The sequence below is a fragment of the Athene noctua genome, chromosome 1 (genome assembly GCF_965140245.1).
Source record: "Athene noctua chromosome 1, bAthNoc1.hap1.1, whole genome shotgun sequence".
Lineage (NCBI taxonomy): Eukaryota > Metazoa > Chordata > Aves > Strigiformes > Strigidae > Athene > Athene noctua.
In genome coordinates, this window is record NC_134037.1 from 264015689 (window position 1) to 264085356 (window position 69668).

The 69668-nt window shown below is 63.1% G+C and overlaps 1 protein-coding gene across 2 annotated transcripts; it reads right to left on the minus strand.

Annotated features, from left to right (window-relative positions):
• Positions 1-4657: 4657 nt before the first annotated feature.
• On the minus strand, positions 4658-56747 carry PDE2A (phosphodiesterase 2A). Of its 2 annotated transcripts, none has more exons than XM_074933226.1 (31): positions 56556-56747; positions 33524-33584; positions 19613-19702; positions 17211-17299; positions 15951-16060; positions 14627-14682; positions 14444-14503; positions 14176-14335; positions 14022-14074; positions 13500-13574; positions 13317-13358; positions 13135-13203; positions 12860-12990; positions 11762-11873; positions 11597-11636; positions 10940-11003; positions 10778-10856; positions 10498-10675; positions 9888-10000; positions 9596-9673; positions 9399-9521; positions 9200-9270; positions 8977-9099; positions 8791-8878; positions 8639-8686; positions 8443-8517; positions 8218-8317; positions 7315-7427; positions 5864-5902; positions 5377-5483; positions 4658-5145 (listed from the first exon to the last, which is right to left on the minus strand). In XM_074933226.1, exons 1-31 carry the CDS (start codon positions 56621-56623, stop codon positions 4923-4925), a joined length of 2838 nt encoding a protein of 945 aa, XP_074789327.1. In that variant the 5' UTR covers positions 56624-56747; the 3' UTR covers positions 4658-4922. The 2 variants fall into 2 exon arrangements, with proteins under 2 accessions (XP_074789327.1, XP_074789337.1); XM_074933236.1 differs by lacking the exon at positions 56556-56747 and adding an exon at positions 32479-32576 and having other exon boundaries at positions 33524-33545.
• Positions 56748-69668: the final 12921 nt, after the last annotated feature.

Here is a 69668-nt window from a genome sequence, read left to right on the forward strand (position 1 = left end):
CAGTGCCATGCAGTGATGCACCGTGCAGTGCTGCACCATGCAGTGCAGTGTGATGCAGTGCAGTGCAGTGTGATGCAGTGCTGTGCAGTGTGATGCAGTGCTGTGCCATGCAGTGCTGCGCCGTGCCGTGCAGTGTGATGCAGTGCTGTGCAGTGTGATGTGTTGCTGCGCCGTGCAGTGCAGTGCAGTGCTGTGCAGTGCAGTGGCACTTCGCTGCAGGATCGCGCTGCCGCTGCACAGCACCCGGCTACAGGATTGCCCCCACAGCTGCCGAAACCTCCACCCACCCCAACGCAGCCTTGGTCCCCAGACGCCCCCCAGTCCGGCACTGGGAGCACTGGCTTTGCCGGCAGCGTGGCCACTGCGCAGGCAGCAGGTGCCGTCTGAGGCCGGTGCCCAGCCCCCGCTGCCCGCTGCAGGCAGGGACCCCCCCGCCCCGGGAACTGCAGGGGACCAGCCAGCCCCAGGGCAGCAGGACAGGGACAAAGGGGAAGGCAGGGGGTGCTGAGCAGCCCCCCAAAACCCACCCCAGCCCGGGGGGCAGGCGCTGGCCCAAAGGCGGGGGACACTTACCCGGGGGTCACTCTGGGGGTGTACCCGGGGGACCCCGCAGCCCGGGGGGACCCACCCCAGCATCCCCCCGAGGCCACCCAGGCAGCGGGGACAGGGGGGTGACAGCCGGACAGGCAGCCAGGGACAGTAGGACAGACAGACAGCGATGGCAGAGAGACGTGGGGGGGCAGCCTCGAGGGTGGGGTGAGGTGCCCCTGTGCACGCCCCCCCCCACCCACCCCGGATGGCAAAGGGACATCACCAAGGGCACGGAGCCATCGGTTTCAGAGGCAGGAGGGGGCAGCTCCTGGCTGGGGACCCCAAATGCCGCTGGAGCATCCCAGGGGGGTTGCAGTCTCCCGGGTGGGGGTGGTGGTGTGTCACAGCCCCCCACCCTGAGCAGGGTTTCCCCCTCTGAGAGCAGTTTTGGGGTGTGTAAGGCTCAGCCAGAGCCACCCAGTCCCCAGCGAGGCTGTGACAAGGCCCAGGGGCAGCCCAGGGTGTCCTCGCAGGGGAAGCCCTGCCTGCACCCCCAAACCCCTGCCTGCACCCCCAAACCCCTGCCTGCAGCCCTGGCCCGTGCTGTCCCCGCAGCAGCTCTGCCTGTCTCGCACGCCTCGCACACACACAGCTCACCCGGGCTCAGGTCCAGCCCCAAACCTGAGCTGTCCCTCCCTTGAGGACCCCCCAACACCTCCACCCTTCTCCGGAGCATCCCCCGGAACCCTCGACACAAGGCACCCACCGACCCGCGGCGGGGAGATCGACGTATGAAATTTATTTAGGAAAACCAAAACCCACCAAAAAAAATAGAGGAGGAGGAGGAGAAGAAGGAGGAGGGGGAGAAGGAGAAGGAGGATGAAGAGGAGGAGTAGGAAGATGAGGAGAGGAAGGAGGAGGGGGGAGGAGGAGAGGGAGGATGAAGAGAAGAAGAAGGAGGAGAGGGAGGAGAAGGCGAGAAGGAGGAGGAAGAGGAGGAGAAGAAGGTCGTCTCCTCCTCAGGCTCGGTCGGAGCCCAGAACAACCAGCGGCGCGCGAGGGGAGGACAGAAAAGCCAGAGGAGGTTTCACACACCCGCGCACACGCAGGGGGAGCCGGGCTGGGTGCCGGCCGCGCTCCCCAGTAGCCACAGGGCCACGTCCAGGGGCGGGAGCCGGGAAAGCATCGACCACCTACGCACACCAGCGGCGGGGGCTGGCAAAGTGGGATACAGCTGGGAAACGGGCATCCCTGTGTGCCCTCCGCCCCCCCAGGGCACCCCCCACATCCATCAACACCCGTTTAGGATGGCGAGACCCCCGCATCGCTGGGCACCCCCGGATCGGCACCGGGCGGGGTTGTGCCCACCTTGGTGGCACGTCGGGGCTGGGGCCACCTTCCTCCTCTTGCAGTTGGGGGGGTTGTTGCCTTCTGGGATCGTCCCTGTCCCACCCCACCCCGCCCCCCGCCGCGTGTCATCGCATGGTGGCGTGGGGAGAGGCCTTGAGGGTGTCTTGTAGGCGAAGCCATGGGCCAGCAGTGGTCACCGGGCAGGTCCTACCGGGGTTTGGGCAAAGCGTCTCACTAAAGGCATCTCCGAGTAGGTAAGGCAAAAGGAATTCAGTTCACGGCGTCCCCGGGGAGCGGCTCGGCTTTGGGGGTGCTCCTGCAGACACGGGTGCTCTGGCTACCCCGAGAAAAACAGGCGAAGCGTCGCTCCCGGATGAGCGGATGAGAGGAGTGGCCGTCCCGGAGCCCAAATCCGGGAGGGAGCCCTCGCGCCGGGAGCGCGGCTGCCCCGCGGGGTGGTGCCGGGGGGATGATGCTGAGGAGCGGGGATGGGGCGGTGAATGACCCCGCGGTACACCCGGGCTGCCCTTGACCCTGGTGGGATCGATCCGGGTGGGACTGACCCTGGTGCGACCCACCCCGGCCTGGCCTGCCCTGGTTCCCCTGCTCATGGGCGTTTTGGGTGGCTTCTGGTTGGGGTGACACGGACCCGGGTGACGCACAGCTGGAGGGACCCCGAGGGGCTGGTTTGAGTTGAGCAGAGCCCCTGGGGCTGAGAGGGTCCACACATGTTGGGTTGTGGGACTGAAGGGACCACGGGAGACCACCAGGGCCCATGCATGGTGGTCAGCAGGACCAGGGGGACCACAGGAGGCCATCACCATCCATGCATGGTGGTCTGTAGGACAGGAGGGACCATGGGAGGCCGGCAGGGTCCATGCATGGTGGTTGGTGGGACAGAAGGGACCACAGAAGACCACCAGAGTCCATGCATGGTGGTCAGTAGGACCAGAGGGACCATGGGAGGATGGCAAGGTCCATGCATGGTGGTCTGTAGGACCAGAGGGACCACAAGAGACCACCAGAGTCCATGCGGTGGTCTCTAGGACCAGAGGGACCAGGGGAAGATGGCAGAGTCCATGCATGGTGGTCGGGTGGACAGGAGGGACCACAGCAGACCATCACTGTCCATGCATGGTGGTCTCTAGGACCAGAGGGAACATGGGAGGATGATAAGGTCCATGCATGGTGGTCGGTGGGACAGAAGGGACCACAGGAGACCACCAGAGTCCATGCATGGTGGCCAGTAGGACCAGAGGAACCACAGGAGGCCGGCAGGGTCCATGCATGGTGGTCAGTAGGACCAGAGGGATCATGGAAGGCCACCAGGGTCCAGGCATGGTGGCCTGCAGGACCAGAAGGATCACAGGAGGTCATCAGGGTCCAGGCATGGTGGCAGGACCAGAGGGCCCACAGGCTGCTGGCAGGGTCCACGCGTGGTGGTTGGTATGGCAGGAGGGATGGTGGCAGACCAACAGCATCTGTGCGTGGCCAGATGGGCCATGGGAGGCCAGCAGGATCCACACACGGTGCTAAGTAGGACTGCAGGGACCACAGGAGGCCACCACTGTCCATGCATGCTGGTCAGTAGGACCAGAGAGACCATGAGAGGATGGTAAGGTCCATGTATGGTGGTCAGTGGGACCAGAGGGACCACAGGGGACCATCAAGGTCCATGCATGGTGATCAGTAGGACCAGAGGGACCACAAGAGACCACCAGGGTCTGTTCATGGTGGTCAGTAGGGCCAGAGGGACCATGGGAGGATGCCAGGGTCCAGGCATGGCAATTGATGGGACCAGAAGGACCACAGGAGGCCACCAGGGTCCAGATATGGTGGCCTGCAGGACCAGAGGGACCACAGGAGGCCACCAGGGTCCAGATATGGTGGCCTGCAGGACCAGAAGGACCACAGGAGGCCACCAGGGTCCAGATATGGTGGCCTGCAGGACCAGAGGGACCACAGGAGGTCACCAGGGTCCAGATATGGTGGCCTGCAGGACCAGAGGGACCACAGGAGGCCACGAGGGTCCATGCATGGCGGTCGGTATGGCAGAGTTGTGAAGCTGCTGCGAGCTGGGGGACGCTCAGGGACACGTTGGTCCCGGGTGCAGCTCCTTGCAGAGAGGAGCCTCCTGGGGTCGGGGGGGGACACACCACGGTGCCGAGCCACAGAAACACCCAGGCAGTGGGGACGCGGGGTGGGGTCCCTATGGGAGCGCAGCCCCCCCGTGCGTGCAAACCAGGAGCCCCCCCCAGCCCTGGCACACGTGTAGCCCTTGGAGGGGACGTGGCTGCGTGGGACACGAGTGGAACAACCTGGGCTAGTGATGAGGGGGGGTGGAACTGGATGAGCTTTCCGGGCCAATCCAACCCATTCTGTGAGTCCTTCCGTGAGCGAGTGGGTCTGGGGGGGGTCCCCAAGGGGGGGCTTTTAGCCATCGGATGCTCAGCAGCTGCTGGGAAGAGGTGGGTGCCTCTTCCCTCCTCCAGCCAGAGCCTTCCGTGGGCCTGATCCTGACTCCTCCATCCTCAGACCCCGCAGTGCCGCACCCCCTTCTCCCACAGCCTCACCCCCTCCCCCGGGGCCCACCCCCATGCCCCCCCTGCCCCCCCCCCCCCCCCCACTTCAGAGCGACAACCCCTCCGGGGGACCGAGGACATCATCCCGTGGTCACCCCGTGGGGACAAAACCTGCAGCCTTAAGGCAGTTTAAAGCACATCCATCACCCCCCCCACCCTGCGCCCAACCCCGAGGTGTGTCCCCCCCTCCCCGACGTGTCCCCGGCCACCCAGGCAAAGTCCCAGCAAAGAGAGGTCCAGGGACCACCTGAATTCCTGCCCCGGAGGGAGGGGACAGTCACCCACAGGTGGGGGAGGCCCAACAGCGCACAGACATCACCGTGGTGGCCCAAAGTCACTGATGTGTGTCCCCCCCCCAAACCTCCTCCCCATGAGCTGGGGGACGAGGGTTGGGGATGCTCCCGGCCCAGCTGTGACCATGGGGTTCCCCCCTTACCCTGCCATCGCCCCCCCCTGCCATCACTCAGCCTCCGCCTCGGGCTGCCCCCCTTCGGGCTCCAGGCAGCCGTTGAACTGGGGGTCGGGGGCCTGGGGGTCGTATTCCTCATCCAGAAAGTCCAGGGAGTTGTTACTGGGTAACCCCCGGATGGTGAATTTGTGGGAGACCTTCGTCCACTGCTCCCGGTTGCTGGCCACCCTCTCGTAGAGCTCTGCCGCCTTGGGGAACAGATCTTGCAGCAACCTGGAGCCGGGGGGGGGGAACACAGGACACCCCATCAGCATAGAGTTGCACCCCCTTAGTTGGGTGCAACCCCTCTCCCCCCATCCCTTGGAACCCTCTTCCCCCAACCATTTCAAGACCCCCTGCCCAGCATCCCCGGTCCCACCCTGCCATGGCAAGGCTAGGAGGGAGGGTGATGGCAGAGGGGGCCCCCCACCCCCACCCCAACGCCAGCCCCGGGGAGGGGCTCACTTGTAGATGGGCATGGCGATGTGCTCCATGAAGCTGATCTGCAGCTCGGGGATGTAGGCTTTCTCCCGGTCCATCATCTCCAGCGGACGGTTGCCCATGGCCTTCTCCTGCAGTGGTGGCAAGGGGTGGGGCGGTTAATGCTGGTGGCTGTCCCCTCCCCATTCCCAGGCAAGACACCCCCCTGTGCACCTCCCGCCCTCATCCAAACCCTGTTGGTGTTGGCCAAGAGTGTTGGCCAACCCTGCATTCAGCCCCGTTGGTGTTGGCCAAGAGCGTTGGCCAACCCTGCATCCAACCCCATTGGTGTTGGCCAAGAGCGTTGGCCAACCCTGCATCCAACCCTACTGGTGTTGGCCAAGAGCGTTGGCCAACCCCACACCCAACCCCATTGGTGTTGGCCAAGAGGGTTGGCCAACCCTGTACCCAACCCCATTGGTGTTGGCCAAGAGCGTTGGCCAACCCTTCATCAAGCCCTGGTGCTACCTACCAAGTCACCCTGGGAGAAGAACTCCTTGTAGATCAGCTCCTGCAAGGAACAGGCTGTCAGCAGGGGGCGGGGGGGGCGGGGGCATATTGGGGGTGACCCCCCCCCACACTCCACCTGCTCCCCAGACCCCTCCACAGCTGCACGGCTCTGCATCACGCAGGGACACGGTCCCAGCTGGGATGGGCTGCTGGGGGGTCCCCCCTCCACGGGGCATGATGCTGTGAGGAACTGAAGGAGTTAGCGCCTCAAAAATTCATTGACAGGGAAAACCTTGAGGCTAAATGGTGACTTTTGGGGTCCGAGGAAGGAATTGTCGGGGGGGGGGAGGAAGGGGGGAGGGCATCAAAGGGCACACAGCTCCACTCTCTCAAAGTTGTGCATCCAAGTTCTCCAGAGGAGCCTCGAAGCGGGGAGACAGACACGGAGTAAAACCGAATGTTCAGGCCAAGTCCCACACTAATTGACAACCATAACCCCCAAACCAACGAAAAGACGGATGAGAGAGAAACCACCCGGCACCAGATGGAGCTAATGGCGGGTGCTTGCCCAAGAAACAAAACCCGAGGAAAAGGTAAAGGGGGGGGGAGATCGTGACCACCGACTCAACAAGAAGGTTGGTGCACCCCATCCCCCCCAGCGCACACACAGAACCCCCACTCCTCCTTCTCCTCGTCTCTCATGCAAATGAGTTCATGGAATACCTGCCTCTCCTCATCTCGTATGCAAATCAGCTGACAAGATGAACTTAAAATGGGACAGAAAACGTTGCTGGGTGTGCACCTCTTCTCCAACTGCCACCCATCCCATCCCATCCCATCCCATCCCATCCCTTCTCCAACTGCCTCTCTCCTCTCCTCTCCTCTCCTCTCCTCTCCTCTCCTCTCCTCTCCTCTCCTCTCCTCTCCTCTCCTCTCCTCTCCTCTCCTCTCCTCTCCTCTCCTCTCCTCTCCTCTCCTCTCCTCTCCTCTCCTCTCCTCTCCTCTCCTCTCCTCTCCTCTCCTCCTTTCTCTTCCTCTCTTCTCTTTCTCTTCTCTCTTCTCTTCTCTTCTCTTCTCTTCTCTTCTCTTCTCTTCTCTTCTCTTCTCTTCTCTTCTCTTCTCTTCTCTTCTCTTCTCTTCTCTTCTCTTCTCTTCTTTCCCCCTTCCCTTCCCTTCCCTTCCCTTCCCTTCCCTTCCCTTCCCTTCCCTTCCCTTCCCATAGACTTCTCAGTAAGAGACCACATCACTTCTTATCCTTTTCTAAATTTAAGTTGTTTCAACCACAAACAAACCCTCTTTAGAAGTTGTTTGCTGTCCTTTCACCTTAATTTACCCCAAGGAGACCCGAACCCTTGACGACTCCCTGGGCTCCCAGTCCCCGGTGCCTGGGGCCGTCTGTGTGCCCTGGGAGGGGGATTTGGGGGGGTGGGGGTGGTGGCATTCAGGGGCTCAGCCCCACGGTGTGGCACCCACCGCGATCTTCCTGGTGGTCTTCCAGCCCTTGGTCTGGTCGGAGAGGTCGCAGGAGGTCATGAGCAGGCAGAGCAGCAGGCTGCGGTGCTGCTTGTTCTTGGCGTCATAGCCCACTGCCGGGGAGCGGGGCAGGCGTTGAGGGGCGGGGGGGGGGGGGCTTGGAAAGGAACCCCACAGCCCCCATTACCCCCCCCACCCCTACAAGGACTTGGGCAGGACAGCCAGGACCTGCTGTGCCACCTCCCACCTTGGGAGGATGAGTTCCCATCACCCCCCAATCCCAAGCACAGGAGCTTCACCTCCTGCCACCCTGAGTTCCACCACCCCACAATTCCACCAGGAGCTCCACCTTCTGCCACCCTGAGTTCCACCACCCCACAATTCCACCAGGAGCTTCACCTCCTGCCACCCTGAGTTCCACCACCCCACAATTCCATCCGGAGCTCCACCTCCTGCCACCCTGAGTTCCACCACCCCACAATTCCATCCGGAGCTCCACCTCCTGCCACCCTGAGTTCCACCACCCCACAATTCCATCCGGAGCTCCACCTCCTGCCACCCTGAGTTCCACCACCCCACAATTCCACCAGGAGCTCCACCTTCTGCCACCCTGAGTTCCACCACCCCACAATTCCACCAGGAGCTTCACCTTCTGCCACCCTGAGTTCCACCACCCCACAATTCCACCAGGAGCTTCACCTTCTGCCACCCTGAGTTCCACCACCCCACAATTCCACCAGGAGCTTCACCTTCTGCCACCCTGAGTTCCACCACCCCACAATTCCACCAGGAGCTCCACCTCCTGCCACCCTGAGTTCCACCACCCCACAATTCCACCAGGAGCTTCACCTTCTGCCGTTCTGAGCTCCCACCACCCCCCAAACCCAAGCACAGCAGCTTCACCTTCTGCCATCTTCTGGAGGTCCTTGAAGATGCGCAGGTGGTGGGCCAGGTCCGTGGCCAAGATGATGTCCCTCATGAGGTCCAGCATGCGCTGGTAGTCCTGCAAGGCCACGCAAGGTGGCTGCCATGTCCCCTGCCACCCCCTGCAGCCCGAGGGATCCAGGGATGGGGAGCTGGGGGGGCCGGGAGGGGATGAGGGGGCTCAAGGCTGGGGAGGGAGCTCACCTTGCGGGAGAAGTGGTCGAAGATGTTGCAGCCCTGGCTGTTGAGGATGGCGATGGCTTGGGCGAAGTGATGCCTCTGCAGACGAAGCCGGGGCCGTGGGAGCAGGCAGGGTGCAGACAGGGTGCAGGCAGGGTGCAGGCAGGGGTGCTGCCACACAGCCAGAACCCCGGAGAGAACCGGGCAGGGGGGACCTTACCTCCATGACGGAACCCTCGGAGCTGTACAGGGCGGCCAGGACCGATTTCTGCAAGGCAGAGCGGCTGGAATCCCGGAGCTATGGGGGCGAAGACCCCCCCAGCTCCACCCCCGACCCTGTCCCCCCCCCAGCCCGTGCCTGTCCCAGCTCACCGAGGCCACCTGGAAGGAGTTATTGGTGCCTCTGTGGTCCAGGTCGTGGCACATGCAGGAGATGAAGAGGGCAAAGATCTCGATGTCTCTGGAGGGGGGGGGAAGGAGGGAAACTGAGGCAGGCGGGGGGGCAGGAGCACCCCGGCCGGGCCGGGAGCCGGGGATGGGACCGGTGTTCGGCCTTACTCCAGGTAGTTGACGAGCTCCAGGTTCTTGTAGAGCAGGTAGCAGAAGTGGGAGACAGAGAAGGCGTGCATCCAGTTGTGGTACGGGGGGTCACGGTAGCCCTTCTTCACCATCAGGCAGAACCTGGCGGGGGGAGAGGGGTGTCCGGGCCATGATGTAGGTGAGGATTTCCCCCCCCCCGGCCCAGGGACCCACGAGGAGAGGGACAAGGCTGGGGACCCACCTGGTGAGCGTCTGCCGGTCCATCTTGTAGTTGTTGATGAAGTTCATGTCCTGCAGCATGCTCAGGATGGCCTGTGGAGGGGCCGGGGGGTGGCACCGGGTGACAACCCCCATCAGGGTCCCCCTCTCTGCCACCTCAAGGCCTGAGGGAGGGCAAGCAGGGGATGGTGGCAGTTGGGGACCGTCCCCACAGCCCTCACCATGGAGGTGTCGTCCTCGGGCAGCGAGCGGGGGGTGTAGGTGAAGCTGGCGAAGTTGGGGTCGATGGTCGACACGGGCTGGATGCCCTCGCTCAGCAGCTTCGTGTACTCGTCATCCGAGACCTGCGGGAGCCATCAGAGGGTCCCCGGGGTGTCCCCCAAACCGTCCCTCACCCCCCGTCCCCGCGTCACCTCACCTTCATGTGGTACATCATCATCTCATTGGCCAGGTGGCTGCGGTACTGCGCCTCGTTCACCTTCTTGTACAGCAGCGACTGCGGGTGGAGGGGGGGGACACAGGAGCTCTGGGGGTGGTCAGACCCCCCCCCAACTCCCCCAGCACCCCCCTGCTCCCCATCGCCACCACCTCTTGTCCCCAGGGAACAGGGACCACGCATGTGTCCTTCTCCCCCCGTCCCTCTGCAGTGGGGGCCCCCTTGCCGCCCCCCCACCCCTCCACCCCGGGTTGGGGACCCCCCCTGGACGTACGTGGGCGATGCTGATGCCGCAGTAGATGGAGAAGGCGGTGGCCAGGTCCTCGTCGAATTTGCTGAACCAGGGGCCGTTGATCTTGTTGACCAGTTCCGCCACCCCGATGACCTCTGGGAGCAGAGTGGGGGGACAGGGGGCAGGATCAGCCCCACGTACTGGGGGACAGGATCGTGCCCATGTGTTGGGGGACAGTGCTGAGCCCATAGAGGGGGGGGACAGGACCATGTCCATGTGCTGGGGACACTCCTGTGCCTGTAAGGGGTGGGGGGACAGTGCTGAGCCCACACGCTGGGGACAGGATTGTGCCCGTGTGCTGAGGGACAGGACTGTGCCCATGGCGGGGGGGAGACAGGATCGTGCCCACACACTGGGGACACTCCTGTGCCCACGGAGGGGGGGACAGGATCGTGCCCACACGCTGGGGACACTCCTATGCCCATGGAGGGGGGGACAGGATCGTGCCCACACGCTGGGGTCACCCCTGTGCCCGTGGAGGGGGGGACAGGACAGTGCCCGTGTCCTGAGGGGCGACGCCGTGCCTGTGCGCTGGCCGACAGCCCTGTGCCCGCAGCGGGGCCCCCCCATGCCCCCCCCAGCCTGTGCCCACCCTGGCTCTCGTTCTTGATGGGGAAGCAGAGGATGTTGCGGGTGCGGAAGCCGGTGCTGTCGTCCACCCCCCGGTAGAAGAGCGGGTGGGAGTAGGCGTCCTTGATGTTGAGGATCTTGCCGGTGGTGGCCACGTGCCCGGCGATGCCCTGGTCGGCCGGGATGCGGATCTCGTAGCTCTGTGGGGTACAAAGTAGGGGGTGCAGAGGGGTGTCACAGGTCCAGCAGGACCCCAAACCCCCCCCCTCTCCAGAACTCCGTCCCCTTGCCCCCGCGCTCACCTCATCGTCCACCACGCCGCCGTCAAACACTTTGGCCACCAGCTCGTGGCTGAGCCGGTCCAGCAGGAACACGGAGCATCTGCAAGAGGCCACGTGGCCACCGCTGGCACCCAGAGGGGGGAAGCCCTGAACCCCACCGTGTCCCCCCCCAACCCCACTCACATCTCCGCGTTGCTGAGGTTTCGGGCCTCCGTGATGATCTCCTGGAGCAGAACCGACACGTCGTCTGCGGAGAGGAGGGGGGGGGGGGAGAAGGGTCAAGGAGCCCCCCCAGACCGGCAGCGCCCCCCCGCCTCAGCTCCCCACTCATGCAATGGAAGGGGGGGGGGTCTCATCTTCCTCTGCACCGTGGGGGGGCTGTGTCAGCAGCTGCAGCAGCCTGGAGAGGCCAGGGGAGAGCAGCGGGATAGGGTCTGCCCAGAGCGTGCGCGTGTGCATGCGTGTGCATGTGTGTGCATGCGGGTGTGCACACACCAACGGGTGACACAGCCTGGGCCAGCACAAGGCAGCGGGGTGCTTGTGAACTGCAGCTGTGGCGGGGGGGTGTGCAGCCATGTGTGAGCGTCAGTACGTGTGTGCATGCAGCAGCACGTGTGTTCCTGCAGCGGTGTCTGTGTCTGCAGTGGTGCATGGGGGTGTGCCTGCAGCCACGTGTCTGCGTGTAACAGCGTATGTGCGTGCAGCGGTGCGTGTGCGCACGCAGCAGTACACACGTGCACGCGTCGCTACACGCCTGCAGCAGCGCCTGTGCATGCAGCAGCCCATGACGGGCGCAGCAGCGCCTGCACACACGCGTGTTCCCCGGCTGCCTGCACCTACCCAAATGCGTGAAGAGGTTCTTCGCCACCTGCAGCAGGGCCTGGGCGGGGGGACAGAGCTGTCAGCGCCTGGCGGGACGCCTGACACGCACACGCGTGTGCTTGGCATGTTGCGGGACGCACACATGTGTGTGCCAGGTGCAGTGTGGCCCCCGCGGGCGCTCACCTGACACTCGCACTTGAGCTTCTGCTCCTTCTGGAAGGCCAAAGTGCTGGTGAGCACCGTCGAGGTGTAGCAGAAGCAGTGCTGGATCTTGTGCTCATCTGCCTCTGTGTAGCTGCAGGGGGGGGACAGGACCCCCACGGGGAGGGGACACACCTTGGTGTGATGTCCCCACCACAGCCTGATGTCCCCACACCACCCCTTCCCCCCAGAACCCCAGAGTCATGGAGGTTGGAAAAGCCCCTGCAGCTCCTCCAGCCCCACCATGACCCTCCCCCTGACCGTTCCCAACTCCCCCAGATCCCTCAGCGCTGGCTCAGCCCGACTCTTCAACCCCTCCAGGGATCCCGGGGACTCCCCCCTGCCCTGGGCAGCCCATTCCAACGCCCAACAGCCCCTTCTGCACAGAAATCCTTCCTCAGAGCCAGCCTGACCCTGCCCTGGGCAGCTTGAGGCCATTCCCTCGGGGCCTGGCGCTGGGGCCTTGGCTCCAGAGACTCATCCCCCCTCTCTGCCCCCTCCTGGCAGGGAGTTGCAGAGGGCCAGGAGGTCTCCCCTCAGCCTCCTCTGCTCCAGACTGAACCCCCCCAGTTCCCCCAGCCGCTCCCCAGCAGACCTGTGCTCCAGACCCTGCCCCAGCTCCGTTGCCCTTCTCTGGCCACGCTCGAGTCATTCAATGGCCTTTTTGGGGTGAGGGGCCCAAAACTGAACCCAGGAATCGAGGGGCGGCCTCCCCAGTGCCGAGCCCAGGGCTCAGATCCCTTCCCTGGCCCTGCTGGCCACGCCAGTGCTGACACAAGCCAGGATGCCGTTGCCCTCCTTGGCCCCCTGGGCACACTCTGGCTCATTCTCAACCCCCCCAGCCCCTCTCTGACCGGCAGCTCTCCAGCCACTCCTCCCCAGGCCTGTAGCCCTGCTGGGGGTTGTTGTGGCCCAAGGGCAGCCCCCGGCATTTGCCCTCAGTGAAACTCCCCCAGCTGGGCTCAGCCCATGGCTCCAGCCTGGCCAGAGCTGATCCCCCACTGCCCCCAAAGGCTCAGGGGGCCACAGGCCAGATCCCGCCCCCCTTCCCCCCCCCGCGGCCATAGTTTGGGTTCTCACCTCCCCCCGCCCAGCTTGTTGAAGGCGCAGGCCAATGCCACCACCTGGGAGGTGGCCCGGCTGGTGACAGGGACACACAGCATGGAGGTGACCTCGCAGCCCAACATGCTGCTCAGCTGCTTGTGCTCCTCCTGAAAAATTGGAAGGGGGGGGGGAAGGAAAGATGGGGCATGATTTCACCCCCAAACTCCCCCCCACCCCACCCCCAGGAGGTCACATGGGACACCCCGGGGGTGACAAGCGCGTCCCCAAGTGTGGGGACAGCTGGCACCCACCTCACTGATGTCCTTCAAGGTGATGGATTTCTTGTCCTCCACCACCCGCCCCAGGCGCCCGAAGGTGAGCTGTAGGGGGGGGGTGTGAGCCCACAGCACCCACTGCCCCCCCCAACCACCCCTCACCCCACTCCGTACCCCCCCACCCCGGGTCCCCCCCCCCCCGTGTCCCCCCACCTCACCGAAAAGCTGATCTCCTCCTCGAGGACGTGGTCCCCCACCACCTGGAAGGGACGGGGGGGGGTGGCAGTAAGTGGCCATGGGATGGTGGCCAAGGGCCACAGAGTCACGCTCAGGGGGCAGCGGGTGACCCATGGCAGGGGGGGTGAGGTGGGGGGACACACCCCAACCCCGGGGGCACCCACCTGGCAGAAGAGCTGGTGGTTGTCCTCGGAGACGAGCAGGAGGCAGCAGCACAGCGACTGGGTCTCCTGCTTCAGCTGCGGGGGGCGGGGGGGTGTCAGTACCCCAACCTGCCCCAAGCCCCCCCCTCCCAGGGCAGGATCCGGCCTCTCCCTGCACCCAGGGCACCCACACGTGCCACAGACAGCAGGGTGCCCCCCCCTAGATCCTCTCTGCTATGAATGATCAGGTTAACTCTGGAGACTACTGATGGTGAGGGCAACGCTGTTCACTCTGGACACTACTGAGGGTTGTGCACAGGAAACTAGAGCATGGGAGGGGGACCCCCAGATTCTCTTCCAGGGTTAGGGTGGCACTGTTAACTCTGGAGACTACTGATAGTTATGACAAAGCTGTTCACTCTCATCACTACTGATGGCTGCACACCCAATGCTTGAAAAGTTTCTTTGCTTTGGGGAACTTTCTTCTTTTTACTTTTTAAAAGGAAACGGGTCTCCCTGTGGCGCCCGGGGGCGACTACTCACGTAGTTGATGACCTTGAGCTGGAGCGAGGCGGCATCCAGGTCATAGAGCTCACCTGCACGAGGGCCGAGAGCGCCGTGGGGGGCTCAGCACCCCGATTTCACCCCACCCAGGCGCCCCCCCCGCAGTAACACCCCCCCCGCCGCCCCGCCTCACCGCAGAGCTGCAGGATCTTGCAGTCCAGGTCGCTGTAGCCGGTGTCCGGAGCTTTCTCGGCCTTGGCCAGGGAGTTCTGGGAGGAGCTGGTGGAGAGGCTGACGCGGGGCCAGGGCTGCAGCTTCTGCAGGGCCCGCAGCCGCCGACACGCCACCAGGGCCTGCGCGGAGGGACAAGGGGCAGCAGCGGGGGGGTGAGGGACAAGGGCTGGCGCGTCCCCAGGGGCCCAGCTGGTGACAGGGAGCGGGGGGGGGGTGGTGTCACTCACGTGTCTCTCCAGCACACGCAGGTTCTGCTCATCTGAGTCGCTGAGCTGGCCGCAGTGTACCTGGGGGGGGGACGGGGGGGGGGGTAAGGACCTCGCAGGGTACCCTGGGGGGTGGGGGAGGACCCCCGCACCCCCTGAGCCCCGTCCCTGTCCCCCCAGCGCTGCCCGCGGCCCCGCGCTCACCAGGATGACGCAGACCACGGCCCCGCTGTCGGCATCCACCAGCGGGATGATGAGCACTGCAAGGAGGGAGAGGGCAGGGGCAGCTGCACCGGGGGCAGCCGGGGGGCACAGGGGCTCCACACCCCCCCCCGGCCCCCCGCGGCCCCCCGCGGCCCCCCACGGCCCCTCACACCCCCCCCGGCCCCCCCCGGCCCCACGCGGCCCCCCCCGGCCCAGCCATGGGCCCAGCGGAGCTCCAGCAGGGCCCCAGCATCTCCTCGCCGCAGAACCCCACGGCCACGTGAATGAGCGACCCACCCGCCTGGGCACCCCCCGGGCGAGCACCCACCGCCCCTGCAGCGCCCCACCGCTCACCCAGGCGCCTGTCCCCTGGCCACACCCACCCACCCGCCCATCCATCACCCATCCATCACCCATCCATCACCCATCCATCACCCATCCATCCATCCATCACCCATCATCCATCATCCATCCATCCATCATCCATCCATCATCCATCCATCATCCATCATCCATCCATCATCCGTCCATCCATCACCCATCATCCATCATCCATCCATCATCCATCATCCATCCATCATCCATCATCCATCCATCCATCCATCCATCATCCATCCATCCATCCATCCATCATCCATCCATCATCCATCATCCATCCATCCATCCATCCATCCATCATCCATCATCCATCCATCATCCATCATCCATCCATCCATCCATCCATCCATCCATCCATCATCCATCATCCATCCATCCATCCATCCATCATCCATCCATCCATCATCCATCATCCATCCATCCATCCATCCATCCATCCATCCATCCATCATCCATCCATCCATCCATCCATCATCCATCCATCCATCATCCATCATCCATCCATCCATCCATCCATCCATCATCCATCCATCCATCCATCCATCCATCCATCATCCATCATCCATCCATCATCCATCCATCCATCCATCCATCATCCATCCATCCATCATCCATCATCCATCCATCCATCCATCCATCCATCCATCATCCATCCATCCATCCATCCATCCATCATCCATCATCCATCATCCATCCATCCATCATCCATCATTCATCCATCCATCCATCCATCCATCATCCATCCATCCATCATCCATCATCCATCCATCCATCCATCATCCATCATCCATCCATCCATCCATCATCCATCATCCATCCATCCATCCATCCATCATCCATCCATCCATCATCCATCCATCACCCATCCATCCATCCATCATTCCCTCCCCACTACTCCCCCCCCCCCCGCCCCCCCCCCCCATTCCCCCCTCTCCCCATCCCCCACCTTGGGTGCCGGGGGCCAGGGGTGCTGCCAGGGGTCCCAGCTGGTGCCCGGGGAGCTCGGTGGGGGGCAGCCCCCCACACTCCACCCGCTTCTGCCTGCGCACGGCGTCCCTGCGGGGGGGACACCCTGAGCCACCGCCGGGGGACACACCCCCCAACAGCACCCCCCAAGCGGGTGACACCCCCTCCCCCGGCAGGGAGCAGGCCACCAGCGGTGCCCAGCACACGGCGGACACGTGTGTCCCCTTCACTCGCAAAGCACATACACGTGTGTGTGTCCTGCACATGCACAGCACATATATGTGTCCCCTGCACATGTGTGTCCCCTACAAACACAGGTGCATCCCCTGCACAAGTCTGTGTCCCCTGCGCACACGTTTGTTCCCTCCAAAAACATGTGTGATCCCTGCACATGTGTGTCCCTACACATTCCCTGTGCATGTGTCCTCTGCACACACGTCCCCTGCAAACACACGTTCCCTGCATGTGTTTCTCTGCACACGTATGTGTCCCTGCATGTCTCCTGTGCACGTCCTCTGCACACATCCCCTGAAAACACGTGTGTTCCCTGCACACATGCATGTTCCCTGCACACGTGTCCCTGCACATGCATGTAGCCCTGCACATGTCCCCTGTGCACATGTCCCCTGCAAACACACGTGTGTTCCCTGCTCACACATGTGTCACTGCACGTCCCCAGTGCACACCTGTGTCCCTGCACGTGTCCCCTGCACATGCATGTGTGTCCCTGCTCACAGGTGTGTCCCTGCACACGTCTTCTGCACATGCATGTCCCCTACAGACACATGTTCCCTGCACATGTGTGTCCCTGCTCACACGTATCCCTGCATGTGTCCCCGTGCACGTATGTGTTCCTGCACACGTTTCCTGCACGTGTCCCCTGCGCATGTGTGTTTCCCTGATCACATGTGTGTCCCTGCACGCATGTGTGCCCATACACACACGTCCCCTGTGCATGCATATCTTTGCTCATGCATGTATCCCTGCACACGTGTCCCCTGAGCGTGCCTGTGTCCCCTGCACACACGTGTACCCTAAGCATGCATCTGTGTCCCTGCACATGCATGTGTCCCCTGAGCACGCGCATGTGTCCACGCACACGCGTGTCCCCTGAGCGTTCATGTGCATCCCTGCACACCCGTGTGTCCCCTGAACATGCATGTGTGTCCCCCGCACACCTGTGTGTCCCCAGAGCATGCCCGTGTGTCCCTGCACACGCGTGTGCCCCCCGCGTGCTCACCGGAGCTTCCCATCGGGCGGCAGGTCGTGGGGGGGGTCGTCGCAGACCAGCCGGGTGTCCCCATCCAGCAGGTAGATGTACACGTGCTCCTGGGGCCCAGAGCGGCAGCGCTGAGGGACGGGGACCCCCGCGACCCCCCCGCGACCCCCCCGCGACCCCCTGAGCCCCCCCGGACCCCCTCAGTCCCCCTCCGGGTCACCCCTGGCGCCCCCATTCCCCCCCACCCCCCCCCAGTCCCTGCCTCAGCTTCCCCAGGGCTCGGGGCCTTGCCAAGAGCCACAACACTCCATGCGTGGACACGCGTGCACACCCACACACGTGCACACACGCGTACATGAACATGTGTGCGCACCCACACACGTGCATAAACACACATACACACCCACACGCGTGTAAACACAAATGTACACACCCACGTGTGTGCAAGAACACGTGCACACTCAAGTGTGCACACTCCCAAGCACATAAACACACATGCACACCCACACGTGCACAAAAACACATGTACGTAAAGACGTGTACACACCCCCACGTGACCAAACGCATGTGCACACCCACGCACGTGCATAAACACACATACACACCCACACGTGCATGAACACACATGTACATAAACACACATACACACCCACACGTGTGTAAACACAAATGTACACACCCACATGTGTGCAAGAACACGTGCACACTCAAGTGTGCACACTCCCAAGCACATAAACACACATGCACACCCACACATGCACAAAAACACGTGTATGTAAAGACGTGTACACACCACCACGTGACTAAACACATGTGCACACCCACATGCATAAACACACACACCCCCACACGTGCATAAACACACGTGTATGTAAACACACATACACACCCACACATGTGTAAACACAAATGTACACACCCACGTGTGTGCAAGAACACGTGCACACTCAAGTGTGCACTCCCAAGCACATAAACACACATACACACCCACACGTGCATAAACACACGTGTACATAAACACACGTACACACCCACACGTGTGTAAACACAAACGTACACACCCACACATGTGCACAAACATGTGTGCACACCCACACATGCACACACGTACCCACCCACACATGTACATAAACACACGTGCACACCCACACATGTGCATAAGCATGTATACACCCTCAGATATGTACATAAACACGTGTACATACCCACAGATAAACACGTGTGCACACCCACACATGTACGTAAAGATGTGCACACCCACACGCATAAACACACCCACCCACGTGTCCATGAACATGTGTGCACACCCACACGTGTGTAAACACAAATGTACACACCCACACGTGCGCACAAACATGTGCATAATCATGTGCAAAACCACACGTGCACACCCACGTACATAAAGACATGTGCACACCTACACATGTGCACACAAAACACACCCACATGTGTGTAAACACATACATACCCACCCACGTACACGAACATGTGTGTACACCCACACATCTGCATAAACACGTGTGAACACCCACACGTGTACCTGACCACACGTGCATACCCACACATGTACACGAATACATGTGTGCATAAACACATGTGCACACCCACATGTGTATATAGACATGTGCACACCCACACATGTGTGCACGAACACATATACACACCCACACATGTATGTAAACATAAATGTACATACCCACACAAGTACATGAACATGTGTACATGTGTACAAGAACACACACGTGCACACCCATATATGTACACAAACACCTGTGCACACCCACACATGTGCACAAATACATGTGCTCAAACGTGTGCCTAAACACATGTGCACACCCACACGTGCACAAACACACGTGCACACCCATGTGTGTGTAAACACAGATGTAGACCCACACACGTACATGAACGTGTGTACACACCCACACCTGTGCACAAACACACGTGCACACTCACTCATGTACACAAACACACCTACACACCCACATATGTGTGCAAACACAAATGTGCACACCCAGACGTGTACATGAACACATGTGCACAAACACGTGTGTGCACAAACACGTGTGAACACCCACACATGTACATAACACACACATGTGCACTCACACTTTTGTGCACATGCACACACACGCACAGACGTCCTTGCACACGCGTGCCTGCACACACATGGACGCGCAGCCCTGTGCGCACTCACACGTGTGTGCACACCTGCACACACACACCACCACCAGCGCCCCAGGGGTACCCCCCATATCCCAGGGGTCTCCACAGGTGTGGCCACCACTAGCCGGGACCCCAGAGTCATCCCCCCCTCGGGCGCCAGGTGCCCGGCGGCCTGTGCTCAACCCCCGTATCAGCCAGCAGAGAAGCCACCCGGGGGGGCTGCGGGGATCCGGGGGGGTCGGGGGTCCCCCACCTACCACGCGCGGCAGGAGGCAGACGAGGGCGTGGCGCAGCGCGGCCCGCAGGCAGGAGACCTCGATGGCGGCCCCCAGGCTCAGCAGCGCGTCCTGGGGGGACAGATTTTGGGGGGGGGGGGGTGATGTCACAGCGAGGGCCACCCACCCCCTCCCCCCTGTCCCCACGGCTCAGCCCGCCACCCCCCGGAGTAGCCACCAGCTCCTTTTTGGGGTTAAAATGTCGCTTTTGGGTCAGTAGCCGTCATGGGGGGAACTGGGGGGAGGTCAGTGGTGAGGGGGGGGTGTACTGGGCGCAGAGCGCTGGTGTACTGGGAGCACTGGGATGGGGAATCGGCCCCCCGGGGGAGGGGGCGGCACAGGGAGGGTGTACCCAAGGAGCCAGGTTGGGAGCTGGTGGCCCTGAAGCCACGCTGACGGGTGTACTAGCCACACTGGTGGCGGCATTAGCCACGCTGGGTCCTGTGCCAGCCGTGCCAGTGCCTGGGCCACACGGGCCAGCACTAGCCACGCCAGTGCCTGCGCTAGCCACATCAATGCCTGCACTAGCCACGCCAGTGCCTGCGCTAGCCACATCAATGCCTGCACTAGCCGAGTCAGTGCCTGCACTAGCCAAGTCAATGCCTGCACTAGCCAAGCCATCCCTAGCCCTAACCCCACCAACACCTGCACTACCTGCACTAGCCAAGTCACACTCAGCACTAGCCACACCAAAGCCAGCACTAACCATGCCAATGCCTGCACAAGCCGCATCAATGCCTGCTCTAGCCACAGCACCCCGGTACACTATTATCTGCACTAGCCACACCAGTGCCTGCACTAGCCACGCCACCTCCAGCACTAACCATGCCAACACCTGCACTAGCTGTGTCAATGCCTGCGCTAGCCACGTCAGTGCCTGCACTAGCCACGCCAGCCCCATGCTAGCCACGTCAACAGCCGCCCCCCCCCGCGCGCTGCCGCCTCCTTCTTCAGCCCCAGATTTCTTCAGTGCACCGCGCCCGGCTGAGCTCCTGCCTGCGGGGCAGTGGGGCAGAGGGGGCGGGCAGGGAAGGCAGGGGGACAGGCAGGGGGCAGGCAGGGGGCAGGCAGGGGGCAGGCAGGGGGCAGGCAGGACAGGGAGGGGACAGGCAGGGGGCAGGCAGGACAGGCAGGACAGGCAGGGGGCAGGCAGGGGGCAGGCAGGGGGCAGGCAGGACAGGCAGGGGGCAGGCAGGGGGCAGGCAGGGGGCAGGCAGGACAGGCAGGACAGGCAGGGGACAGGCAGGGGGCAGGCAGGGGACAGGCAGGGGGCAGGCAGGACAGGCAGGGGGCAGGCAGGGGGCAGGCAGGGGGCAGGCAGGACAGGCAGGGGACAGGCAGGACAGGCAGAGCCGCCAGCCCAGCCACCCTGCCCTTCCGTCCTGGTGCTGGGTCCTTTGCACTCCTACGCCGGGGGGGGCCCATCCCGGCTCTGCCCCCGTCCCCCCCAGGGGCACCCATGGGTGCACGGGAAGGAGGCACCACGCTCCCCCCCCCCCCCCCCCCGGGTTTGCAGGAGCGGGGTAAGGGGCAGCGGCACAGAAGTGCGGGAAAGTCTGGGGGGAACCGGGGGCTCCACGGCGTGACCCCCCCCCCCGCTCCATAACTGCCCCCGGCCCTCGTCTGGGAACCGGGACGGGACCAGCCGCAGCTCCCAGTTGGGCACTGGGATTTCACTCGCCGCACCAACCCCCCCCCAGGGCCACCGGCGGGGTCCCCCCGCGCTGCCCCACACCCCGGGGACCCGCCAGCACCCTCCGCCGTGGGGCCGGCGGCGAAGGCGCGTCCGGTGAAGTCGTGGGCGCTGGTTGTGATTCCAACAGCGCCGCGTCCCCAGCCGCCTACTCACACTGGAGACACATGCACTGTAGAATACAGCCAGGCCGCGGGCGGGCCGTCCTGCTGGCCCTCTGTCCTGCTGTCCCGCCGGCCCTCTGTCCTGCTGTCCCGCTGGCCCTCTGTCCCTTGGTCCCTCTGTCCCTTGGTCCCTCTGTCCCGCCATCCCTCTGTCCCTTGGTCCCTCTGTCCCTTGGTCCCTCTGTCCCGCCATCCCTCTGTCCCTTGGTCCCTCTGTCCCTTGGTCCCTCTGTCCCGCCATCCCTCTGTCCCTTGGTCCCTCTGTCCTTCCGTCCCTCTGTCCCGCCGTCCCTCTGTCCCTTCGCCGTGCTTCAGAAGTGTCCCTGTTGGTTGTGGGGGGGTGAGATGGGGCCGAACCCCCAGCAGGATCCCCCGGGGCTGCTGGAGCGTCCAATGGCGGCGGCGCGGGGACAGACGGGTGGCAGCTGGACACTGGTGGGGACTGGCGTGGGGCTGGCATGGGGCTGGGACACGGGGCCGGTGCTGGAGCGGGGAAAGGGCAGGGGGGGGAGGTGCAGGAGCTAAAAAAAAAGCAGCTTCTGGGTGCAGGGGCTGCGCGGGAGGGGCTGGGTGGGCCTGGGGAGGGCGTCCGGCTCATCCCCCTCATCCCAGTCCCCCCACCGATCCCAGTCCCCCCACTGTCCCCAGCTCCCCACTCGTGTGCAGGATGGGGGCAGTGTTCCACCAGCTGCCCCAGCCCCACGTGGCTCAGCCCCGGGGGTGCCGGGGGGGGCTCTGCACCCTTTGCCGCCAGGATGGGGCCCTGCCCGGCGCTGGGCCCACAGAAGGGATGGGGCTGTCCCCCACCAGCGGTGCGGGGTGACCTGGTGCAGGCAGGCACATGCCCCCCCCCAGTTATCCCTGCTCCAGCCCCGCTGCAGGCAGTGTGCAGGCAGTGTGCAGGCAGTGAGCAGGGAGTGAGCAGGCAGCGTGCAGGCAGTGTGCAGGCAGCGTGTAGGCAGTGAGCAGGGAGTGAGCAGGCAGCGTGCAGGGAGTGAGCAGGCAGCGTGCAGGCAGCGTGCAGGCAGCATGCAGGCAGTGAGCAGGGAGTGAGCAGGCAGCGTGCAGGGAGTGAGCAGGCAGCGTGCAGGCAGCGTGCAGGCAGCATGCAGGCAGTGAGCAGGCAGTGTGCAGGCAGCGTGCAGGCAGTGTGCAGGCAGCGTGCAGGCAGCGTGCAGGCAGTGTGCAGGCAGCGTGTAGGCAGTGAGCAGGCAGCGTGTAGGCAGTGAGCAGGGAGTGAGCAGGCAGCGTGCAGGAAGTGAGCAGGCAGCGTGCAGGCAGCGTGCAGGCAGCGTGCAGGCAGTGAGCAGGGAGTGAGCAGGCAGCGTGCAGGGAGTGAGCAGGCAGCGTGCAGGCAGTGTGCAGGCAGCGTGCAGGGAGTCAGCAGGGAGTCAGCAGGCAGCACGCACCTGCTGGAGAGGAGCAGGGGGGGCAGGATCCATCCCTCCCGCACCCCCAAACCGAGCTAGGACCCCCCCACACAAGTGCCGGCAGCACCGGCGCACTCTCTGCAGCCTGGGACCCAGCTGCCAGGCAGCTCATTAAGGGGCTAATTAGCCTCCCTGCGCCGAGCTTCGTCATCCCTTGGGACACCGAGGTTGGCAGTGAGGGGCGGGGGGACCCCACGTCCACACCACGGGCCCCGTCCAGCCCTGCAGGCAGGGTGCAGGCAGCACCTCCCATACCCATCTGGGTAGCTGCCACACACCGGGGCCAACCGGGTGACACGTGCCATCGCCAACCGGGTGACACGTGCCACCACCGACCGGGTGACACATGCCATCGCCAGCTCCCCGGGTGCCACACGGGCCCGCAGGGGCCCGCGGGGATTTCACCAGCTCCCGCCCTCCTGGCGCCCCAGCACCCCTCAGCGCCGCGACGCCGGAGCCGTATCTGCCTCCGTATTCCCCGCCGGAGCCACCGGGTGATTAGCGCTCATCTCGTCAGGGCACTCATTTATCTTTGCTCCCACACGAGCCAGGGCTCGGCCTGGCCACAAACTTTTGGCAAAGCCAAACCCCACGGTGGCCCGGCCACCCCGGCCACCGGCCGCTCTCCTCCCTGTCAAAACCAGCAATTTTTTCATTTTCCTCCTATTTTTTTTTCACCCTTTTTCCTTTCGGCAGCTTCCTGTATCCCGTCAGGCAACGGTGGGGACCCCCGGCACAGCCCCCCCACCTCATCCCAACCGCCCGCAAGGCACCACCGGACCCCGCTGGGATGGAAAAGCCCCGTTTCCAGTGGAGCGAATTCACCAGCAGCAAAAATGCAGCATTTTTGGGGAGGGGGGGGCGGTTTCTGGGACAGATCCACCCCCCACTGACCATACCTGGGGGTTCACACCCCCCCACACCCCCCCAGGCTCTCTGGATGTTTATAGAATAGAGAAATCCCGTCCTGGCCGGCTTCCTCTCTGGAAAAGCACCTGCCACAGGGAGTGAGAGGGACCGGGGGGGGTGTGGGGGGTTCCTCATGTCGCGTGTGGCCCCCCCCCAGCACCCCACACTTTGCTGGGTCTCACACCTCGGGGCTTGCACCCACTCCCTGCCCTCACTCCCGGGGAGGGGGAGCGATGGACGGATGGAGACGGTTTTTCCCCCATGGGGGAGCTCAGGGTGATGTTCCCCCACCCAGAGCCCCCCCACCAAGACAAGGAGGAGCCCCCCCCCGAGCAGGTAGAAGCCAGATCCGGTGCAGTGTGGGGGTGCTCAGCCCTCTTGGGGTTACCGAGGGGAAACTGAGGCACGGTAAAGGATAGGATACCCGGTGCCTGGAGGGACGTGGAGCTGGGCTGAAGGGGGGGCTGGGGCTGTAGGGAAGGGGGCCCATCGCTGTGGGAGCACCCATGGGTGCTGGCTCCAAGGCGGGGGGGGGGGGGCAGGATGATGCTGGCGTCAGCCCAGGCGCAGCCGCCGCGTCCTTCCCCACGGGGCTGAGGAACCTCGAGGAAGTGAATCATCTCCCAGCGGAGTTTCCAGCCCAGTTTTGCCATAAAAAATGAAAGACAATTATTTGACCGACACGACCCTTCGAGCTCGGAGGCATCCGCCCGCCCGCCCCTCCTCCCCCCCCCCCCGGCAGGACTTTATCCACCTGAGGACACGAGGGAAATGATGCCAATTAATTCTGGAAGTGGATTAGTGCGTTAGCCCCCGCCTGGACGATTTCACCACCCCACACCCCCCCCCTCCCCACGAGCTGCGGGCACCCAAATTAAATCAGCGCATCCGAAATGCTGAGCACGCAGATCTCCGTGTGCGTCCCCCCCCCGCCCTCCCCGCGTCCCCACCGTCCCCCCCCAGACGCATTTCCCAGGCTGCCAACTCGGGGTGCAAAGGGATGGGGCTGCTTGAGAGTGCGGCGTGCAGTGAGGGGGGGCTGAGGGAGGGAAAATCCCCCCCCAGCACCCCCGTTTATCACCTCGCCACCCCCCAGCCCCTCGCACACCAGCCCCGCTGCCTCTCGCAGGGTGTTCGCAGGACAGAGGAGCATCCCCTGCACCTCAGATGCCTCAATGAGGGGGGGTCACCCCGTCTGCCTGTCCCCGTGTCCCCACCCTCGGGACACCCAGGGCCGTGGGTCCCCTGCCAGGGCCAGGGCAGCCCCCGGGGCTCCCTGCCTGTACCCAGACCTGCAGGCAGGGACACCCAGATCCTCTCCCATACCACAGCTCTGGCTTTCCCCACCACTTTCCCCTCTCCAGGGCACTTTACCCCCCCCCGCCACCTCCTCTCTGTCCCAAGACCCCCCCTCTCCCCCCACCGACTGCACCCCAGGGCTGTCTCCCAGGGCACAGGGACAGACATCCCCACCTTTGCCACCTCTCCAAGGCATGGCAGCAGGGTGACACACCCCACGCTCACACCCCAGATCCCAGAGGAGCTGCCGAGGCCCCCCTTAGACCCCCCCACCCCCCCAGAACCCCCAAACTGAGCCCCAGCAGCCGGCAGCTGCAAGCAAACACCCAGCCCCGGCGCCCGCGTTCGCCCTGCCCAAGCATTTGCCGAGCAATCTGGCGGCGTTAAAAATATCCCCGAGCTGTGATTCATCCTCCTCGCCCGCCTCCAGCAGTGCTGAGCCCCCCAGCCCCGCTCCCCTCCCCCGGGAGAGAGGGGAGGGGGGGCTGCTCCCCGTCACCCCCCCGGCCCTGTGCTCCGGCCGCAGCGGTTAAATATAGCCAAGGCCCGGCTGCACGTTGGCAACGCGGAGCCAGGAGAAGCTGGCAGGGCCAGGCAGGAGCCGTGCTGCGGGCAGGGAGTGCCGCCGGGTGAACCCGCCGCGGTGGGAGCGGGGAAACTGAGGCACAGAGCGGGGCTGTGACTCCTAAAGGCAGCGGGGCCCTGCTGCGAGAGCGGGAGCTTTGCTGGCACCCCAGGCAGCTCTGCTGGGGGCTGAGTGACACTGCTGAGGTCCCTGTCCCTGCGCTGCTCCGGGATCCCCAGCCCCAGAGCTGCCATGCCGCAGGGAATCACAGAACCAGAACCCCAGAATGATCTGGGTTGGAAAAGCCCCTGCAGCTCCTCCAGCCCAGCCATGACCCTCCCCCTGACCGTTCCCAACTCCCCCAGATCCCTCAGCGCTGGCTCAGCCCGACTCTTCAACCCCTCCAGGGATCCCGGGGACTCCCCCCTGCCCTGGGCAGCCCATTCCAACGCCCAACAGCCCCTTCTGCACAGAAATCCTTCCTCAGAGCCAGCCTGACCCTGCCCTGGGCAGCTTGAGGCCATTCCCTCGGGGCCTGGCGCTGGGGCCTTGGCTCCAGAGACTCATCCCCCCTCTCTGCCCCCTCCTGGCAGGGAGTTGCAGAGGGCCAGGAGGTCTCCCCTCAGCCTCCTCTGCTCCAGACTAACACCCCCCCACCCTCAGCAGCATCGCTGGGTGCAGAGGGTGGAGGGATGGACGGACGGACGGTGGGGAGAGCTGGCAGCTCTGCCTAACGCCGGCCGGGAAGACATCCATCACCTCGGAGCCTGCCCAGCCCGGATCCAAGCCCTGCTTCGGTCCCAAATTACATTGCTTTAATCTAATCAGGCAGCAACAACCTGTAACCCGAGGTAGCGCCTTAATTACCTCATCTTTTATAGGGGGGATAATGAGCCTAAACGGGAAGGAAACACTTCTGGGATGTCTCTCGCCTCCCCCGGGGTCCTGCTGCGGCAGATGGATGAGGAGCTGGCGGGCAGCAGCCTGGCTCGGAGCCGCCCTGGTACCCGGCGATGCTGGGCTGAGGCTTCCCAGGGTCGGAGGCTGCAAACCCGGGGGCTCGGCCACCCAAAAAACCCCCACCCGGAGCCCTGCGCACCCACACCCGCCTCAGTTTCCCCAGCTCCAAACCGTGCGGGCCCAGCTCGGGGTGGTGATGGGTGCGGAAGGGAAGAGCCAGGCTGAGCCCAGAACATACCCCCATCCCATCATCCTCCTCCTCCTCCTCCTCACCCCCGCACCGGCCACACTTAACCATGGCCTTAACCATGGCCTTAACCACGGCCTTAACCACAGCCTTAACCACGACCTTAACCACGGCCTTAACCACAGCCTTAACCACGGCCTTAACCACGGCCTTAACCACAGCCTTAACCACAGCCTTAACCGCGGCCTTAACCACGGCCTTAACCACAGCCTTAACCACAGCCTTAACCGCGGCCTTAACCACGGCCTTAACCACCACCCAGCAGGCCCAGGGCGGATAACGGCACCAGCGTGAGTGATTTACTTCTCTTTAAATACCATTTTTAAGCCATTTCAGGTGGTTTTGGGCAATTAGTGAGTCCCAGCTGAGGAGGCTGCAATATAACCACAGTTGGGCCTGGCAGAGAGCGGTGTCTGGCGTGATGTGGCGTGACGTGGCGTGACGTGACGTGGCCTGACCAAGCACAGGGTGGGCAACCGGACTCACAAGCCACTACCGTTAGCACAGGGTGGGCTGCCCAGGGGTGTTGGCACAGGGTGGGCATCACGGGGCAACCTGCACAAGGCCGTTTGCACAAGACGGTTTTGCACGGGGCGTTTGCACGGGGCGGTTTGCTCAGGGTATTTGCACGGGGTATTTGCACAAAGGATTTGCACAGGGGATTTGCACAAGGGATTTGCACAGGGGATTTGCATGAAGTATTTGCACGGGGTGTTTGCACGAGGCACTTGCACAGCCCAGGACCATCAGACTGCCACTCCCTGGGGACACCACAGTGTCCCCGTGGGGATTTTTAATTTGACAAGCAAATTTTCCAACCTAACGCCACCCCCCCAGCGCCCTTCGGGGGGGCTCCTCGGGTTGTCCCCCCGCACCCCAGCCCAGAGCCGATGCAGCAGGGCCGGAGTCAAGGTCGCTTCCTGTTGCTGTCCCTTTGGCGGGCAGGACAAAGGGACGTGGCCCTGTCCTCAAGGATTTCCCGTCCCCAGGAACATCGCGGCCTTCTTGGAACAGCTGCCGGGCCGGGGCGGCCAAAGGATTTGTTCCTAATTAGTTGTTGATGAGAGGTGGAGCTGGAAACCCACGTCCCGTGGTGGGGAGGGGGACACAGACCCCACTCCCCTATCCCCGACCCACATCCCGTGGTAGAGAGAGGGACCTTGACCCCACTCAGCCCCATGTCACTTGTCCCTGACCCACATCCCGTGGTGGGGAGGGGGACACAGACCCCGCTCACCTGTCCCTGACCCACGTCCCGTGGTGGGGCACCACACGCCGTCCCCGCGCCAGCCCGGAGCCCTCTCCACTCTCCCGAGGCCGCCACAGGGAAACCGCCCCATCACCAGGCGCATCCCCGGTACCCAACCGCCTTCCTCCCGAGGCACGCGGCCATTTTTAGCAGCCACCGTGCCCACCCTGGCACACAAGCGCCGGGGGTGGCTGGTACCCAGCCTTCGGCGCTGGCACCGGCGGCAGAGCCGGGCACGGGGCCGAGCGTCGCTGCCGCAGGGCCCCGCAGTGCCGGGGGGAGCTGGCAGCGTGCGCATCCCTGGGATGCCGCGTTCCTGGAAGGCTTTTCCCTGGCACATTGTCCCCTTCCTGTCCCCACCGGCCACCAGCACCTCCCGGCTGGGTTTGAAGGACTTTCCTAGATATTTTCTGGCAGATCGGCCCGTGTCAGGGCTCCCCTGGCCTGGCCCCGCTCCGGAGCGTCGCAGCAAAGGGTGGGTGCTCCGCAGATGTGGCCAGCGAGGGGCTCAGAGGGCCGGGGCCGGGGGGGTCCCGTGGTGGGGACTCGGGAGCGGTGGAATGGGAAGAGGATGGGCAGCGTTCCCGCATTCCCCCCTCCCAGCGCGGCCAGCGCTAATGGGATCTGCGCGGTAATTAGGGAGCTCATTTATCAGCTTCTGATGGATCTGGGAAAATTGAATTCCCGGCCATCTGCAGTTGGGGAGGAATTCAATTTGGGACAGCGCTCCGGAGCAGGGCCTGGGCAGAGCTGCCTCCCCCGGGGACTTTGCTCTGAATGCAGTGGAACCTCTTTTTATTTTTATTTTCCGTATATGAGGGTTCGTTACGGGATCCAGCTCTCAGCTGCTGGAGAAGGGTCTGGGAATCGCGGGGGTCTCACAACTCAGCTGGGGAAACTGAGGCACAGCCAGGGGAAGCCCAAAGCCACCCATTCGATGGTTTTCCATGCGGCAATGTTTCCATCTCCAACCCCCTGATCCGTGGCCGGGCCCACAGCACCCAAGGGTGCCAGGCATCATCCTGCCCGGCGTGTGGGGGGCAGAGGGATGCGACTGCCGGGACCTGCCCGAGCCAAAAAGCAGAGAGAAAATCCCGTCTCCCCTGGCACGCAGCTGCCGGGGAGGATTTGCTTCTGGGCTTGGCAGCATCTCGACGGAGCCGGGCTGGGAGCAGCAATTCCCGCTCCTGCGCCAAGAACAGGGAGTCTCAGGAATCAGCCCTGCTCCCCATCTGCTCCCCTCGCACCCCCTCTACAGCATCTTCCTCCCCACGCGGCCTCCTCGGAGCAGGTCCCCAGCGCCCGTGGGGCAGCCGGGGGGAGGGATGCCATCCCAGACCCCCAAGCCCCCCCCTCGAGAGGGCCACCCTGGAGCGGGTTTGGTTCCTCCACCCTGGAATTTGTTGTAGGGTTCTTGGGGGGGCTCAGGGAGACCCGGGTTCAGCACATCACTATGGGATGGACGGGAAGACTCCACTGAATTCACCCCTCTGCCCCCCTCCCCACCCCTGCGCTGCCGGGGATGTCATTGTCCCCGCAGCGAGCCCCCCCCGCCTTGGCTCAGGGCATCTCTGCCGTCTCCTCCCCGCAAAATATCTCAGCTCGGCTCCAAAAGGTCAAGGTCAGCCGCAGGGTCCCTGGCAGTTGGGAGGACGATGCCGCGCTGCCAGCCCCGGCGCAAGAAATTCCTCCCCCCCCAGCAAACTGCAAAGGTCAAACACCCCCCCCTCGGCCCAGCACCAGCTGCCCCCAACCCACCTTCTCCCTGGGGTTCAAGAGCACCCCCACCCGAGCTCCCCCCAGCCTGGGGTGCAGGAGCACCCCCCCCCCCCCAGCTTCCCCTCCCCAGCGGTGTACCAGGAGCACCCCCACCCCAGATTCTCCACCCCCAGGGCACAGGAGCACCCACACTCCAGCTCCTCCACCCCTGGGGTGCAAGAGCACCCCCACAGCAGCTCCCCCCACCCAGGGGTACACCAGGAGCACCCCCACCCCAGCCAGACTCTGTGCTCACCCTGCAGCCCCCCCCCACCAGACTGTGCCACCGTGGCCGAGCCATTTCTGCACCCCAGCTGGGTTCCCACATGCCTGGAGGTGACCAGGGAGGGGGGGGGAGGACGGACCTCACAGCCCCCCCAAAAAAACCCCAGAGCCAGGACACACACAACAGGGGCACGGCTGAGCCTGTGCCCGGAGCCGTCGCCTCTCGGAGCGGCCGCACAGAAAGAAGGTTTTATGGGTGGGGACCGCTAAGATGCACCCACCCACCCCGGTGTGGGGGTCCCTCTCTGTTGTGTGTGTGTCCCCCCCCGATCCCTGCAGCTGGGCGGGGTGGGGTGGGGGAGGAAACCGGCCCTTCCCCGCGTCATGGAAAGAAGCGCCCTGGGCGCATTGTGAGCCGCGGCCTTTTCCTCCCCTTTATTGCCCTGCTGCCGTGTTTGTGTCCACCGGAGGAAACGCCGGCAGCGCCGGGACAAACACCCGCACACGCATGTCCCCACGGGGGCGGGGTGTCCCCCCCCCGGCACGACTGGCCCCACTCACGGGGAAACTGAGGCAGGAGCAGCCGCCCGGGCTGGGGCCCTTGGCGAGCTGGCGCAGGCTCGGGGTACAACGGGGAGCACGGAGGGGGGGGGGCAGTGACTGAGCACGTGCCCCCCCAACCTTCCCCACCTCTGGGCCCCCCCCGGCTCCTTCTGCTCGGCCAGGCTGCGAACACGTTATCAATTCGGGTTTGATCCATGCGCCAGGCAGCGGGTAATTGCAGCGGGGCCGGCGGCCGGGAGCGAGCGGAGGCGCAGACATCTTCAGCCTCACCCCCCCCAGCGGGGCGCTCGCTTGGGGGGGGGGGCCAAGCATGGGGGGGCAGTAAAGCCCCAAGTCCTATATACCCCCCCATATACCCCCCTTCCCCCCCGCCAGGCTCAGGGGTGGGGGTCCTGAATGCAACCAGCACCCAGGGCACTGCCAGGGCCTGGGGGATTTTTTAGTGGGGGAGACAGACATTTTTTTGGGGGGGGGGGGCGGTGCGGCAGGATCAGTCCCCCGTCACCCATCCCTCGCACGTCCCTGGTCACGTCCCTTTGCCCTGTGCTGCTGTGGCCTCGATCACTGTGGATGGCTTTGCCCTGTCATCTGTGCCCCCCCCTCTTCCTCCTCCTCCTCGGTGCCACCCCCGCAGCCCCCAGACCAGGCTAAAACCAACCGCACCCCCCCACCCCCCCCCCGCATCTGGGCAGCTTTTGCTCCCCCCGGACTGGGGTTTGTGGCTCCCTCCCAGATTCCCCCCCTCAACAATGTAGGTCCCCTCAGGGGGGGGAGCTGCAGCGGGGGGTTAGTGCCCACCCAGCTGTAAGCACCCTGCTGGGGGGGTCTGAGACCAAGAAGGGGGGTCACAGGGACTCCCCCCACCACAGAAAGGGCTGCTTGCCCCGGCTGGTGGGGAGACACACATCTTTCTCCCGGGGTGGGGGACAGCTCTGATGTCCCCAAGTTTTACCCTGCCCCTTCTGGGGGGGGTGCTCAGTGCCCGAGGGGGGGCTCAGTGCCCAAGGGGGGGGCACAGGACAGCCCAGCTCAGCTCCTTTCCCTCTGTCAGCAGCTTTTGGCCGCTTCCCGGCGAGTGTTTCCTTCCCTTCGTTTCCCGGCCTTGAACCCGGAGCCACCCGCTGCCCCCCCTGCCCAGCCCGAGCCCACCGGCGCCGGGGGGGGGGGCCACACACAGAATTTGGGGGGGGAGGGGGGGGGGCAGGTCAGGGCCACTGTTCTTGCACCCAAAAGCTGCCAAGCCCTCGGGTCAGGGATCCGACAGACGGACGGCGAGAGGGGGTGAATCCCCCCCAAATTCCCACCCCCGCCCCAAATTCGGGCGCGTCTGGAGGCGCAGGAGCATGAAGGAGCATCCGCATATTGGGGCGCAGCCTCTCCACCCCCCCCCCCCCCCCCCAAAAAATGTGCAACTGGCGCAAGGAGGGAAGAGCAAGAAACTGATGGGGGGATTTGCTGGGGCTCCCCCCTTCCCAGCACGACCCCCCCGGGGCCACAGTTGAGTTCTTGGGGTTCCCGCTGCGAGCGGAATGGGGGGGGGACACACGCTGAGGAGTGGGGACCCCAACTCCAGCACCCCCCATACCTCCCCCCCAACACACGCAGCCCTCATCCCAACCACATCGCACCCCAAAACCCTCCGCACACAAGGGACCCCCCGCGACGGACAGGCCCCCCCCCCGGCCCTCCGCACCCCTAACCCCGAGGCTACCGACCCCCGGGGGACCCGTGGTTCCCCAGGGGGCTGAGCAGAAGCCCCCCCCTTTTCCCCCGCCCGTCGCTTACGGTGTCGTGGAGGGTGCCCATGGCGCGGCCCGCCGGCACCGGCACCGGGACAGGGACCGGGGCCGCCCGCTCCAGCCCATTTCCTCCTTCCTGCGGGGCTGCGGGGGGGGCACACGGAGCCCGACGTGTCCCCAAGCCCCGGGGAGGGGGGGGGACACACACCCACAGCACAGCTTCTCCCCCCCCTCCCCTCCGCCACCTGCAAGGAACCCCCGGTGGGACACCCCCACCCCCCCCCGCCCCACTCCAGCCCCCCTACACCGGGAGCCACAGAGGGGGGGCACGACCGCCCTTTGCCCGCTCGCCCCGGTGCCCCTCATCCCGGCCAGCTCGCCCCCCCCACCTCCAGGGCCGGTCCCACAGCTCCGTGCCTCAGTTTCCCCCCAGTGCAGAAGTTCCCTCCCCCCCCTCCCCACTCTGGCTTTCCGGGGGGGGGGGGACTCGCAGCCCCCCACCAAATTGGGGGGAGATAAAAGGGTGCAAGCGGACTCGGGACAGCGGGGGGGGGAGCTCAGCCCTGGAGCGGAGTGGGGGGGGTCCCGCACCCCCACCCCGTGCAGTGCTGAGCGGCCGGAGCGCCCCCGCGCCCGTCCCCCCCCCCGGCCAAGAAACGCTGCTGGTGTGTGTGTGTCCCCCCCCCTCCCAGCATCAACCCGGGGACCCCCAGCACCCCCAGGAGGCTGGTCCGGTCCCCGCTTCCCGCGTGGGAGAGTTGGGGGTCCCGAGGGGGAGGGTTGGGGGTCCCGAGGGGGGCGGGAGGGGGGTCGGGGGGGTCGGGTGGGGGGGTGGGAGGTTGGGCTGGGGGTCCCGGGTGGGAAGGGAAGGAGGTTAGGGGACCCGAGTGGGAGGGGAGGTGGGTCGGGGGTCTCGGGTGGGAGGGGAGGGGGGGTCAGGGGCCTCGGGTGGGACGGGAGGAGGCTTCGGGGTCCCGGGTAGGAAGGCGGGTGGTTGAGTTGGGGGTCGCGGGTGGGAGGGGACTGGGGGGTGGGAACGACACACCCGTGGGGTTTTTTTGGGGAGGGGGGGGGATCCCCGCCGCCCCTACCTGTAGCGCCTCGGAGCCGGGCACGGCGTCCTCCACCTTCAAGAAAACCTGCTGGCCCCGTCTGAAAAACCGAAGGAGGGCGGTGAGGAGATGCTGCAGCCCCAGCACCATGCCGCCTCCCGGCACGGCTCGGCTCGGCCCGGCGCCGCTCCCGCCCCCGGGCAGGGGCTGCGGCCCCGCCGCTCCCCGCCCCGCTCCGCCCCGCGCCCCGCTCCGCACCTGCTGCGCCCCCGCTCCGCGCCGGGGGGGATCCCGGGGCAGGGGGAGCCCCGTGGGGAGCGGGCGGGCGGGGTATCGCCCCCCAGGGTGGGGGGGGGGGGTCAGGGAATCACCCGCCAGTGTGGGGTGGGAGAGGGGATCAGGGTGGGGGTCCCGGGGTGGAGGGGGAGTCGGGGTATCGCTCCCTGGTGGGGGGGTGGGGGCTCCCCGGTGTGGGGAGGGGGTCGGGGTATCGCTCCCTGGGGTGGGTGGGGGTCGCCAGTGTGGGGCAGTGGTCAGGGTGGGAGTGCCCGGTGTTGGGTGGGGGTCGGGGTATTGCCCCCTGGGGGGGGTCAGGGGTCGGGGTGGGCGTCCTGCTCTGGGGAGAGGGCTGGAGTATCGGGGGGGTGGAGGTTGGGGTATCGCTCCCCAATGGGGGGGGGTCCTGGTGCGAGGAGGGGTTTGGGTGGGGAGGTGTCTCCCCTGCACCTCTCCCCTTCTTGGGTTGGGGTCAGCCCCCAATTCCCCCCCCGCCCTGCCCAGTGCCATCTCCAGCTATACACCCCCCCCTTAAGGGCTGTGCCCCAGGCTTGTGTTGGGGTCCCCCCCCATCCTCCCTGGGTGGGCACTGGACGCCTCCCCCCATTTTTAGGCAGCGATGCCCCCGGCTTTGGGGTGACTCTGCTCACTACAGAGAGCCCCCCCCGGAGACCCCCTCCCAGGGGACATCGCAGACACCCCCCACCACCACCCTGACAAGCCCCCCATTGGAAGAGCACCCCCACTTTACCTCACTTGGGGGCCCCCCCCAGCTTCTATATCCCCCCATCACCTTTGGTGAGAAGTGCCTCCCCCCCCCCCCGGGTCTCCCAAGGATTTTAGGGTGCCACCCACCCCCCTGCCACCCCACCTGAGCCATACGGGGACCCCCCGCCAGCCGCATCATGAACAGAGGAGTGGGGTGCTCCTCCACCCCGGGATGGGGGGGGGCTCGGTTGGGGACCCCACCCCAAAAAGAGACGGGTGAGGATGGATCAACGGCCTCGTCACGCGGGACAAGGCGCCGATGAGGAGGGACACGACGTGGCAACCACGTGCCACGCGGCCGGGGGGGGGGCGGAGAGCAGGCGGCGTGACCACGTAAAAGCACAAATAAATGAGAAATAAAGGAGGCGACCGAAGAAAATATTAAACCCAAGAGCACCAAGGCCTGGCCTAGGCCCTGCCGGCATCCCCCCTCCATCTCCTCGGGGTGAGGGGGGACAGTTTGGGGGGGGGCGGAGGAAGGCCTCCTGCTCTTCCTCCAAACCCCAGGAACCCCTCGGCTCGCCCGATCCGCTAAACTGGAGCTAAACCAGCCTAAACCACCAGTAACGCTCACTTAAGCGCGGCTCAAGCTCTCCCAGGGTCAGCTACAACCTGTGATGATATCTCCAAAAATTTTCCAGCCAGGCTGGCGGAGAGGCTGGAGTGGGGCGGAAAAATCCGTGGGGTGCAGGGTGCCCAGCCCCGGGGCCCCATCCCTGCCTGCCCCGGGCTGGCAGCTGCCTGCACCCCGCGCTGCCTCAGCCTGCCGGGGAGGTTTGTCCCGGCTCGGGGGGGCCCCAGCAGCCCCCAAATTAGTCATTGAATTCTTTCTTCCCCTGCGCCGCCCCGCTGCAGCTGCTGCAAACGTGAAAACACCCAACTGAAGTGTGTGCCCCCCCCCCGCCCTTCCCCACTCCAGGGTGTCCCCAGCACCGTTGCTTCCCCAAAAAAATAAACACCCCAGAGAGCCTCCTACACCATAAGGCCACGTGCGCAACCACGTATCAGCCATCAGAGAAGACACACACGCACAAAACCACACAACCCCAGAGCAGGAAAACCCCTGGTTTTCCCTCCCAGGAGCCAAAGGGCCCTGCTGCTCCCCCAGGGTGCTCTGGTGGCTCGTATGGGCTCAACCTCTCTCATATTGTCCCCCCACAGGGTGAGGGGGGGGGCAATGAACCCCCAAAAGCCCCAGCTGGAGGCAGAAAACGTCCCCGAACATGGAGGGATGGAGGGAGAAGTTCCTCCGTGTCCTCACCCCCCATCAGCATCCTGTGGGGACAGGGGTGACAGGGAAACGCCCCGGGGGGGGCAGCAGCACCCTCCTGGCACCGTCCTGGCACCCAAGGGTGACACGGCCACGGGTGCGGGGGGCACCTCACCCCAGGCGATGGCACGAGGCCACGCACCCCCCACACTGGGTGCCAGAGGAGTTTTTCCCTCAGCTGAGGAAAATCCCTTTGGAAAAGCTGCTCCCCCCCCCGCTCCTGAGTCCATTTCTCCCCAGTTTCCCCCCAGTTTCCCCCCCAGTTTCCCCCAAGTGTCTGAGTGGAAATCGGCCAGATTTGGGCACTGGTGGGATTCGTTTCTATGGCAATGGGGATAAATGTCGCGGAGCAAACGGGTGCCAGCCACCCCTGGCATCGGGGTGGGGAGGGGTCGGGGTATCGCACCCCAGTGTGGTGTGGGGGTCCCCAGTGTGGGGTGGGAGTCGGTGTGGGGGTCCCAGTGTGGGGCAGGGGGCAGGGATTTGCTCCCCAGTGGAGGAAGGGGGGTCCCAATATGGGGTGGGGGTCCTGGTGTGGGGTGGGGGTCAGGGAATCGCTCCCTGGGGTGGGGTGGGGGTCCCTGATGTGAGGTGGGAGTCGGGGTGGGGGGTCCCAGTGTGGGGCAGGGGTCAGGGAGTTACTCCCCAATGTGGGGTGGGGGTCTCGGTGGGTGAGGGTCAGGGTGGGGGTCCCAGTGTGGGGTAGGGGCTCGGGGACCCTCTGGGGGGGTGGGGGGGGGTCGGGGTATCACTTCCCTGTGTGTGTGTGGGGAGCGGGGTGCTGGGAAGGAAGCGGCTCCCAGGGATTGGGGGGGTGGGTGAGGGGGTGCAACACCCCATTGTGCCCACAGGCCTGGGGGGGGGTAAGGACCCCTCTGGGGGGGGGCTGCTGGTGGTGAGTCACCCTCCAGCTGGGCTATAATTAGCCACAGGAGGGAGGGGGGGCGCGGGGAGCTTCGTCAGCCACCGCCCTTAATGAGGCCGCAGCAGCGGGGGCAGCCACGGGGCCACGGGCTTGGGGGGAGCAGAGGGGTGCTCCAGCCCTGCACCCCCAAGGGGGCAGAGTGTCACCACACCCCTCACCCTGACCCGGCCACCACAGGACCCCCCCAGTGCCCCAGGATCAAGCTTGGGGGTCCCCGGTTCATGGGGAACACCCCGCTGCAGGGACCTGGGCATCACCTCGGCCAGCCCGCACGGATCCTGCCGGCTTGGGTACAGGTCCTGTGCTCCATGGGGCTAGCAGATTCCCCATGGGGCTCACAGCTTTCGCTGTGGGACTAGCAGATTTGCCACGGGGCTGAAAGATTTCCCTGTGGGGCTGGCAGATTTCCCTGTGGGGCTGGCAGATTCCCCCATGAGCCTGGCAGATTCCCCATGGGGCTCACAGATTCCCTGTGGAGCTGGCAGATTCCCCATGGAGCTAAAAGATTCCTCCATGGGGCTCACAGATTTCCCCGTGGGACTGGCAGATTTCCCCATGGGGCTGGCAGATTTCCATGTGGGGCTGGCAGATTCCCCATGGGGCTGGCAGATTTCCATGTGGGGCTGGCAGATTTCCCCGTGGGGCTGGCAGATTTCCATGTGGGGCTGGCAGATTTCCATGTGGGGCTGGCAGATTTCCATGTGGGTCTGGCAGATTCCCCACAGGACTGGCAGATTCACCATGGAGCTGGCAGATTGCCATGGGCCTGATTCCCCGTGGTGCTGGGGACAGGGGAGTGGGACACGGGGGAGGGGGGCAGGGACATGGGGGGCCACGCTGCGGTTGGGGCAGGATGGGATCCCGCAGCCCCCCGGGGTCACAGCCAGTGGGAGGGGGGGGATAGGCAGCATCAGCCCCCCAAGCCCAGGGCCGAGAGTTGCTTGGGGATAAATCCAGCCCCCCCACCCCCCCAGGGGCTCGGGGTGCTCATCCCACCCCCCCGTAACGCAGGGCAGCACCCAGCCCCACACCCAGCACCCAGCACCCAGTGGGTGTTCAATGGCACAGGAGGGAGCAAAGTTCACGCAGGTAAATATTAACTCTTACTTCACACAAAAACACCGGGAGAAACCCCCCTTTTGGGGTTCACACCCCCAGACTCAGCTTTTCCCTCGGAGGTGCCGGCAACAAACCCCACCAAAGCCCCAAAGCTGAGGGATTTGGGGGGGGTTAAGAAGTGAGGTTGAGCCTTAAAGCCCAGGGAGCCCCAAAAGACTGGCAGGGTGTTTGTCCCTGCGCCCAGGTTGGATGTGGGGGGGTGGTGGCAGCAACCTGCTCCTGGAGCAGCAAAAATGCCTCGGTGGGGCTGAAAATGTCTTGTTGGTGCTGAAAATACCTCGTAGGCACAGAAAATACCCCGTTAGCACTGAAAATACTTCACTGGTGTTGAAAATGCCCCGTTGGGGCTGAAAATGCACCTTTGGGGCTAAAAATACCTCATTGGGACTGAAAATGCACCTTTGGGGCTGAAAATTCTCTGTTGGGGCTGAAAATGCCCCATTGGCACCAAAAATGCCTGACTGGGGCTGAAAATGCCTCGTTGGGGATGAAAATGCCCCACTGGGGCTGAAAATGCTTGATGGGAGCTCAAAATGCCTCACTGGGGGTGAAAATGCCCACTTGGAGCCGAAAATGCTCTGTTGGGGCTGAAAATGCCCCATTGACAGCAAAAATGCCTCAATGGGTCTGAAAATGCTCCGTTGGCACCAAAAATGCTCTGTTGAGGCTGAAAATACCTCACTGGGGCGAAAATGCCCCATTGGCACTGAAAATGCTCTGTTGTCTGTGAAAACACCCTGTCGGAGACAAAAATACCCTGTTGGGCCTGAAAATGCCTCATGGGTGCCAAAAATGCCTCCCCTGGGGCTGAAAATACCTCCCTGGGGCTGAAAATACCTCACTGGGGCTGAAAATGCCACGTTGGGGCTGAAAATATTTCATTGGGGCTGAAAATGCCTCGTTGGTGCCAAAAACACCTCGTTGGTGCTGAAAATGCCTCATTGGCACTAAAACTGCCCCGTTGGCTCCGAAAATGCCCCGTTGGGGTTGAAAATGCCTTGTTGCCCCCCACTCATGGGACGTGGGGGGCAAGTGGGGCATTGAAGCGGCGAGTCCCAGGATGGGCGGCCGGGCCTCAGCCAGCTCGAGCGCGGCTCCGGGCCCGCGGCGGTGGCTCCGGCTAACTCGAGGTGTTATTTCCGTGGGGCCGCTAAGCTGGGGGACTCTGCCAGCTCTAAATTCAGGCGGAAATAAATCCGTCTGCTCTCCCGCTCAGCCGCTAAACCCCCCCTGGCCCGGGGTTGGCCACCGCAGCCCGGCCGGGGCTGGCCACCACGCTAGGCCTCACCGCTCGCCTGGCGCAGATCCACGTCTCCTCTGTGGCCTGCGGAGGAAGGTGGCGGCGGGTTCTTTGTCAATAAATCCCACCCGACGCCGCGGCCGTGGCTAGCAGTGGCCAAAATGGGGCCACAAGGCTGGGGGGGGGGGGCGCAAAGCGCTGTGGGCCTGCGTGCGCGGCACGGAGAGGCCGGTGGCTCCTTCCCCTCCCGCTCCAGTTGCCATCTTGGCTGGCGGGCAGGAGCAGGCAGGGCCCTGCCCGCGGGGAGGGGTGAGGAAGACCTGCGGCAGGGCTGGGAGGAAGAGCGGGGTGGGGGAACATGGTGGCTGGGGGGGGCCGGGGCCCAGGCTGCTGCGGTGGGTGCCCACGGCTGGGACACGTGTGTGTGTGTGTGTGTGTGTGTGTGCGTGTGTGTGTGTGCGCGCACAAGTGTGTGTGTGTGCATGGGTACGCATGGGTGTCACCTTGTTACCTGTGGGCACGTGGGTGTGCAAGGGGGAGTGTGTGCAAGGGGGTGTGTGCACGGGAGCGCGTGCAAGAGGGTGGTGTGTGTGCAAGGGTGGTGTGTGCGCGTGGGGTGTGCGTGCAAAGGGGGGGGTGTGCAAGGGGGGTGTGCGCATGCAGGGCGTGCTTGTGTGTGCACACACGGGGGTGCAAGGCTGGGGGGTGCCCACACAAGCGACACGCACATGGGGGTGTGTTCGTGCAAGTGTGGGCTGTGCACGTGGATGGGGGGGGGGGGCACACGTGGTGAGGGGATCCACGTGCATCGGCTGCTTGTGTGCAGGGGGTGTGTGTGCAAGGGCGAGTGTGAGCACACCCACACTCCCCACCTGTCCCCTCGCACGCCCACAGCCCAACAGCCGCCCCACGGGGGGGTCCCCCAGCCTGGCAGCCCCCCCACTTCCCCGCTGCAGTGCCGTGGGGCCGCCACGGAGGGGCAGCAGCCGAGGGGGCAGCACCCCAGGATTTGCTCCCCCCTTGCAGCCCCACATTTGCCCCCTGTGCACTCCATGCAGCCCAGAGTTTGCACCCCAACATCTTTACCCTGTGTACCCCACTATCTGCACCCCACACAGCCCAGTGTCTGCACCCCACATAACCCAAAGTTTTCACACTGTGCACCCCAGTATTTACACCCCACGCCCCCCAACATTCTCACCCTGTGCACCCCAGTATTTTCACCCCACGCAGCCCAGTGTTTGCACCCCACACACCCCAAAGTTTTCCCCCCGTGCACCTCAGCATTTGCACCCCAACATTTTCACGCTGTGCACCCCAGTGTTTGCACCCCATGCACTCCAGCGTTTGCACCCCAACATTTTCATCCTGTGCACCCCTCCGTGTTTGCACCCCACGCACCCCAATTTTTGCACCCCACAGAGCTCAGTGTTTGCACACCAACATTCTCCCCCTGGGCACCCCAACATTTTCACCCCATGCACCCCAACGTTCTCACCCTGGGCACCCCAGTTTTTGCCCCCTGTGCACCCCGTGGGCGCTCAGCCCCACCCGGACCCCCCCTTTTTGCCTGCCCTGCCCAGGGGCCGTGTCCAGCGTGGGGACACCCCTGTCCCTCTCCACCATCACCCCCAGCAGCGCCAAGGGGTCACCAACTCGCCCCGTGTCCCCCCCAAACCATACTGGGGACCCTCCCGCCACTGCCGACACCCCACAGGCCACGACCTGGGTGCGAGCAAGGAGGATTTTTGTTCAAAATCGCTGGATTTTGCGCTGGGTAAGGACCAGGCCGGTGATGAATAAGTGATGGAGCCCTCGGAGGGTCTCTATGGCGACAGCTCGGAGCACAGCGGGTGCCGGGGGGCCACCAGCAGCCCCCCACATCCCACGGCTGGGCAACCGCGGCTAATTAGGGGGGGCGAGTGTGATGGCAGAGCCCCCTCTGCTCCCCGGCAGCTGATTTCCCGGCCAAGGCGGTGGCCTGGCCCCCCCCAGGGCCACCTGGTAAGGGATGAAATGGCTGTTTGCTCCTTTTTCAGCCCTTTTCCCCCGGCAGCAGCTTCCTCCCGCTCCTCCAGCACTTTCCCAGCTGGGCCAGTCCCCTGGGCATGAGCAAGCCCGGCCGTGGTGGCCACGGAGGCGTCCAGCTTGGCTTCTGCACCCTGGGGCGCTCAGCCCCGCTGTGACACGGGGACTGTGCCCCCAGAGCGTCCTGCAGGCGCGGGGACAGGGCACACGCTGCCCGGAGGGGGGGGGGTGTCGTGCAGAGGGGGGACAGTGGGGGGACAGGGTGTGTCCGGGGGGACAGTGTGTGTTTGGGGGGACAGTCTGCATCTGGGGGGACACTGTGTGTCTGGGGGACAGCAGGCATCTGGGGGACAGTGTGTGTCCAGGGGTACAGGGTGTGTCTGGGGGGGAAAGTCAGCATCTGGGGGGACACTGTGTGTGTCCAGAGGGACAGTGTTTGTCCGGGGGGGACAGTCTGCATCTGGGGGTCCGTATGCATCTGCTAGGACACCACACACCTTGGGGACAGCGTGTGTCTTCAGGGACAGCCCGTGTTCCTGAGGGACGGTAGGTGCCCAGAGGGACAACGTGGGGGGGGGGGGGGGGGCAGACAGCACATGTCCTGAGGGACAGTAGTTACCTGAGGGGACAACATGTGTCCGTGTCCGGAGGGACAACGTGTGTCTGGAGGGACAACAGGCATTTTGGGGCCAGCACGTGCCCGGAGAGGAGCGTGAGTCAGGAGGAGGGACAGCGTGATGCGGGGGGACGGCACGCACTCAGGGGTCACCACCCATCAGGAGGGGACAACCAGGGTCACCCCCAGCCCCCCTGCTGCGAGTTATTCAAGCCACAAACAACAAGTCAGGAGTCCAGAGGGCAAAGCTTAGAGCCTGACCTGCCTCCAGCCTCTCTGCGCCTCAGTTTCCCCCAGAAAATAAAGCCCTGACACCCCCACCCACCCACCCCGAGCCCCCGGGGGTGCCCCACACCGGGGGTCCAACACTGGGGTGCAGATGGACCCAGCCCAGCATCAGGAGCCCCATTTAGCAGCTTCATTTGGTTTGGCCTTGGGTTTGTTTGGTTTTTTTTGTTGGGTTTGTGGTTTGTTTTTTTTTTTTTTTTTTTCCCCTTTTATCACTGTAATTTTCTCTTCTGATGCATTATAGGCGAAAAATAAATGAAGCATCTGAGCCAGGTGGGCAATGTTCCTCCAGAAGTACTTACGCAAATCGTTAGCGCGTTAATGATTGTGCCACGCCGGCTATTCCAGGTGGCCAAGCGGCAATAAGGAAGACCCCAGGCCGGCCCCAGGCATACGGAGGACGTGAATTTATTGCCGGATTAAATAAAAGAATAATAGGTGATATCCGCTAGCGATGGGCTGTGTCGCTCCGTGCTGGCCCCGCTCCAGCCGCAGGACACGGGGACTTGTGCCACCCGCTCCCGGGTGGCCCCTCCGCCCGCCTTGGCCCCTTGGTTTTGGCTGGGTGACACGGGTTGGGGTGTCACCAGCGGCACCCCGGGCTATGCTCGGGGAGGGGGAAACGGGGCTGGTTCCTGTCGGGTTTGGAGATTCCGGAGGAATGTGGTGCGCAGGGAATGGGGTGCTCGTCCCCACACCTGGATCCTGATCCCCTGGGATTTGCAAAAGTAAATTAAAAATCATTTAATGATGTTGGGGACGCTCTGAGTCCTGACCTGGGAACACTCCGAGCCCCGATCCTGCCTGGGATGCTGCGAGCCCCGACCTCAGGGATGCTCCAAGCCCTGATCCCGGGATGCTCCGAGCCCCCATCCCAGGGTGCTCCAAGCCCTGATCCTGGGGTCTCTCAACACCCCCACTGAATCCACCCCAGCCTGGGTGCATGTGGCCAGCACAGCTCGCTGTCCCCATGCCCTCCCCAAACCTGCTCACAATCCCGGCACGGCCAGGAGAGCAAATTCTGTGGATTTACAGACACCTGCTTCGAAAGGGCACCCGCACGGCCCCCGCTCAGCCCCCGTCCTGCTCCGGGGACACGAGCACACACATCTTGGCCTGTTTCCCCAACACGTGCCTTCGCTGGTAGGACGTGTCACACCCCTGGGGAGGGACAGTTTTGCCCCCAAAGACCCCCTCACACCCCTGGGGAGGGACAGTTTTGTCCCCAAGGACCCCTCACACTTGGGAAGGGACAGTTTTGTCCCCCCAAACCCCCTCACACCCCTGAGGAGGGACAGTTTTGTCCCCAAGGACCTCCTCACACCCCTGGGAGGGGACAGTTTTGTCCCTAAAGACAGGACATTTCCCCCCTCTCAGGACAATTCTCCATGGGCATCGCTCAGCATCCCACACCCGGGTGGCTGCTGCCACCCTCTTGCCTGGCACCTGCCTGCTCCAATTCCCCCTCGTTATCTCTCTTCAGTTAATGAGTATTCACTCACCAATTTAACCTGGATTAAAACCCGGCTCGCTCGCTTGCTTGTTCTCCTCCAATTAATTTGTTCGTCGCTTCTATTTCCAAATTAATTCATCAGACTCTTTGGCAGGGAGAAAACAGCAGCGCCTGGGGTCCGCACTGCCGGGGAAGGGATCGGGGTTAATTATCCCACGGGAATAACCGGGACGGAAAACAGAGCTGGGGGTCACCCCGGGATGGGGGACCCGGATCTGGGGTGAGCAGCACCCCCCAGCCCACCCGTGAGCCCCACACGGATGTTGGGGGGGGGGGGTCCCCACAGGATGGGGGACCCACAATTCCACCGTGTCAGCCCCATCCCTTCTCCGTTCCCTCGGGGGGGACAAAATCCGGGCGGAACAAAACGTGGCCTCTCCGGGGGGGTGTGTATGGGGGGTGGTCACCCCCTGCCCGCAGTGGGGGGGGTCCAGGCTGCACCCCGCAAGGGTTAACACTGGGTACAGCACGGGGTGTTCAAGCTAAAAATACGCAGTGACTTTTTCTGTATTTGCTCTAATGAGTCATTCTCTTTAAGTAATTTATTGCTCGTTACATAATCACTTTCATTTTCAGCTCGAGAAAAATGGAAATTTTTTTTTTTCCCCTTTTCCTTTTTTTTTTTTTTTTTAATGAAAAGGGCATTTAGCAAACCCTGCAGGCGCGCGAGCATCGGCCATTTTCCCAACTCTTCCCGGAGGTTTTCCGGGATGCTGCTGCCGGCGGCTCCTTCAGCATCCCCTGGCAAAAGCCTCTCAGGAGCCCGGCGGGCACCGGGGTGACGCTAAAAGGGGGGGCTCTGGGTGTTTGGGAGGGGGACAGAGCCCCCTGGGGCCAGCTCGGTCGCTCCAGCTGTGTCCCAGCAAACCCAGTGCCTTGTCTCAGCAATTCCAGTGCTGTTTCCCAGCAATTCCAGTGTCACGTCCCACCAAGCCCAGCGTCATGTCCCAGTAAGCCCAGTGCCATGTCCTAGCAAGCCCAGTATGGTGCCCCAGCAAACCCAGTGTCATGTCCCAGTAAGCCCAGTATGATGTCCCAGCAATTCCCATGCCACGTCCCAAAACAAACAGGTGTTATGTCCCAGCAAGCCCAGTATGGTGCCCCAGGAAACCCAGTGTTGTGTCCCAGCAAACCCAGTGCTGTGTTCTAGAAATCCCAGTGCTGCATCCCAGCAAGCCCAGTACAGCACCCCAGCAAACCCAGTGCCATGTCCTAACGAGTCCAGTGCCACATCCCAGCAATCCCAGTATGGTGCCCCAGAAAACCCAGTGTCAGGTCCCACCAAACCCAGTGCTGTGCCCCAGAAATCCCAGTGCTGCGTCCCAGCAAGCCCAGCACCAATCCCCAGCAAGTCCAGTGCCATGCCCAAGAATGGGGGGGCCCCAGCTCAGGCCCTGGCTGGGACTGGGGGGGGGGCTCTACCAGCTTGGGGGTGGGAACCCCCCTCCGCTCCCCCTGCCAGCCCTCGCTGCTGGCAGCTGCCCGCTCCCCTGCCACCGCAGCGAGGGTGGGGGGAAAAGTCTCGTGTTTGGAGCTGCAGACTAGGAATTAACTATGCCAAATGTTTTATTTGTGTAGAAATGCAATTATGCTAATTAAAGCATATCTGTAATTACAGCACTTAGTGGTCCGTAAGTGCACAAGTGACTCTGCTGACTTTGGAGGAGCTGGAGGAGCAGGAGGGTGGCTTGGCCCTGGTGTCAGTGAGGTCCTCGGCAGGACGAGGGCTGGTGTCCCCATGGGGTGACAGCGGCGACCGCGAGCTGGGGCCCAGCGGACACTTGGAGCGTGTGGGGTCAAGGGGGGCGGGGGGAGCAGGACAGACCGGTACCCGCAGCCTCATCTCGGCCACGTCACCATCCTGCTGCCTCCAGTGCCTGAGGGACGAGGGAGCAGGAGGAAAAGTGGGTCCTCGGGGGCACAGGGCAGGGGTGGGCATCAGCCTGGCTGCACGGGGGGGCACAGCCCAGGGTGGGGATGGGTGCCCGGGGGTGAAGGGGGAGGCTGGTGTGAGCGAGGTGGAGCGGGGAGCAGGCTCTGAGGCTGGGGAGTGTGTCTGGAAGGAGGGAATAATCGAGAAGCAGAGGAACACAAGAGCTGGAGCACCGGGCAGACAGAGCCGCGGGCCGGCTGGGGTCCGGGAGCTCAACCTCCAGGCAAAGGCAAAGGGGGGGAGATCACATCTGCCCCCCCCCCTCAATAAAGACCTCACTGTGGGCATCGTGTGATGGGGGGGACAAGGCCCACAGCACGAGGGGGGAGATGCTAAGGGCGCAGCCCAGAGCAGCGAACTGGGGGTGTTTAGGGCTGGTGGAGCAGCAGGTATCAATGGGGAGCTCTGGGGTCCCCGCCCAGGACACCTCCCCTCCATCCTTCAGCGGCGACGAGCAGCCGGAGGCAGCCAACCTCCCACGCTGGCACCTGCCGACTCGGATTTCATCTTCCCCAGCCTCCAGCAGCGACAGAAAATTGCCTGTTTACCGCAACCGCCGAGGCCGCAGCCAAAGAATTGAGCTGCGCGCATCCGAGGGATGGACCGTGGCACGGGCAGGGGGTGCCCCGTGGCTCAGCATCACCCCGGCATCGGCGGGCGGGGATGGCTGCTGAGCTCCCCTTGTTTAATTCGGAGCTGTCATTAGCTCCAGGTAATTACAGACCTGCATATTAATGGGCAGGTGCTGCAGGATGCCGGGCGGTGACACGCCAGCTGGCAGGAGGGAGGGAAGGGGAACGGTGTCACCGAAGCTTTGCCGGGTGCGATTTATTTGCTGAACAAACGCATCAAGCCCCGAGCGCCTTCGATACGTCTGCGGCAGGGCCGAGCTCTTGTTTGCTCTTCCCCGGGTGCTGTCAGGCCCATGCAGGCAGCTGCCTTCGCTGCCAGGCTGGAAGAGCAGCAAACCCCGGGCGGGGGCTTTGGGGAGCCACGGGAATGTAGCCCAGCCCCGTCCGATGGGGCTGGGGACCCCGACGGCCCTGCGAATCCTCATCCCCATGGGTGCCCTGCAAATCCCCATCCCCGTGGGTGCCCTGCAGCCCTGCGAATCCCCATCGTGCTTCAGCCATGAAAATCCCTGTCCCTGTTGCACAACAGCCCTGCAAGCGTGCAAATCCCCATCCCCACTGCATGGGAGCCCTGCAACCCCACACATCCCCATTGTACGACAGCCCTGCAGCCCTGCAAATCCCTGTCCCCCCGTATGGCAGCCCTGCAACCCCGAAAATCCCCCTTGCACAACAGCCCTGCATCCCCTCTCCCCTCTGCATGGCCCTCCAAGATGCCAGGACGCAGCTGGCTGGGAGCAGGAGGGTTCCCCCGAGCCCCCCAGCAAGCTGTCCCCAAGGGGGGGACATCAGGAATACCGGGTGACAGGAGCTTTGCGTGGCAGCACCGGCGCGGGGAGGAGAGGGAAGCAGGACTGCCACCACCTCGGGGACCTCCACGCGAGGCCAGCAGCACCCCGAGGGAGCTGAGCCCACGCCGCAGCCCCGGCACCAACCCAGGTGGGAGCCGCGTCGGGCGAGGGGGAGGAAACTCTCGGTTACCCCAAATCCCCAGGGAATTGTCCTCGGATAAATGCAGCGGCGCAGACTCTGCCAACTCATCTTTCAATTAGTCGGTTTAGTTGATAACCCGAGGAAAATAAAAAAAAAAAAATTAAAAAAAAGCAGCCGGAGGTGGTGGTTTAGCATGTGTTCGTTCTCTTCCCGGTGCTGTTTGTTGGTTTTTCCCTTTCCTGGCTTTTTTTCCCTTTCCCCAAGCCCCCAACTCCCAACCAGCCCTTACTGCTCATCCCTACCTCACTACTCAACCCCCTACTCAGGCTCCGGGGTCTCGTCCCCCCGCTGCCACCAAGAAAATCCCATGAGAATAGAGCAAGACACCCCCTCCCCAGCATCCCCCCTTCCCTGCCCCATCCCTCCCTGGGACCCACAGCCCCCCGGGAAGCTCCTCTCCTGGGCTGCAACACCCCGGATTTCTCACCGAAACCTCCGTGTCTGAGGACGGTGCAAAACGAGCCCAATCTCCACATCGAGGAAATAAATGCAGCGCAGGCACCGTGTGAACACAAAATAATATTGGCCAGCGCGAGCCCGGGGATCTGGACCTCCCGCGGAGGGAAGGGAAAGGATGCGGCTAAAAGATGCTCCTTGGAGGCTCGTTAGGGCGAGAGCGGCTTTATCCGACACCTGTTTGCTGAAAGCCCCCGTTTCGCTGAGCTGAGCTTAGTTTTGAATTTGTAAAGCCCTGTTTTTTCCCGAAAAGCTGGGGATGGGGGCTGGCAGAGAGATGCAGGGACACATCAGCCCCCCCAGGACCGGGGTGGGGGCACCACTGGCTGCTGCGCTGCCCCGGGGCTGCCAGCACACCTTGGTCCTTAATCAAGGGAGCACGGAGATGCCACTCCCGTCGGGGACAGGCCGCAGTGCTGTCACAGCCCTGCTCGCCCCCGGCACCAGCTCTCTGGCAATGAACTTCAACCAGCGTGGCCAGATCCTGCTGCCGGTGTGTGGCCAGCGCTGGGGTAGGTTGGGCTACTAACACTGCATCAAACTTTCGATGCATTAATGGCTTTTCCACGAGGTCAGCTGCTGGCCCTGGCTCCTCTGCCCAGTCAGGGAACCTGCGGGAGGGCTGGTAGCCCCGTGCCCCCCTCCCCTCGGTGGGGCCCCCATCGCAGGGTTCCGCGTCACCGCGGTGCGGGAGCCGCGGTGGCAGGGCCTGACAGAGCTGCACAGGGACAGACGGAGCGGGGAGGGATGAAACGGGGTCCCCAGAGTCACATCTTGGTCCCACAGTCCTCTGGGGAGCACCGTGCCTCTCGGCTGTGGCAGCAGATTTCGGGGGGGGGGTCTCGCTGGGGGTCTCCACGTGCTTGGGGGGCCCACGGGGCCACTCCGCGGCGCGCGCAGGCGATGCGCAGCCCTCCCTGACTCCGCGTTTCTCCGGGAGCCGCGGGCTCGCCAGCCCACGGACCTGCTGTCCCATCTCCCTGCCAGCGCGGCGGAGGTGGGGGGTGTTTGGGGGGGGGGGGAGTCCCCCCATCAGCGCTGCAGGCCCCCGCCAAGCCCCCACCTCCACAGACCCCCTCTGTCCTCACTGCCCGCCCATCCGTGCACCCCAAGAGCCGCTCCCACGCTATTCCTGGGGGGAGGAGACACCCCCCCCCCTTTCCAGCCCCACATTCCCCCCCGGCTCCGGCTCCTTGATCACAGCTGGACCCCAGAAGGGGGGGGCAGGGCGGGGCCCAAGGATGTGCCCCTGAGGCAGCTCCCAGGGTTTGGGAGGACACGTGCGGAGCCGCTGGCACCACTGCCCTCTCCCCGGGGTACAGCTGGGCACCACTTGGGGTACCCCATTTTTCTGCTGGGGGGGGCAGGATCGAAACCGGGTGCCTGGCGGGGAGCTTCGGCCGTTTCTGGGGGTGTCATTTGCTTGGGGACAGCCAGTCCCAACAGCAGCCCCCCCAAACCTCTCCCTGAGCCCCCCCTGGGGTGCAGCAAGCCCGGCTCCCACCATGAGCACCCCCTTTTCCCACAGCACCCTCCGGACCAGCCGCCTCATCCCAGGTTTGGCCAAGGCAAAGCAGCACCCAAAGTGCACCCAGTGGTTCTTTTGGGGGGGCTTGACCCTCAGCAGCGGGGCTGGGGTTTCCTTTGGGGCACCCCCTCTTGTGAAACCCCCCGTTATTGTGGGTTCCTTGTGACAGGCGGCTGCGCTGGGAAATCTTGTCTGCACCACCAGACCGAGCTTAAACCTGGGGGCCCAAGCAGCAGCACCCCCACAATACCAGGCTCAGAAGAAACCCCAAAATTCACATATTTCAGCTCCTCGCTGGAGGAGCCCCAAACCTCCGATGGTGCCAAGCGCTGGAGGGAACAGGGGGAAATAAAAAATAAAAAAAATTAATTCATAAATTAAATGAGCTGCGGTGCTGGTGGGGGCCTGTCCCGACCCCCTCCCTCCCGAGGGACCCCCGGGGTGCCCAGCACCCAAAGGTGGCCGCGGGGTGCAGCCAGTGACCCTGGCGTGGGCTGGAGCAACTGGAAGGTTCCACAAGTCCAGGGGCCCATCACCCCGGTGTCTGGCACCGTAAGGACCCCCCCAGTCACCCCCTGGGCTCGCCGGGCCTCCTCGTGTCCCCACACCCCTCGCTCAGGCTTTAGCAAAACCCCCAAGGTTTGGGGGTGTCGCCCGCCAGCGTTTGCTGCCCCAGCGCCGCTCCCGCTCCCCGTGGAAGGGCCCGGCAGGGCCCGGCCCGGCTCCGGCTCAGCTGGGGACTCTCCCTCCACTTCCCTGGCCTGGGAAACCAACCCCAACCCTAGTCCTAGCCTTAGTCCTAACCTTAACCTCAGACCTAACCCTAGCCCTAACCCTAACCTTAGCCTGAATCTTAACCCTAACCCGAACCACAACCCTCACCTGAACCTTAGCCATAGTTCTAACCCCAGCCCTAACCCTAACCTTTAAATTTAGGCCTAGCCCTAACCATAATTCTAACCTTAGCCTTAGCCCTAACCCTAAACCCAGCCCTAACTCTAACCCTAACCTTAGCGCTAACCCTAACCCTCACCTTAGACCTAGCCTTAACCCTAAACTTAGCCTTGGCCCTAACCTCTAACCCAAAACCTTAACCCTAGCCCTAATCCTAACCTTAGCTCTAGCCCTGACCCTATCCTTAGCCCTAGCCCTAACCCTACCTCAGACCATAACCTTAAACTTAACTTTAGCCCTAACCCTAACCTTAGCCCTAGCCCTGACCATAACCTTAAACCTAGTCCCCAGCCCTGACTATAACCCTAACCTTAGCCCTAGCCCTAAGCCTAACAGCCCTAGTCCTAGCCCTAGACCTAACCCCAACCTTAGCCCTAGCCCTAACCCTAACCTTAACCCTAGCCCTAACCTGAGCCCTAGCCTAGGCCTAGCCCCACAGCAGCCCCACAGCAGCCAGGGGAGGCCAAGCTCTCCTGCCGGGCACCAGAACTGGAGCCCCGCACCCCGATTTCCCACCTGCCCAGAGCCCCGAGGTGCTGCCGAAGGCCTGGGGGTGGGTCCCCGTGTCCCGCGGCTCCCCTGGGGTGACCCCACTCAGGACTAAAGAACCTCCCAACCCCCATGAGCCACCAGCGCCAGCAGCATCCCGGTCTCATCTGACACCGAGCTCATTTTTCTCGCAGGCAGCGACGGGGTGGATTTCTCGCTGATAACAAACTCAGGAGGGGCTTGTCACCCTGCTTGAGCCCGACAATTAACGACTTTGTGGGTACCGACACCTGTCCCCATCACCGGAGCCGCCTCGCTTGGCCCCGATTTCTTATTTAAAAGGCCCCCACCCGCCTTTCCCACGCGGGGAGGATGCAGAGGATAAACCCCAACCCGCAAACGGAGCCGCACGGACACGGAGCAGAGGCCGATGAACCCCTCGGAGCAGGCTGGGTGCCACCCAGACCAGCGAGAGCTTGTATCCCAGGCGCCAGCTTCCCGCCTTCCCGGGCAATTCCGGCAGCCCTGCCTGCACCCTGCCCCGTGAGGGCTCTGCTGCAACGGGGGGGACACTCAGGGTGCCTGTCAGCGGGGTGAGGTTTTGCATGCCAGGCTGAAGGGACCAGCAGCATCTTCACCCCATAGCAACCAGACCCTAAACCAGAGGGGATGAGGATGGGGACGGGTCCCCTGCCAGACCCACCCACCCCAGGGACACATTTGCCCCTGTCCGAGAGAACGGGGACGCATTTGGCCGGCAACAGCTCAAGGAAATGGGGAGGGGAGGAAAAAAAAAAAGCCTTCTACCAGTCTTAGCCTTTCAAATGCTCATTATAAATAGCTCCTCGGTGTCTTCTGAGTCACCCAGCAGAAACGTGCAAGCTAATAACGAACTGGGAAGGGGCTGGGAAGTGATTACAAGCCCAGGGAGGTTTTCTGGCTCAGTCATCACTTCTGTGACGGGGCTGAGCCGGCAGCTGCCGTTTGCTTTTTCCCTTCTCGGGTGCAACGGGCCTCCACCGCATCTGGCGAGCAGAGGGCTTTGGGGATGCGAGGCAGGCTGCGAGGCTGTCCTCACCGCCCTGAACCTCCCCTAGCCCCAGCCAAAAAATCAGCTTTTATTTTATATAGATCATATTTTTAATGTGGAAAATGCACCCAACCGAAACCACCTCCTTTTTCTGTTTATTACAGAAAACACAAATTGACAAAGACCCAGAAGGCTCGAACCCACCCAAAATGCTCCCTGCAAGCTCTCGGGTTGTCCTTTCCCCTCTGCCTCCCCCCGCTGGCGGCGCAGGCAGGGCTCTGCCAGGCTCAGGCAGGGCAGGATTTGGGAATGGGAGCAGGACTAAGGGCTGCTGCTGCCAAATAACAAAATAACAACCCCCCTGGCCCCCACTGGGACATTTTGGAGCGAGTCCCCGTGGCTGCTGCGTCAGCCCATCCCTCGAGGATGCTACGTGGGTGACAAAGTTTGGGGACACCTTCCCGCTGCTGAGCAATGCCACGGCATCGTGGGCCACCATCAACTGGGAAACGCTGCCCGAGGACCAGCTGGAGACGCTCAATCCAGCCTCCAACCCCCCCAAACCAGTAAATTTTGGGGTTGTCACCCACAGCTGCAAGGCAGGTGAGACTCCCCATCCCTCTTCGGCCGCTCGGTCGGGGGGGGCCGAGCTGCCCGTTGCCGGTGTTTTGCGGGTTCTCTGCCGTGGGGATGGAGCCAGGGCTGCAGACAAAGCATCTCCCAGCACTCTCCACCCCCCGCCGCGCTCCCCCCCCCTCCAGACAAGCCCATCCATTAACAGGGCCAGCTCAGCCCTTTGCAGGAGAGAGCTGGACAGGCAGCAAGTCACAGGCAGCTCGAGGCCCTGCCTGCGCTTCTGGCTGCAGCCCAGCGCAGCTCTCGGCGAGCCACGTGGGAGCCGGGAAGGAGACAAAAGCCAAAGCGGGGACCGGGGTCGGAGGAGAGCGGGAATCTCTCCAGATTCCCAGAAAGACCTGCCGCACACCCCCCATTCCGTTGCCCCGGGGAATCCTGCAGCACCCACCGAGGGGCTGGGTGCCCACCCTGGCTAGGTGCTGATCCTCCCGGAGCTGTTGGAGCTGCGCAGCTCCCGGGGGGATGCGCGGGGGGCTCGGCTGGAGATGACGATGCCCTTGGGCTTGGCCAGGGCACACTCAGTGCAGCCCCTCGCCGGCCGTGCTGCCGTCCTGGGCCGTGGCCAGCCCCGCCGTGTGCCAGCTTGCCCGGCGGAGCGGAGGCCAGCCTGATTGCCTGCATCTGCACTAGCAGCTGGCCGGCAGCCGGCAAAATTCCCCGACGCTTTAAAACCACGGAGGATGCTCAAGGGGATGGAGGGGAAGCTCCTGGCTGGGGTCCCCCCCCCACTCAGGGGATCTCCCCGGGCAGGGGGCAGGGTGCCAGGAAGCTCACAGCCAGGAGCTTCCCTTCCATCCTCTCTCCAGAGCACCTCCGAGCTCCGGGGCTGGTGGTTGTGGGTGCTGGGTGATGCTGAAGCGCCCCAGACTCCCCCCAGCCGACGTGGTGGCATCAAGCTGTGGGGAAGGCAGAGGCACAACCAGCCTGAAGCTTTGTAAGCACTCCAAGAATGTCACACGCAGCCACTTGCAGATCCTGAGGACACCAGAAATGGGGGACCAGGCTGCCCTCACCTCACTGAACACCTTGGCCCTGGGAAGCGGGTGCCCGACGAGGAGCAGAGCCGCCCCGGCTGTGCTGGAGTCGGCATTTTCCTTGATCTTTTAAACATGCAACCCCGGGACTGGCGATAACCACGAGGCTGAGGTCCAGGGCAGGCTCAGCAGGCGCCCTCGGCTTTGCAGGTGCTCGGAAAGCTCCAAAAAGCAGCTGAAACGCTTTGCCAGGCAGCTTGTGCCCCGCCACATCCCAGCCTGGGTACCTTCAGAGTTAATGCCACGGCAGCGAGGCACAGAATCACAGCAGTTTGGGGTGGGAGGGACATTTAAAGGTTGTTTAAAGCCCATGGGTGGTCTCTGCCCTTGGGGCCGTACTCTGGGGGGGAAGCAGGAGTAACCAAGGATGTGCAAGGTGGGGAGGGATGGGGTTTCCCTCTGATGTGAGCCCGAGCCACGCAGGCAGCGGCAGGAGGGACAGTAGCAGCATGGACAACGTCACCTCAGGCCATCAGCCCCCCCAGCTGTTCCCACAGGCACCCCCGGGCGGGAGGAATCGGCTCCCAGGTGGGTGCATCAGGGAGGTAAAACACCTCATCCCTGCACGAGGAACAGTCCGGGTCCTGGTTCCGACCTGGGACACACTGTCAAGGTCTTTTCACTGACCCGGGACACATTGTCCATGTCCTGGCATTGACCCGGGACACACCGTCCGGGCGCTGGCGTTGACCTGGAATAACCAGAACACACTAACACCCTCCTGCAAAGATGCACAAGACCCATCTTTGTCCCCTCGCGGGACACCGGGCCCTTCCCTCTCCGCTGGGCCGGCCGTGGCCTGCGCGGGATGGAGCCCCTCGTCCCAGCTGCAGCCGCGGCCACGCTCCCTCCTCCACCACGCGCCTGGCACCGACCGTGTCACCGGACCAGCGCTGGTGACACTTGGCCAGTTCCCACGTCCCTGCATCTGCTCCTGCCAGGCAGCTGCCAGAAGCGAAGCAGGCAGCGGGGAGAGCTGGATGAGGAGCCAGCAGCCCTGCCTGCTCCCCAAAGAAAGCCCTGACCTCTGCCCAGCCTCCGCTGAGCCGGGTCCTTCCCTGCAGGGATGCTCACAGCATCGTCTCCTCCTCCGTATTTTCCACCCACAGAGCTCAGCTGCTTCTTCCCCAACCCCGGCTGCTGTCGGAGGCCGTGAGGGCCGCAGCTCCGGGTACCCCGACACCCCACCCGCCACTAACCAGGTCAGCAGTCGCCCGCTCGGGAACACGCTTCCCACCGGGGGGGCCGGAGGCGGGGGGGAAAGGCAGAGAAAATGGGTTAAAACATGACCTGGATAAAGCGAAATGGCACTTGACGGGCTGCCAGCCGGCGCTCCCCTGTGATAAATCAGAGCTTATCAACCCTGCCCGTGGGAGACCTGACCCACTGACAGAGCGCGGCCCCGCGCAGCACGCCCGGCTCTGCCGGCAGCACAAGACAAGCCCCGTTCAAACATCGCGGGGCAGAGAAGGGGCAGCATCACCCCGCAGCACCGGCCACACCGGGGACACCCACCCCAGGCGAGCAGCACGGGCAAGGGCACCGCTGAAAGCTCTTGGGAAGCTTTTCCACCTTTAACTATCCACCGGGGTGTATGGGAACAGGGAGAAACCTCTCGGAAGGCCAGGAGGACAGATCCTGGGTAAGGGGGAAGCATCGCGGCTCACCTCTCCTGCCCTGGGTGCAGCCAGCGCAGCTGCGCTAAGTTTCTATAGCATCTCCCTTCCTTAAAAGCCATTAACCAGCAGTTGCAAGTCAGCAGAGGCGTTCCAGCCGGAGGAAACATGGGGATAGCGTGGCATTTCGAGACCTTTGTGTGTTTTGCTGAAAGAAAAGGCCACGGGCGTGTGTTCTGGTGGTAGCAGGAAAGGATCTCTGCAGGGAACAAAGCTCACGCAGCCCCAGAGCAGGAGGCAGGAGAGCTGCGGGGGGAAGGATGCTGCCCGCGGAGACCGGACCCAGCACCCACGGCAGCGTCGGGGGATCGGCACCTCTCGGTGCCTCTGGGAGGTGGGTCTGAGCCCCCTGCCACATGTAGGCAGGAGAGATGTCGGAGGCTGTTTTCAATAGAGGCAAACTCTTCATCTGAAGGTCACCTCGTGAAGGTGTGAAAATCTGGCACCGCCGGCGTGAAACCTGTGGGGCTGAGGCAGGAGCGGGTGGCAGGTTCCCTCACACCACGAGGGTCCTGCCATCACCGAAAGCACCCGCTTGGGGAGACCCAGGCACGTCCCCAGGTGGTCCCAGCACGGGCTACCGAGCCAGGCAGTTTGGCCAGTGCTTGAGCACGTGGAGCTGGCGCTGCCAGACAAAGGAATCGCAGCCCTGAGCAGCCTTCCTCTTCACCCCCGCACACCCGCATCCCTTCCTCGCCGGCTCAGCTCACCCCTCCGGCACCCTGGGGTGTGAGCCCAGCGAGGGCCGGGGTAGGGAGGGCAAGGATTGAGACCCCCCCAAATCTCCAGAGCACCCACGTACTGCAAACCGCCTGTGCAGATCCTGCTGCCACCCGGCAGCTGTGGAGCCTCGTGAGTGTTACACGCAGGCGCGGGCGCAGAGCTGGGGGGTCTCCGCCATCCCCAGCCCGTGGGCGATGGGGATTCAGGCGCCGCATGTTTCCCGTTCGCCAGCTCAGCCCCCCCCTCCCCGCATCTTCCCACGTGGGCTCTCCAGAGCATCACCCTTCACCGCTTCCAGGGAGCACTGTCATCCCTCAGCAAGGTCACCCCCCTCTCCAGCTCACACGCAAAGCCCCTCGTCCCTGCGCCGACAAATAAACCCCCGGTGACCCCCCGGAGCCCCCTCCCCACCTCGCTCCATTCAAACAGGCACAGCGACACCAGGACCCCCAGACCTGTTGCGTGGGGGGGGCTGGGGTGGGGGAGTGTGGGAGGGGTGGCTTTTCTTGCTCTGTGTGTGGCCACTGAATCCACGACTCAGAGGCCTGACCTGCATTTCACAAAGTCACCCGGGTGTCCCCCCCCCGCCCCCAGCCCACTGCCGAGCCTTCAGCCCCGGCTGGGAACCGCCACGGGGTGAGGGGGGCGAGGGAAAGGTGGGGGGGGGACACGCTGTTCACACGAGCCCTATGGCTCTTCAGAGATGCCCTGGGCTAATTAGGTGGCTAGTAATAAACGGGGAGGGGGGGGGGGGTCGTAGCTGTGTGTCATTCCCCTGCCGCCCCCTCCCCACCCAGCTATCAGGCAGGAGGAACTTTTTCTTGTCGCCCCTCTCCCCGATGTCACCCGCCCTCCTTCACCCAGCATCACCCTCCGTCTCGGCGGGGTGTCCCCCCCCACCCCGTCCCCCCCTTAATCCCCGGTGCCGGCGGGAGGGGACTCACAGCTCAGACGCGGCCGCCTGGTAGGGCTGGCTCCGGCAGAGGATGGAGTGGCCACAGCCCTGGCCCATGGCTCCGCATCCTTCGGTAGCCCTCGCCCAGGGTTGCCGGGGGGGGCTGGCGGTTGGGGGGGGTGTTGCTGGGGGCAGCGAGAAGCCGCCGCCGCTCCCGGGTGCTGGCTGAGAGCTCGGCTCGGGTGGCTCCAACCCGCTGCTGTCACCGATGCTGCGCGGGAGGGGAGGGGAGGGCGGAATGGGGGGGGGGCAGGGGGGGGCGGGGGGGCGTCGCTGATTGACGCTGCGGCTCCCGCGGGGCTGGGCGGGGGCCGGGGAGCGGCCGCGGGGCTCGAACCTGCGGCCCGCGGCCGCCTGGTGACGGGGGGGGGGGGTGTGTGCTGAGCCTGGGGCTGGGGGGGGGCACGACGGGTTCTGCGCCCCCCCCGCCGGGACCCCAACCTGCTTCTGCAGGGCTGGGTACACAGGCGGGTCCTTGTCCCAGTTGTACTGGGAGACACTGGTCCCGTCAGAGAATCCTTGACTCAGTGGTACTGGGCAGCACTGGTCCCTCAGGCGGGTTCCTGCACTGGGAATACTGGGCAGCACCGGTATCACAGACAGGTCCCTGCCCAAGTGTACTGGGTGGCACTGGTGCTGCTGGAGAATCCTTGACCCAGGGGTACTGGGATGCACTGGTCTCGCAGGCCGGTCCCTGCCCTGGGAATACTGGGCAGCACTGGTCCCACAGGCAGGTCCCTGCCCTGGGGGTTCTGGGTGCCTGGAGGTGCCTGCAGCCCCTCCCCATGCCTGTGCCCATGCTGCCTCCCCCCATTTATCAGTGCTCCCCCCTGGGGAGCCGGACCATGCCCCCAGCCCTCAGCACCCGTGTCCAGCACCGAGCACCCCGGAGCTCATGCTGACTGGGCTGGAGGAGCCGCTGCACTGTCCCTTCGGCCGCGGGGGGGGGGGTGTCCCTCACAGCCACCCTGGGATCTGGGGCCCTGGGCCTGTCTGGGACGGGGGTGAGTTGTCACAGTGTGAGAGCTGAGAAATACATATTTTTCCTACTAAAATTTAAAAAAAACAACAAACGACTGAACAGGAGCCAGAGTGTGCCCAGGGGGCCAAGGAGGGCAACGGCATCCTGGCTTGTGTCAGCACTGGCGTGGCCAGCAGGGCCAGGGAAGGGATCTGAGCCCTGGGCTCGGCACTGGGGAGGCCGCCCCTCGATTCCTGGGTTCAGTTTTGGGCCCCTCACCCCAAAAAGGCCATTGAATGACTCGAGCGTGGCCAGAGAAGGGCAACGGAGCTGGGGCAGGGTCTGGAGCACAGGTCTGCTGGGGAGCGGCTGGGGGAACTGGGGGGGTTCAGTCTGGAGCAGAGGAGGCTGAGGGGAGACCTCCTGGCCCTCTGCAACTCCCTGCCAGGAGGGGGCAGAGAGGGGGGATGAGTCTCTGGAGCCAAGGCCCCAGCGCCAGGCCCCGAGGGAATGGCCTCAAGCTGCCCAGGGCAGGGTCAGGCTGGCTCTGAGGAAGGATTTCTGTGCAGAAGGGGCTGTTGGGCGTTGGAATGGGCTGCCCAGGGCAGGGGGGAGTCCCCGGGATCCCTGGAGGGGTTGAAGAGTCGGGCTGAGCCAGCGCTGAGGGATCTGGGGGAGTTGGGAACGGTCAGGGGGAGGGTCATGGTTGGGCTGGAGGAGCTGCAGGGGCTTTTCCAACTCAGATGATTCTGGGAGTCTGTGACAGGGGTGGGATGGGGACAGAGAGCGGCTGGAGAAGGGTGGCAGATGCTGCAGTGCCAGTCCTGGCCGTGATCAACACTCGGGGCGGCTCAGCCACAGCCGAGGCCATGGAGCTGTGGAGCTAGGGGCAGGGGATTCATCCTGCCCTGAGGCCGGGTCAGAGAGGGCTCTGCCTGCTACAAACCCCCCACCTCCCGGCGCAAGGGGAGGGGAAGGTGAAGAGAAGAGCAGCCGTGACCTTCCAAAGATATTTCAGCATTTCAGCTCCTGCCAAGGCGAGCGCTGGAGGCGTCGGGTGAAGCTCACGGGACCCAGGTCCTGAACAAAAAGCAGGAGAAGATCATCCCACGGGTGCAGGGGAGGGGAATTTCTTACCTCGGGGTGTTGTGGATGCCAAAAGCTCACATGGCTTAGGGGCAGAGTTTTCACACGCGCAACAACACAGGGATAGCTCTGGACACCCCCAAACGCCACAAGGAAGGTGCTCAGGGAAGTTTATTTATTTTTTCTGGTCGCTCTTCGTGAGCCTCGCAGATCTCCGTCCCTCCAGGGTCACTTTTTTGTGAGGAGAGGAACGCGTTTTAAAAGCAGCATGGACGTGCTACGACTCCCCTGCTCCGTCCTGAACCCACCAGCTGGGACTTTAAGAGCAGCAATAGATATTAAGAGACGAGCACTCAAATCACATCAGTCGCTGTCAAATTCACAAGAATTAATATCCCCACGGTCTAGATAAACAGGCAGTTTATCATATTAATTACACGAGATCGTCTGCCTGCGTTGTCCAGAGGGGGAAACTGAGGCCCAAACCTGCGATGACTTTGCCCAAATTTGATCCCAAGAGCTGACAGCAGAGCCAGAGCTAATTTGGGATTATTTTAAGGACCATCACATTCATCTAATCCCTGTTTCCACCCTGAGACTCGGGTTTCACCACGTTTTCATGCTCTGGCTGAGCTCACCTGTTTTTTTGGAGCACGTCCTGCTCTCTTTTGGGGGGGACCCACCGTGGGACACCCCACCCTGGGGACTGGGAGCCATCCCAGTGCTCACCCATCTTCCCCCACCACAGTGGCTGGTACCAGCCCAAGAGTGGGCAAAGCCTCAAACATTCAACTCGGTGATTTTATTTCTTGCTCTCACGCTTTTTTTTTTTTTTTTTTTCCTCTTCCCACGTTGGTATTGTTTTCCTCCCAGCAGCCTGGATCTTGGGGGAAAACAGCTGCGCGATGGTTCTCGTTTCGGCCCCGGGTGGGTTGAGCTCTCGCTGCACGGTTGCACTTACTGATGGTATTATTGCACCCAGACTGCCGCGACTTTCAATCTTTCTCGGTTTCTGGGCTCTGGCGGAGGTGTGGAGGAGGACTTGCACTGCTTTGCTTTCTGCTTTGGCTTCTCAGAGATTTTCTAGAGCCCTAAAACCTCAGGCTGAACTGATCCCTAAAATCTTGGGCTGAACCGATCCCCAAAACCTCAGGCTGAGCCGATCCCTAAAATCTCAGGCTTAGCCAATCCCTAAAACTTCATCCTGAACCGACCCCCAAAACCTTGGGCTGAACCGACCCCCAAAACCTCATCCTGAACCGGCCCCTCCACCCTGCAGCAGGTGATGGGTGCGGGGAGCAAGGCGGGTGCCATCCAGGCCATGCAACCCCCACCGAGCCCGCTACCCCCCACGCGATGGAGCCGCCTTTCCACATCGCCTTGGCACGAAGACATCTACGGGGAGTCCCCTCCTTCCTGGAAAAGCGGGTTGTTTATCCCAGCCTTCTCTTATTCCCAAGAGGCGTTTTTGTCTGGCAACGCTCCCCAGCCAGAAGAGGCTGAGAAGATCAGAGCAGCCCTTGGGTGCGAGGCCCAGCAGAAGGAACCACCCAGTGCCAGATGCGGGGCAGGGACCCCCACGGCTGCGTGTGCCCAGCACCCATCCTGCCCTCAGGCACCCTGCGAACCCTCCGGTTCATTTGTCTGCCTCGCTTCCCCCACCCAAACCTTATCCCTGGTATTTCAAAGCCGTGTTTTTCTCTGCTCTGTACTATTTTCTCCTCAAGAGAAAACTCAACCCCGTATCCAAGCAGCTTCTGAGAGTCCTTCTGCAAACGGCAGCGCGGGCGCCCGGGCTCTCTCCCTAGGAGACACGGTTCCTCCTTTCAGCGTGTGCAGCCCCGGAGTTTCACAAAAGCTGAGAAATTTAAATAGCCCGATGGAACGCTTCCACTGCCTCTGAAATGTTTTGATGTGTTTCATTAAAAATGCTCAGTGTTGTTTTGGGTTGGTTTTTTTTTTTTTCGGTTAAATCCTGCTCGCTCTTGCTTGGAAGCACCCAGGAGGGCTGGGCCGGTGCTGTGAGGGCCCAGGGTGGTTCTGGTTTGGGTTTAAAAGCAAACAGGGACTACTGGATCCCACACAGGGTGGGGAACGTTGTGTGGACGTGGGGAGGATGTGACCAGAAGGTGGATGCCACGAAAACCGGCGGCCGGTTCGGGGATGCCGAAGGTGGAGGATCCCAAAGCGCCGGGTTTTAGTGTTTGTGCCACGTCTTGAGGGTTTCTCAGCAGGTTTCTCCACCAGCCTCAAGCAAAGAGGTCTCAGCCTCTGGTGCAGCTCCCCACTGCCGTGATGGAGACATCCAGCTGGCTCCAGCACCCATCAAGGCTTCTCAGAGTGCTGCATTCTGTCTCCACGCAAGCCCCTTCAGATGGTCTGGATCCATCCCCGGCCGTCCCCGAGAACCTGCCCTGCGGCGGAGATGAGGATTTCTACCACACCGCCTCGGTGTTCTGAAGCCTCCTGGAATTTCTGACCTCCTCTGAGGTGGAAAGTTTTCTCCATACGCCCAGCGTGAATGTCTGTGCTTGCCTGAGCACCCCCCCTGAGCTGCCCCGGGGGTTACTCACAGCCCCCCCAACCCCAGGCTGTGACCCAGCAGCACCCCCCAAGTTCCCCAACACCCACCCAGCTCCGAGGCCGCCTCCACCTCCTCCCCACGCTGCCCTGCAACTCCCAGGTCCCGGTGCTGAGCCCGGCTGCCCCGTGGGGTGGGCAGATGGGGGCTGCCAGACCCAAACCACGGGGCAGGAGCGAGACCCCGGTGATGGCCAACGAGATCCACTAAAAAAAACCTTCTCCGGGCGCATCCAAAGGGTGCACCTCACCCCCGCCTCCCAGCAGAAGGTCCCGGGAGGATCTGACGCAGCGTCTCCTCCAAATCCCCCTCTCGTTTCTCTGCGTGATTCCGTGTTCGACACCACCAACAACCACCAACACCCTTTTCGGGGAGTTCGCGGCTGCCGGCGCTGACACGGGCTGTGCGTCTTTATTTCTTGTCAGGAAGATGAAGCGCTGCCGCCGTTTCAAAGGCATCGTTACAGCTCCGTGCCCCCGTAGCAGCATTTGCGGCGTGAATATGACACAAGCTTCGCTTTCGACTTCTGCTGAGCCTCCTTAGCTACGGGATTGAATTTTCTGAGCTCTGAATAGCCGGGCATTGTCCTCGAGTGCTCATTGTGCAGGATACTAATTCCGCCGCTAATGTAGATGTATTTGCTGATACACAGCAATTTGCTCTGCGGATACTCTCCCCACAAAAGGGCTCGGCATCGCTGCCGCCCTGCGCTCAGAGCCGCCACTTCCAAAGAGCAATCGGCTCCTTCACAAGTGTTTCGTACCCCGGCAGCTCAGCCCAGGACCCCAAAAGGGTCCCAGGGACTGAGCCCCGCTCTGCTTTCCTCCTCCTGGGGTTTCCTTACGCCTCTTTCATGCATCTCTCTGCGCGCATCCACCGCCCTGTGCGTCCTGAATAAAAGGAGAAGTGGGGGGGGGGGTGTGGATGCTGGGTGCTACCAGCAGTGTTGGGGTGCTGAGGGGGTGCCTGGGGACAGTCCCTGCCGGCAAGGAGAGCAGAGCATCACGTCTGGGCACTCCACACGGGTCAGTTTGCAGCCCTGGATTTTGCTCCTGTGCTGAAATACATAAATACACACACACACCCCCGGCCCCCGCCAGCTTCAGTGCATTCAGGGAGAAACCCCGGGCAGGCGGTAGCTGTGATGTGCCTCCCCCACACCCCCCTGCACATCCCACTGCCCCCCCAAATCTGCCTTTTCACGGCCTGAGCCCCCATAGCAGGGCAAGAGGGAGGAATTTGAGGTAAAACCAGTGCTTTTGCGTGATGGGAGCGTGAGCCCTGCATGGACCAGCTGCTGGGATGGATCTGGCCCAAGGGACGTGGCCGATACTGTCACTGTACCCACCGAAGGGAGCACCGGTCCTGTCATGCCTCTAGAAATGTCTGCAAGAAAGTTCAATTTCAGAATTCTGGGTTTTTTTGTTTTTCTCCTCTTGCTGATTTTTCTGCTGTTTACCCCGGAATGCTCGAAAACCTGAGGAGTCTTTCTGGGTGGGAAGAAAACGGCAAGACAGAGAAACACTCTTCCATTTTCACTGACATTTATCCTGGGAACAGAAAAAGAACAGAAAACAACACCCAGAGGAACCCGGAGCCTTGTTTTTATCACAAGGTCGGTACAAGCTGTTCTCAAAAAAAAAAAAAAAAAAAAATCCTCAATGATTGAGAAAATTATTTCCCACGTCTGCAGGTACAACAGCTCTGCCGTGGCGTGGGCAGAGCAGGGAGAAAACCCCCCCTCAGGTGTTTTGGGACAGGAATGGGGGTCCCAGGGATCTGGTTGGAGGTTGTTTGGGCGTTCTGGAGATGCAGCATCCCCCTGGTCCCCACGGAGGGGAAGGTGCTGCGGGGAGAGGTGGGATGTGACACTGGTTCTCGCTGGTGCCCACCCACCTCATCCCATGCAGAAGCTGGTTGCCGTCCCCAAAAGCAACCAGAAGCCAAGGAATGGGGGGACACACACACTGTTTGGGGGGGCTCTGGGCATCTCCTGCCCCATCACCTCCGGGCCAGCAGCCGAGGAAGCAGCTGATGGAAAGATCCTCTGACCCGTTGGTGGGAGCAGCATTCTAGGGGGGCTCTGACCAGCACCCCAGTCATGGCCAGCAGCCCTGTGCCCCTTCTGGTAACCCCCTAGTAAACATCCCACCTTTTTTTTTTTTTTTTCCTCATTTTTTGCGGTCATTCTGTTCCTCAGCAACAGAAATGAGAGCAGATGGCCACGCTCGCTGGGGCTGTCCAGAATTGCCACCACATTTCCCACTGCCCGCCCTGGGCCAGGGTCTGGTTGGGGGCCACTTGCTGGGCCAGTGCCAGGTTCTGTGGCCACGGGAGAGGCCCTGGGATGGCCCATGGCTGCGGAACTGGAATCCAGCCAGCCTGTCTGGGGCTGGAGAACCCCAAAAGCCCCAGGAAGGGGCTCAGGCAGCCTGGAAAGGGCAAGGACTTTCCCTGGCTTTGTGAAAGTGGTTTGGAGAGGGAGGAGGAGGGAGAAGGGGAAGGGAAAAGGTGGAAGGGGAAAAGGGAATGGAAGGGGAAAGGGAAAGAAGGGGGAAAAGAAGGATGGGGAAGGGAAAAAGGGAGAGGGGGAAGGGGAAAGGGGGAAGACAGAAGGGGAAGGGGGAAGAGGAAGGGGGAAGCCAAATGGGAAAGAAGAGGGAGAAGGGGGAAGGGGAGTGAGCCAGCCGCTTCCCTGGGATGGTATCACACCACCGCAGGCTGGTCCCAGCAGCCCCCCTGCACCCCCCTGGTGTGACGGGGCAGCAGGAGGGCGGCTGGTCCCAGCCCTGAGGTCACATCCAGCCCTCGTCACTGAACCTGTGCTCCAGCCTCTGCCACCATCCCCTGCCCGGTCGCATCTGTCAGCTGGGGTGTGGGGAGGGGACAGGGGCCCACGGAGGACCTCTTCCACTTTAACTCCCCTTCCCCTTCCCCACTCTTCTCTTGCCCTCTTCCCCTTCTGCTTTCCCTTATGCCTTCCCTCTCCCTCTTCCCCTTCCCCTTCCCCTTCCCCTTCCCCTTCCCTTTCCCCTTCCCCTTCCCTTTCCCATTTAATTCCCCTTCTCATTCTCCTTCTCCTGACCCTTCCCCTCCCACCTTTTCCCTTCCCTTTTCTCCTTCCCCTTCTTTTCCCTTCCCATTTAATTCTCCTTCCCCTTCCCCATCCCTCCCTTTCCCCTTCTTTTCCTCCTTGCCCAGCACCGACCCAGGAAGATGAGGCGCTTGTGGCCAGCAAGGGGCTGGGGGGGGGCCCCCTTCCCCCCCTTCCCAACCTCCATCTCCATCACACAGCAAACGCTTCCCACGTCCCGCAGTCTGACGCTTCCCCAAAACCAAAATCCGGAGCAAATTCCCCCCAGTGCCGATTCCCTGGGCAGCCGCACCCGTCCCTGGGCTGTGCCAGGGGGGTGACACCCGTCACACGGGTGGTGGGACACAGGAACTGAGGCAGGATCGGGCCTGGAGAGACCCGGCCTGGCCCTGGGAACTATCAGGAATCATCGGGGTGCTCCCGGGGTGCTCCCAGCCTCCTCCCAGGGCTCTGGGATGCCAGATGGTCCCGGCACCATCCTGCGGAGCCTGACTCTGTCCCCTTCCCCCGGTTCCTCACCCTGAAGCTGTTGGAGGTTTTGGAGACCCTTGTTGCTCCCTCAACCCCCTCCCAGCTCTCACATCGTTCTGGGGTGACACTGGGGTGCAGGCTGAGCCCAGAGGTCTCAAATACCCCCACCACCCAGAGGCGGGGGTCCCTCCCCTGGACTGGGGGTGACAGGAGGTGAGGGGGACTTTTCCTCTCCCCCCAACACCCCCCCACCCCAGGGGGGGTTGCAGATGAGGCTGGGAAGGGCTGGGGACAGGGCAGGGACTGGGCAACCCTGGGGACACAAGACGGGGCTCTGTGCTCCTGGGAGGGGGTGTCCCGGTGGGCTGCACCCCAACAGCGCTGGGGCAGCCGGGAGGAGGTTGTTCCTGCCCCCCCCCCCCCCAGTGTCCCTGCCCCCCTCGCTGTCCCCTTGGCACGGCCCAGGGGTGCGCCCAGGGTGCGGGATGGGACCGTGAGCTTCTCCCTCCCCACGGCCGCGTTCATGCGCCAGGAAAAACACCAAGGGGTAAAAAATCCCCAACGGGCAGCTGCTGGGGAAAAATCAAGAAAAAAAAAAAAAAAAAGAAATAAAATCAAATAACCCCCTTGCCCAGGCAGACGTGAGGCCGTGGAAATGAGCAGCATCTCTGCCCGCCTCCTCCACGCGTGGCTTGGCTCCCACGGAAGGGATCGCCGAGGGGTGAACCGTGAGGGAGCGGTAACCGGTCGCACAAAACCGATGCCAGGCGGCGGCGGGGGCTCGTGTGGGGGCAGGATGAGGCGAGGAGCCACACTGAGCCCTGCACAGAATCACCTCGCCGTTGTACAAACCCCCCCGGAGCGCGGGGTCGGTGCCACCCATGTGCTCGGGCACGGGTTTGCTCCTTGGTCCCTGTCCCAGCCGGGGCCACCCCTAGAGATGGGGACGGGGGGTCCCAGGGGCCAGGCACTGCCTTTGGGATGGTCCTTGGGGGTCGTGGAAGGTAAACCCTATTTATGCACTGAGTTGGGGGGGTCGCCCCCCCTCGGCCGGGAAGGGACGGGGTGACTGTCACTCCCCGAGGGACGGGGATATGGGTGGGGGGTAACCCCTGGACACCCCCAGGCTTCACATCCCACCACAACCCCCCCACTACCATCCCCTGATCCCTCAGGATGCCCAGCGGGGGCACCTTTTGGGGTGCCCTCAGCCCCCCCTCAGCACTGGGGCTCAGCGAGCACCCAGCAACAAGTGCCGCCGCGACACGAGGGTTTGTCACCGCTGGGACGGTGGGGACACGCGGTGTGGCACATGGGGCTGGCACGCTGCGGCTGCCAGGGCTGCAGGTAGCCATGGAAACCTCCCGGCGGGATGCTGCGCCGATAAATAGCCAATTTAAAGTGATTCTCCTCAAAGAGCTGCTTTTTTTTTTTTTTTTTTAATATACACGTGTGTGAGCAAGTCCCACCAGTTTGGGTTTTTTTTCCTTTTCTCTTTTTTTTTTTTTTTTTATTATTATTTTTTCTTTCATGCTGCAGTCAAGGTCTGAACGCTGCCATGCGACGGTGACTTGCCACAATTCTTCACGTTTTTTCTGTGAAACCAAACGGGTTTATCCCGGTGGTAGCAAAGGTGGAAACGGGGCGAATTCATTCGGTGGGTGCACGGAGCTGCGCCTGGCTGGGGTGTTTCTTCAGACAGGGACGCTGTGAGAAATAAATAAATAAAATTTATTGTTTGGGCACCCCAGGCACATGTTCTGCTCACGCACCCGTGCAGGGAACGGCGTGTGAGGAGCTGAACACGCCGCGTCGGTGCCAACACCCCCTGTGGCAGCGGGTGCTCGTGGGCACGTGGCCGGGTCCAACCGCTCTGTCCCTTCTCCAGAGTCTCTCAGGGGGGGCCGTAAAAAAAAGGGAGAAATCAGGGATTTTGGGGTCGTGGTGATGCATGATTTCCGTGTAACTGTATCCAGAGGCCACCTGGGTTTCACCCTCGATGGGTGCAGAGGCAGAGCTGGGTGTGCTCCCCCGATTCAAACCACCTTGGGGTGCAGGATGGAGCCAGGGCCGCGTTTATATCTGGATTTATAGGGATACAAACCCCCGGGGATCCCATCCCGCTTCCTCAGCGCCGGGCCCAGCACAGGGACCGAGCGGGGATGTCTGCGGGTTGCCAACCCCGGAGAACCACCGCGGGGCGGCCGGGGCCGTGCTTGAGAGCTCTATTATTTTTAAATAAACGCCAATGGACGTCGGTTTAACGGGGAAAGCCAAGGCCGGCTGCTCCTCGCAGCCAGCGCGAAGAAAGCGGGTGAAAACCGGGAGCAGCGGCCTCGCGCCAGCACCCCGGGGTTTTGCCAAAATCAGGCTGCTGTGCCCAAAGGAGTGGGAGAACCGGTGACCCCCCCCACCCCCCGGCCCCTCACCCTGCGACAAACCATCCCGGTAGCTTGAGTGGGCAGCTGCCCACTCTGCTCCACCATGCCCAACGTGGGGCAGGGGGCTGCCCCCCAGCATCGCCGGAGTGCCATGGACCCCAGGGAGTGGCACTTTCCTCCTGTCCCCACCCCCCCCCCAACACTGCTCCCCAAAAGAGCATCGGCCCTGGGATGGGCCATGGCAACCCTGCAACGCTGGATAGGGGGGTCCCTCCAACTGGGAAAGTCCCAGTTTGGCTCCTGCCTCTGCCACGGCCCACTGGCTGGCCTTGGTCATGACCCTTTGCCCAGTTCTAGCCGCCCCACCCAAACACCTCCTCCACCCCCCCTCCATCACCGGCACTCAGCACTGAGCCCACCCCCCCCCCCCCCGTTGCCGCCCATGGGAATCGGGAGAAGCGGATCCCCCCATCCCACGGGACCCCGGCACCCTGCCCGCGGGCGGCGTTTCCCCGGGCACAACCCGCCTCTGCACCCCCTTCCCCCCCACCCCACCCCGTGCCTGCTCATCATTTATTTCGTTATTTAAATTTCCTTTATTTTTTCTTATTAAACCAGGAGCGGGGAGTGGGAGGCTGCAGGGGAAGGAGGAGGGGAGTGAGGGGGGAGCGCGGGGAGGGATAAAAGGCTTCAAGCAGCGGGGCCCTTCCCCTCCCTCACCATTTTATGCTCTTAAAACCCTCCAGGAGGCTTCTGTGTGTGTCCCCTGCCATCAAGAGCCCCTTCCCACTGGGCTGGAAGCTGTCTGGGTGGGTGGGGGGATCCTTTAGGCCGGGTGGGGGAGTGCGGTTCAGTTTTTCAGCAATTTTCCCCAAATCTTTCCCCAGCCTGAGCCCATTTTATGGATGGGTAAACTGAGAGCGGAGGGAGGTGGTGAGTCTCCATCTCTGGTCACTCCTTGGTAGCATTCCGAGAGGGGAGGCAGCCCCATGCTCGGATAAGAAAGACTAAAAAAAAAAAAACAGGGAGGGGGGGAAAAGGCAGGAGAGGAAAAAAAAAAAAACAACTGAGAGCGCCTGAAAAAAGCCGGTGACAGTTTAATGGGGCTGCTGATGAAATAATGACTGTTTTAAAGTCTGCCTGAGTGTGGCTGCGCCTCTGTTAAATCTGGGAGCTGATAATCTGCTGAGTTCATTACTGGGGGGGGCCAGGAGGGAGGTGCCGGGGGTGTGGGAAGCTCGTGGGGGTCTGACAGCGCCCAGGGGGGGCCTTGCTTGGTTAAAAGAGGTTAAAATAGTCTGCAGGGCTGAGCGGTGCCTCAGTTTCCCCACTCTGCAAAGGGATGAGGTCGCAGGGCCCTGAGGGGGCAGCAGAGAAAATCCGGGGGGGCCGGCAACCCGATCCCCGGCGGGTGCTCTGTGCCACTGAGGCGGTGTCTGGCACCCGAGGGTCACTCCCGTCCCCCGACCCCATCCCAAGGCCACGGGCGCCACCGGCTCCACCACGTGCCGTGGGCTGGTGGGAAGAGGCTCCGGGGTGCAGCTGGCAGCTCCAAATCCCCCCCCCCATGCTCCAAATCCCCCCCCCATGCTCCAAATCCCCCCCCTCGTGCTCCAACGCCGCCGTGTCGGGAATTTTATTGATTGTTTGGCAATGACGCCGCCATTAATCACTCGGCGGCGGCACACGGCGCTCGCCTCCGCTGCTCTATATATAGCGAGAGGGTGGGGGTAGGCTCCCCCCCCCCCCCCCAACCCCTGTGTTTGAGAGACAGGCTCTTGGCTGGGCTCCCTCCCATCGCGGGGCCAAGGCTGAGCACACACCAACTCGCTGCAGCGGTTGCTGCAAAGCGCCCTGGCCCCTTCCGGCAGGGTGTGGGGATGTCGGGGGGGTCCCAGCATCCCGGCAGCTCCTGCCACCCCCCATCCTTTCCCCACGGAACCCCCAGATCTCCCACCGGCGCGTGTTGCACGCACTGAGCATGTTACAGACGTGTGTGTTGCAGACACAACACGTGTTGCATGCCCTGAGCACATCGTGTGCAGAACATGTGTTACACATGTGTTGCAGACACTGAACATGTGTTGCATGCACCGAGCACGTGTCTCATGCACCGAGCACATGTTACAGAGACTAAGCAGGTGTTGCATGTGCTGAGCACGTGTGGCATGCACTGAGTACATGTGTTACAGACACTAAGCACGTGTTGCAGTCACTGAGCACATGTTGCATGCACCAAGCACGTTACAGACACTAAGCATGTGTGTTGCAGACACAACACGTGTTGCATGCACTGAGCACGTGTCACATGTGCCAGGCACATGTTACAGACACTAAGCATGTGTGGCATGCACTGAGCACACGTATTGCAGACTCTGAGTACATGTGTTGCAGACGCTGAACATGTGTTGCACGCCGTGAGCACGTGTCACATGCACCCAGCATGTGTTACAAACACTAAGCACATGTGTTACAGACACTAGGCATGTGTTGCATGCACTGAGTACATGTGTTGCAGATACTGAGCA

Excerpts from the sequence above, each read along its gene's own strand:
- PDE2A (XM_074933226.1), bottom strand. The coding sequence starts at position 56,623 with ATGGGCCAGGGCTGTGGCCACTCCATCCTCTGCCGGAGCCAGCCCTAC. Across the intron at positions 10,857-10,939 it reads AACCTCAGCAACGCGGAGAT|ATGCTCCGTGTTCCTGCTGG; the intron begins GTGAGTGGGGTT and ends GGCCTCTTGCAG. Across the intron at positions 9,100-9,199 it reads GACCGGCAGACGCTCACCAG|GTTCTGCCTGATGGTGAAGA; the intron begins GTGGGTCCCCAG and ends TCCCCCCGCCAG.